We start from the raw sequence: 69,778 nt of genomic DNA, 5'->3' as shown, positions 1-69,778 counted from the left end.
AACTTCTTGAGTTGCAGCAAGGGTGTGAAGGACCCTTTGGAAGTTCCAGTGGTTAGATGTGATTGACCTCGAGAAGGCTCAGCGGAAATGGGCCTCATCTCGCCTGGAGGGCAAAACCTCCTGGATTTTCTCGAGTTGCGGCAGGTGCTCTTGACTTACGACGGGGACCTCAGGGACCCGCTCTGGTGGCCTCAGGAAAGGCCAGTCCCCATGCGAGTTCCTCGGGGGCCTCTCGGGATTCCTCTCCCGTCGATGCCGGGGCCTAAGACCTTGTGTGGAGTCGGGGCCGGAACCTGAGGATTCCTCTCCAGTGCTGACATGGATCTTGGGGTACTTCTGGAGTCTCCCCAGGGGAGTCAGTCCTCGTCTCGGATGCGGGCATGCACTTGCGCTTTTCTCCAGAGCGGTAGAAGCAGTGTCACGCACTCCGCTGCGTAGAGCAAAGGATCTATGATTTTCCCTCGAGTCTTTCCCACGAGGCTTTCCCACGAGGCTTTCCCACAGGGCTGTTCCACGTGCACAGGTGGTGGGATTCGATCCTCGGCTTGATCGCCAAGGCAGTGCAGGGAAAACAGGTTCCTCTGGAATGGACTGAGACATCTGGGGGACTCTTGCAATGGTGGCACTACCCTGGAGTTCCTCTCTCCTTTCCTGTGGAGAGCGCCTCCTCTTGAGATGCGACGGGAACGCCGGGAATTCTTTCCCTACGAAACAGGGAAATGATCCCTCATCTCGCGCTAGGAGGCGGAAACGGGTCTCCCCTGGATGTGTGCGGGACCCTCGTGCTTCCTCTCGAGTGGAGACGGGTATGTCGAGGAACTTCTTGAGTTGCAGCAAGGGTGTGAAGGACCCTTTGGAAGTTCCAGTGGTTAGATGTGATTAGCCTCGAGAAGCCTCAGCCAAAAAGGGCCTCATCTCGCCTGGAGGGCAAAACCTCCTGGATTTACTCGAGTTGTCGCAGGTGCTCACGACTTACGACGGGGACCTCAGGGACCCGCTCTGGTGGACTCAGGAAAGGCCAGTCCCCATGCGAGTTCCTCGGGGGCCTCTCGGGATTCCTCTCCCGTCGATGCCGGGGCCTAAGACCTTGTGTGGAGTCGGGGCCGGAAACTGAGGATTCCTCTCCAGTGCTGACATGGATCTTGGGGTACTTCTGGAGTCTCCCCAGGGGAGTCAGTCCTCGTCTCGGATGCGGGCATGCACTTGCGCTTTCCTCCAGAGCGGTAGCAGCAGTGTCACGCAGTCCGCCGCGTGGAGCAAAGGATCTTTGGTTTTCCCTCGAGTCTTTCCCACCAGGCTTTCCCACGAGGGTTTCCCACAGGGCTGTCCCACGTGCACAGGTGGTGGGAGTCGATCCTCGGTTTGAACGTCAACGCAGTGCAGGGAAAACAGGTTCCTCTGGAATGGACTGACACATTTGGGGGACTCTTAGAATGGTGACACGACCCTGGAGTTCCTCTCGCCTTTCCTGTGGATAGCGCCTTCTCTTGAGATGGGTCGGGAACGCCGGGAATTCTTGCCCTAAGAAACAGAGAAAGGATCCCTCATCTCGAGCTAGGAGGCGGAAACGGGGCTCCCCTGGATGTGTGCGGGACCCTCGTGCTTTCGCTCGAGTGGAGACGGGTATGTCGGGGAACTTCTTGAGTTGCAGCAAGGGTGTGAAGGACCCTTTGGAAGTTCCAGTGGTTAGATCTGTTTAGCCTAGAGAAGCCTCAGCGGAAATGGGCCTCATCTCGCCTGGAGGGCAAAACCTCCTGGATTTTCTCGAGTTGCGGCAGGTGCTCTCGACTTACGACGGGGACCTCAGGGACCCGCTCTGGTGGCCTCAGGAAAGGCCAGTCCCCATGCGAGTTCCTCGGGGGCCTCTCGGGATTCCTCTCCCGTCGATGCCGGGGCCTAAGACCTTGTGTGGAGTCGGGGCCGGAACCTGAGGATTCCTCTCCAGTGCTGACATGGATCTTGGGGTACTTCTGGAGTCTCCCCAGGGGAGTCAGTCCTCGTCTCGAATGCGGGCATGCACTTGCGCTTTCCTCCAGAGCGGTAGCAGCAGTGTCACGCAGTCCGCCGCGTGGAGCAAAGGATCTATGGTTTTCCCTCTAGTCTTTCCCACGAGGCTTTCCCACGAGGCTTTCCCACAGGGCTGTCCCATGTGCACACGTGGTGGGAGTCGATCCTCGGCTTGAACGTCAAGGCAGTGCAGGGAAAACAGGTTCCTCTGGAATGGACTGACACATCTGGGGGTCTCTTGGAATGGTGGCATGACCCTGGAGTTCCTCTCGCCTTTCCTGTGGAGAGCGCCTCCTCTTGAGATGCGACGGCAACGCCGGGAATTCTTTCCCTACGAAACAGGGAAAGGATCCCTCATCTCGAGCTAGGAGGCGGAAATGGGGCTCAGCTGGATGTGTGCGGGACCCCACGTGCTTCCTCTCGAGTGGAGACGGGTATGTCGCGGAACTGCTTGAGTTGCAGCAAGGGTGTGAAGGACCCTTTGGAAGTTCCAGTGGTTAGATGTGATTAGCCTCGAGAAGCCTCAGCGGAAATGGGCCTCATCTCGCCTGGAGGGCAAAACCTCCTGGATTTTCTAGAGTTGCGGCAGGTGCCATCGACTTACGACGGGGACCTCAGGGACCCGCTCTGGTGGCCTCAGGAAAGGCCAGTCCCCATGCGAGTTCCTCGGGGGCCTCTCGGGATTCCTCTCCCGTCGATGCTGGGGCCTAAGACCTTGTGTGGAGTCGGGGCCGGAACCGGAGGATTCCTCTCCAGTGCTGACATGGATCTTGGGGTACTTCTGGAGTCTCCCCAGGGGAGTCAGTCCTCGACTCAAAAGCGGGCATGCACTTGCGCTTTCCTCCAGAGCGGTAGCAGCCGTGTCACGCAGTCGGCCGGGTGGATCAAAGGATCTATGGTTTTCCCTTCAGACTTTCCCACGAGGCTTTCCCACGAGGCTTTCCCACAGGGCTGTCCCACGAGCACACGTGATGGGAGTCGATCCTCGGCTTGAACGTCAAGGCAGTGCAGGGAAAACAGGTTCCTCTGGAATGGACTGACACATCTGGGGTCTCTTGGAATGGTGGCACGACCCTTGAGTTCCTCTCGCCTTTCCTGTGGGAGCGCCTCCTCTTGAGATGCGACGGGAACGCCGGGAATTCTTTCCCTACGAAACAGGGAATGGATCCCTCATCTCGAGCTAAGAGGCGGAAACGGGTCTCCCCTGGATGTGTGCGGGACCCTCGTGCTTTTCCTCGAGTGGAGACGGGTATGTCGGGGAACTTCTTGAGTTGCAGCAAGGGTGTGAAGGACCCTTTGGAAGTTCCAGTGGTTAGATGTGTTTAGCGTAGAGAAGCCTCAGCGGAAATGGGCCTCATCTCGCCTGGAGGGCAAAACCTCCTGGATTTTCTCGAGTTGCGGCAGGTGCTCTCGACTTACGACGGGGACCTCAGGGACCCGCTCTGGTGGCCTCAGGAAAGGCCAGTCCCCATGCGAGTTCCTCGGGGGCCTCTCGGGATTCCTCTCCCGTCGATGCCGGGGCCTAAGACCTTGTGTGGAGTCGGGGCCGGAAACTGAGGTTTCCTCTCCAGTGCTGACATGGATATTGGGGTACTTCTGGAGTCTCCCCAGGGGAGTCAGTCCTCGTCTCGAATGCGGGAATGCACTTGCGCTTTCCTCCATAGCGGTAGCAGCAGTGTCACGCAGTCCGCCGCGTGGATCAAAGGATCTATGGTTTTCCCTCGAGTCTTTCCCACGAGGCTTTCCCACGAGGCTTTCCCACAGGGCTGTCCCACGTGCACACGTGGTGGGAGTCGATCCTCGGCTTGAACGTCAAGGCAGTGCAGGGAAAACAGGTTCCTCTGGAATGGACTGACACATCTGGGGGACTCTTGGAATGGTGGCACGACCCTGGAGTTCCTCTCGCCTTTCCTGTGGAGAGCGCCTCCTCTTGAGATGCGACGGGAACGCCGGGAATTCTTTCCCTACGAAACAGGGAAAGGATCCCTCATCTCGAGCTAGGAGGCGGAAACGGGGCTCCCCTGGATGTGTGCGGGATCCACGTGCTTCCTCTCGAGTGGAGACGGGTATGTCGATGAACTTCTTGAGTTGCAGCAAGGGTGTGAAGGACCCTTTGGAAGTTCCAGTGGTTAGATGTGATTGGCCTCGAGAAGTCTCAGCGGAAATGGGCCTCATCTCGCCTGGAGGGCAAAACCTCCTGGATTGTCTCGAGTTGCGGCAGGTGCTCTCGACTTACGACGGGGACCTCAGGGACCCGGTCTGGTGGCCTCAGGAAAGGTCAGTCCCCATGCGAGTTCCTCGGGGGCCTCTTGGGATTCCTCTCCCGTCGATGCCGGGGCCTCAGACCTTGTGTGGAGTCGGGGCCGGAAACTGAGGATTCCTCTCCAGTGCTGACATGGATCTTGGGGTACTTCTGGAGTCTCCCCAGGGGAGTCAGTCCTCGTCTCGAATGCGGGCATGCACTTGCGCTTTCCTGCAGAGCGGTAGCAGCAGTGTCACGCAGTCCGCCGCGTGAATCAAAGGATCTATGGTTTTCCCTCGAGTCTTTCCCACGAGGCTTTCCCACGAGGCTTTCCCACAGGGCTGTCCCACGTGCACACGTGGTGGGAGTCGATCCTCGGCTTGAACGTCAAGGCAGTGCAGGGAAAACAGGTTCCTCTGGAATGGACTGACACATCTGGGGGACTCTTGGAATGGTGGCACGACCCTGGAGTTCCTCTCACCTTTCCTGTGGAGAGCGCCTCCTCTTGAGATGCGACGGGAACGCCGGGAATTCTTTCCCTACGAAACAGGGAAAGGATCCCTCATCTCGAGCTAGGAGGCGGAAACGGGGCTCCCCTGGATGTGTGCGGGACCCCACGTGCTTCCTCTCGAGTGGAGACGGGTATGTCGGGGAACTTCTTGAGTTGCAGCAAGGGTGTGAAGGACCCTTTGGAAGTTCCAGTGGTTAGACGTATTGGCCTCGAGAAGCCTCAGCGGAAATGGGCCTCGTCTCGCCTGGAGGGCAAAACCTCCTGGATTTTCTCGAGTTGCGGCAGGTGCTCTCGACTTACGACGGGGACCTCAGGGACCCGCTCTGGTGGCCTCAGGAACGGCCAGTCCCCATGCGAGTTCCTCGGGGGCCTCTCGGGATTCCTCTCCCGTCGATGCCGGGGCCTAAGACCTTGTGTGGAGTCGGGGCCGGAACCTGAGGATTCCTCTCCAGTGCTGACATGGATCTTGGGGTACTTCTGGAGTCTCCCCAGGGGAGTCAGTCCTCGTCTCGAATGCAGGCATGCACTTGCGCTTTCCTCCAGAGCGGTAGCAGCAGTGTCACGCAGTCCGCCGCGTGGATCAAAGGATCTATGGTTTTCCCTCGAGTCTTTCCCACGAGGCTTTCCCACGAGGCTTTCCCACAGGGCTGTCCCACGTGCACACGTGGTGGGAGTCGATCCTCGGCTTGAACGTCAAGGCAGTGCAGGGAAAACAGGTTCCTCTGGAATGGACTGACACAACTGGGGGACTCTGGGAATGGTGGCACGACCCTGGAGTTCCTCTCACCTTTCCTGTGGAGAGCGCCTCCTCTTGAGATGCGACGGGAACGCCGGGAATTCTTTCCCTACGAAAGAGGGAAAGGATCCCTCATCTCGAGCTAGGAGGCGGAAACGGGGCTCCCCTGGATGTGTGCGGGACACCACGTTCTTCCTCTCGAGTGGAGACGGGTATGTCGGGGAACTTCTTGATTTGCAGCAAGGGTGTGAAGGACCCTTTGGAAGTTCCAGTGGTTAGATGTGATTGGCCTCGAAAAGCCTCAGCGGAAATGGGCCTCATCTCGCCTGGAGGGCAAAACCTCCTGGATTTTCTCGAGTTGCGGCAGGTGCTCTCGACTTACGACGGGGACCTCAGGGACCCGCTCTGGTGGCCTCAGGAAAGGCCAGTCCCCATGCGAGTTCCTCGGGGGCCTCTCGGGATTCCTCTCCCGTCGATGCCGGGGCCTAAGACCTTGTGTGGAGTCGGGGCCGGAAACTGAGGTTTCCTCTCCAGTGCTGACATGGATATTGGGGTACTTCTGGAGTCTCCCCAGGGGAGTCAGTCCTCGTCTCGAATGCGGGAATGCACTTGCGCTTTCCTCCATAGCGGTAGCAGCAGTGTCACGCAGTCCGCCGCGTGGATCAAAGGATCTATGGTTTTCCCTCGAGTCTTTCCCACGAGGCTTTCCCACGAGGCTTTCCCACAGGGCTGTCCCACGTGCACACGTGGTGGGAGTTGATCTTCGGCTTGAACGTCAAGGCAGTGCAGGGAAAACAGGTTCCTCTGGAATGGACTGACACATCTGGGGGACTCTTGGAATGGTAGCACTATACTGGAGTTCCTCTCGCCTTTCCTGTGGAGAGCGCCTCCTCTTGAGATGCGACGGGAACGCCGGGAATTCTTTCCCTACGAAACAGGGAAAGGATCCCTCATCTCGAGCTAGGAGGCGGAAACGGGGCTCCCCTGGATGTGTGCGGGACACCACGTGCTTCCTCTCGAGTGGAGACGGGTATGTCGGGGAACTTCTTGAGTTGCAGCAAGGGTGTGAAGGACCCTTTGGAAGTTCCAGTGGTTAGATGTGATTGGCCTCGAGAAGCCTCAGCGGAAATGGGCCTCATCTCGCCTGGAGGGCAAAACCTCCTGGATTTTCTCGAGTTGCGGCAGGTGCTCTCGACTTACGACGGGGAGGTCAGGGACCCGCTCTGGTGGCCTGAGGAAAGGCCAGTCTCCATGCGAGTTCCTCGGGGGCCTCTCGGGATTCCTCTCCCGTCGATGCCGGGGCCTAAGACCTTGTGTGGAGTCGGGGCCGGAACCTGAGGATTCCTCTCCAGTGCTGACATGGATCTTGGGGTACTTCTGGAGTCTCCCCAGGGGAGTCAGTCCTCGTCTCGAATGCGGGCATGCACTTGCGCTTTCCTCCAGAGCGGTAGCAGCAGTGTCACGCAGTCCGCCGCGTGGATCAAAGGATCTAAGGTTTTCCCTCGAGTCTTTCCCACGAGGATTTCCCACGAGGCTTTCCCACAGGGCTGTCCCACGTGCACACGTGGTGGGAGTCGATCCTCGGCTTGAACGTCAAGACAGTGCAGGGAAAACAGGTTCCTCTGGAATGGACTGACACATCTGGGGGACTCTTGGAATGGTGGCACGACCCTGGAGTTCCTCTCGCCTTTCCTGTGGAGAGCGCCTCCTCTTGAGATGCGACGGGAACGCCGGGAATACTTTCCCTAAGAAACAGGGAAAGGATCCCTCATCTCGAGATAGGAGGCGGAAACGGGGCTCCCCTGGATGTGTGCGGGACAGCACGTGCTTCCTCTCGAGTGGAGACGGGCATGTCGGGGAACTTCTTGAGTTGCAGCAAGGGTGTGAAGGGCCCTTTGGAAGTTCCACTGGTTAGATGTGATTGGCCTCGAGAAGCCTCAGCGGAAATGGGCCTCATCTCGCCTGGAGGGCAAAACCTCCTGGATTTTCTCGAGTTGCGGCAGGTGCTCTCGACTTACGATGGGGACCTCAGGGACCCGCTCTGGTGGCCTCAGGAAAGGCCAGTCCCCATGCGAGTTCCTCGGGGTCCTCTCGGGATTCCTCTCCCGTCGATGCCGGGGCCTAAGACCTTGTGTGGAGTCGGGGCCGGAACCTGAGGATTCCTCTCCAGTGCTGACATGGATCTTGGGGTACTTCTGGAGTCTCCCCAGGGGAGTCAGTCCTCGTCTCGAATGCGGGCATGCACTTGCGCTTTCCTCCAGAGCGGTAGCAGCAGTGTCACGCAGTCCGCCGCGTGGATCAAAGGATCTATGGTTTTCCCTCGAGTCTTTCCCACGAGGCTTTCCCACGAGGCTTTCCCACAGGGCTGTCCCACGTGCACACGTGGTGGGAGTCGATCCTCGGCTTGAACGTCAAGGCAGTGCAGGGAAAACAGGTTCCTCTGGAATGGACTGACACATCTGGGGGACTCTTGGAATGGAGGCATGACCCTGGAGTTCCTCTCGCCTTTCCTGTGGAGAGCGCCTCCTCTTGAGATGCGACGGGAATGCCGGGAATACTTTCCCTACGAAACAGGGAAAGGATCCCTCATCTCGAGCTAGGAGGCGGAAACGGGGCTCCCCTGGATGTGTGCGGGACACCACGTGCTTCCTCTCGAGTGGAGACGGGTATGTCGGGGAACTTCTTGAGTTGCAGCAAGGGTGTGAAGGACCCTTTGGAAGTTCCAGTGGTTAGACGTGATTGGCCTCGAGAAGCCTCAGCGGAAATGGGCCTCATCTCGCATGGAGGGCAAAACCTCCTGGATTTTCTCGAGTTGCGGCAGGTGCTCTCGACTTACGACGGGGACCTCAGGGACCCGCTCTGGTGGCCTGAGGAAAGGCCAGTCCCCATGCGAGTTCCTCGGGGGCCTCTCGGGATTCCTCTCCCGTCGATGCCGGGGCCTAAGACCTTGTGTGGAGTCGGGGCCGGAACCTGAGGTTTCCTCTCCAGTGCTGACATGGATCTTGGGGTATTCTGGAGTCTCCCCAGGGGAGTCAGTCCTCGTCTCGAATGCGGGCATGCACTTGCGCTTTCCTCCAGAGCGGTAGCAGCAGTGTCACGCAGTCCGCCGCGTGGATCAAAGGATCTATGGTTTTCCCTCGAGTCTTTCCCACGAGGCTTTCCCACGAGGCTTTCCCACAGGGCTGTCCCACGTGCACACGTGGTGGGAGTCGATCCTCGGCTTGAACGTCAAGGCAGTGCAGGGAAAACAGGTTCCTCTGGAATGGACTGACACATCTGGGGGACTCTTGGAACGGTGGCACGACCCTGGAGTTCCTCTCGCCTTTCCTGTGGAGAGCGCCTCCTCTTGAGATGCAACGGGAACGCCGGGAATTCTTTCCCTACGAAACAGGGAAAGGATCCCTCATCTCGAGCTAGGAGGCGGAAACGGGGCTCCCCTGGATGTGTGCGGGACCCCACGTGCTTCCTCTCGAGTGGAGACGGGTATGTCGATGAACTTCTTGAGTTGCAGCAAGGGTGTGAAGGACCCTTTGGAAGTTCCAGTGGTTAGATGTGATTGGCCTCGAGAAGCCTCAGCGGAAATGGGCCTCATCTCGCCTGGAGGGCAAAACCTCCTGGATTTTCTCGAGTTGCGGCAGGTGCTCTCGACTTACGACGGGGACCTCAGGGACCCGCTCTGGTGGCCTGAGGAAAGGCCAGTCCCCATGCGAGTTCCTCGGGGGCCTCTCGGGATTCCTCTCCCGTCGATGCCGGGGCCTAAGACCTTGTGTGGAGTCGGGGCCGGAACCTGAGGATTCCTCTCCAGTGCTGACATGGATCTTGGGGTACTTCTGGAGTCTCCCCAGGGGAGTCAGTCCTCGTCTCGAATGCGGGCATGCACTTGCGCTTTCCTCCAGAGCGGTAGCAGCAGTGTCACGCAGTCCGCCGCGTGGATCAAAGGATCTATGGTTTTCCCTCGAGTCTTTCCCACGAGGCTTTCCCACGAGGCTTTCCCACAGGGCTGTCCCACGTGCACACGTGGTGGGAGTCGATCCTCGGCTTGAACGTCAAGGCAGTGCATTGAAAACAGGTTCCTCTGGAATGGACTGACACATCTGGGGGACTCTTGGGATGGTGTCATGACCCTGGAGTTCCTCTCGCCTTTCCTGAGGAGAGCGCCTCCTCTTGAGATGCGACGGGAACGCCGGGAATTCTTTCCCTACGAAACAGGGAAAGGATCCCTCATCTCGAGCTAGGAGGCGGAAACGGGGCTCCCCTGGATGTGTGCGCGACCCCACGTGCTTCCTCTCGAGTGGAGACGGGTATGTCGTGGAACTTCTTGAGTTGCAGCAATGGTGTGAAGGACCCTTTGGAAGTTTCAGTGGTTAGATGTGATTGGCCTCGAGAAGCCTCAGCGGAAATGGGCCTCATCTCGCCTGGAGGGCAAAACCTCCTGTATTTTCTCGAGTTGCGGCAGGTGCTCTCGACTTACGACGGGGACCTCAGGGACCCGCTCTGGTGGCCTCAGGAAAGGCCAGTCCCCATGCGAGTTCCTCGGGGGCCTCTCGGGATTCCTCTCCCGTCGATGGCGGGGCCTAAGACCTTGTGTGGAGTCGGGGCAGGAACCTGAGGATTCCTCTCCAGTGCTGACATGGATCTTGGGGTACTTCTGGAGTCTCCCCAGGGGAGTCAGTCCTCGTCTCGAATGCGGGCATGCACTTGCGCTTTCCTCCAGAGCGGTAGCAGCAGTGTCACGCAGTCCGCCGCGTGGATCAAAGGATCTATGGTTTTCCCTCGAGTCTTTCCCACGAGGCTTTCCCACGAGGCTTTCCCACAGGGCTGTCAAACGTGCACACGTGGTGGGAGTCGATCCTCGGCTTGAACGTCAAGGCAGTGCAGGGAAAACAGGTTCCTCTGGAATGGACTGACACATCTGGGGGACTCTTGGAATGGTGGCACGACCCTGGAGTTCCTCTCGCCTTTCCTGTGGAGAGCGCCTCCTCTTGAGATGCGACGGGAACGCCGGGAATTCTTTCCCTACGAAACAGGGAAAGGATCCCTCATCTCGAGCTAGGATGCGGAAACGGGGCTCCCCTGGATGTGTGCGGGACACCACGTGCTTCCTCTCGAGTGGAGACGGGTATGTCGGGGAACTTCTTGAGTTGCAGCAAGGGTGTGAAGGACCCTTTGGAAGTTCCAGTGGTTAGATGTGATTGGCCTCGAGAAGCCTCAGCGGAAATGGGCCTCATCTCGCCTGGAGGGCAAAACCTCCTGGATTTTCTCGAGTTGCGGCAGGTGCTCTCGACTTACGACGGGGAGGTCAGGGACCCGCTCTGGTGGCCTGAAGAAAGGCCAGTCTCCATGCGAGTTCCTCGGGGGCCTCTCGGGATTCCTCTCCCGTCGATGCCGGGGCCTAAGACCTTGTGTGGAGTCGGGGCCGGAACCTGAGGATTCCTCTCCAGTGCTGACATGGATCTTGGGGTACTTCTGTAGTCTCCCCAGGGGAGTCAGTCCTCGTCTCGAATGCGGGCATGCACTTGCGCTTTCCTCCAGAGCGGTAGCAGCAGTGTCACGCAGTCCGCCGCGTGGATCAAAGAATCTAAGGTTTTCCCTCGAGTCTTTCCCACGAGGATTTCCCACGAGGCTTTCCCACAGGGCTGTCCCACGTGCACACGTGGTGGGAGTCGATCCTCGGCTTGAACGTCAAGACAGTGCAGGGAAAACAGGTTCCTCTGGAATGGACTGACACATCTGGGGGACTCTTGGAATGGTGGCACGACCCTGGAGTTCCTCTCGCCTTTCCTGTGGAGAGCGCCTCCTCTTGAGATGCGACGGGAACGCCGGGAATACTTTCCCTAAGAAACAGGGAAAGGATCCCTCATCTCGAGATAGGAGGCGGAAACGGGGCTCCCCTGGATGTGTGCGGGACAGCACGTGCTTCCTCTCGAGTGGAGACGGGCATGTCGGGGAACTTCTTGAGTTGCAGCAAGGGTGTGAAGGGCCCTTTGGAAGTTCCACTGGTTAGATGTGATTGGCCTCGAGAAGCCTCAGCGGAAATGGGCCTCATCTCGCCTGGAGGGCAAAACCTCCTGGATTTTCTCGAGTTGCGGCAGGTGCTCTCGACTTACGACGGGGACCTCAGGGACCCGCTCTGGTGGCCTCAGGAAAGGCCAGTCCCCATGCGAGTTCCTCGGGGGCCTCTCGGGATTCCTCTCCCGTCGATGCCGGGGCCTAAGACCTTGTGTGGAGTCGGGGCCGGAACCTGAGGATTCCTCTCCAGTGCTGACATGGATCTTGGGGTACTTCTGGAGTCTCCCCAGGGGAGTCAGTCCTCGTCTCGAATGCAGGCATGCACTTGCGCTTTCCTCCAGAGCGGTAGCAGCAGTGTCACGCAGTCCGCCGCGTGGATCAAAGGATCTATGGTTTTCCCTCGAGTCTTTCCCACGAGGCTTTCCCACGAGGCTTTCCCACAGGGCTGTCCCACGTGCACACGTGGTGGGAGTCGATCCTCGGCTTGAACGTCAAGGCAGTGCAGGGAAAACAGGTTCCTCTGGAATGGACTGACACAACTGGGGGACTCTGGGAATGGTGGCACGACCCTGGAGTTCCTCTCACCTTTCCTGTGGAGAGCGCCTCCTCTTGAGATGCGACGGGAACGCCGGGAATTCTTTCCCTACGAAAGAGGGAAAGGATCCCTCATCTCGAGCTAGGAGGCGGAAACGGGGCTCCCCTGGATGTGTGCGGGACACCACGTTCTTCCTCTCGAGTGGAGACGGGTATGTCGGGGAACTTCTTGATTTGCAGCAAGGGTGTGAAGGACCCTTTGGAAGTTCCAGTGGTTAGATGTGATTGGCCTCGAAAAGCCTCAGCGGAAATGGGCCTCATCTCGCCTGGAGGGCAAAACCTCCTGGATTTTCTCGAGTTGCGGCAGGTGCTCTCGACTTACGACGGGGACCTCAGGGACCCGCTCTGGTGGCCTCAGGAAAGGCCAGTCCCCATGCGAGTTCCTCGGGGGCCTCTCGGGATTCCTCTCCCGTCGATGCCGGGGCCTAAGACCTTGTGTGGAGTCGGGGCCGGAAACTGAGGTTTCCTCTCCAGTGCTGACATGGATATTGGGGTACTTCTGGAGTCTCCCCAGGGGAGTCAGTCCTCGTCTCGAATGCGGGAATGCACTTGCGCTTTCCTCCATAGCGGTAGCAGCAGTGTCACGCAGTCCGCCGCGTGGATCAAAGGATCTATGGTTTTCCCTCGAGTCTTTCCCACGAGGCTTTCCCACGAGGCTTTCCCACAGGGCTGTCCCACGTGCACACGTGGTGGGAGTTGATCTTCGGCTTGAACGTCAAGGCAGTGCAGGGAAAACAGGTTCCTCTGGAATGGACTGACACATCTGGTGGACTCTTGGAATGGTAGCACTATACTGGAGTTCCTCTCGCCTTTCCTGTGGAGAGCGCCTCCTCTTGAGATGCGACGGGAACGCCGGGAATTCTTTCCCTACGAAACAGGGAAAGGATCCCTCATCTCGAGCTAGGAGGCGGAAACGGGGCTCCCCTGGATGTGTGCGGGACACCACGTGCTTCCTCTCGAGTGGAGACGGGTATGTCGGGGAACTTCTTGAGTTGCAGCAAGGGTGTGAAGGACCCTTTGGAAGTTCCAGTGGTTAGATGTGATTGGCCTCGAGAAGCCTCAGCGGAAATGGGCCTCATCTCGCCTGGAGGGCAAAACCTCCTGGATTTTCTCGAGTTGCGGCAGGTGCTCTCGACTTACGACGGGGAGGTCAGGGACCCGCTCTGGTGGCCTGAGGAAAGGCCAGTCTCCATGCGAGTTCCTCGGGGGCCTCTCGGGATTCCTCTCCCGTCGATGCCGGGGCCTAAGACCTTGTGTGGAGTCGGGGCCGGAACCTGAGGATTCCTCTCCAGTGCTGACATGGATCTTGGGGTACTTCTGGAGTCTCCCCAGGGGAGTCAGTCCTCGTCTCGAATGCGGGCATGCACTTGCGCTTTCCTCCAGAGCGGTAGCAGCAGTGTCACGCAGTCCGCCGCGTGGATCAAAGGATCTAAGGTTTTCCCTCGAGTCTTTCCCACGAGGATTTCCCACGAGGCTTTCCCACAGGGCTGTCCCACGTGCACACGTGGTGGGAGTCGATCCTCGGCTTGAACGTCAAGACAGTGCAGGGAAAACAGGTTCCTCTGGAATGGACTGACACATCTGGGGGACTCTTGGAATGGTGGCACGACCCTGGAGTTCCTCTCGCCTTTCCTGTGGAGAGCGCCTCCTCTTGAGATGCGACGGGAACGCCGGGAATACTTTCCCTAAGAAACAGGGAAAGGATCCCTCATCTCGAGATAGGAGGCGGAAACGGGGCTCCCCTGGATGTGTGCGGGACAGCACGTGCTTCCTCTCGAGTGGAGACGGGCATGTCGGGGAACTTCTTGAGTTGCAGCAAGGGTGTGAAGGGCCCTTTGGAAGTTCCACTGGTTAGATGTGATTGGCCTCGAGAAGCCTCAGCGGAAATGGGCCTCATCTCGCCTGGAGGGCAAAACCTCCTGGATTTTCTCGAGTTGCGGCAGGTGCTCTCGACTTACGATGGGGACCTCAGGGACCCGCTCTGGTGGCCTCAGGAAAGGCCAGTCCCCATGCGAGTTCCTCGGGGTCCTCTCGGGATTCCTCTCCCGTCGATGCCGGGGCCTAAGACCTTGTGTGGAGTCGGGGCCGGAACCTGAGGATTCCTCTCCAGTGCTGACATGGATCTTGGGGTACTTCTGGAGTCTCCCCAGGGGAGTCAGTCCTCGTCTCGAATGCGGGCATGCACTTGCGCTTTCCTCCAGAGCGGTAGCAGCAGTGTCACGCAGTCCGCCGCGTGGATCAAAGGATCTATGGTTTTCCCTCGAGTCTTTCCCACGAGGCTTTCCCACGAGGCTTTCCCACAGGGCTGTCCCACGTGCACACGTGGTGGGAGTCGATCCTCGGCTTGAACGTCAAGGCAGTGCAGGGAAAACAGGTTCCTCTGGAATGGACTGACACATCTGGGGGACTCTTGGAATGGAGGCATGACCCTGGAGTTCCTCTCGCCTTTCCTGTGGAGAGCGCCTCCTCTTGAGATGCGACGGGAATGCCGGGAATACTTTCCCTACGAAACAGGGAAAGGATCCCTCATCTCGAGCTAGGAGGCGGAAACGGGGCTCCCCTGGATGTGTGCGGGACACCACGTGCTTCCTCTCGAGTGGAGACGGGTATGTCGGGGAACTTCTTGAGTTGCAGCAAGGGTGTGAAGGACCCTTTGGAAGTTCCAGCGGTTAGACGTGATTGGCCTCGAGAAGCCTCAGCGGAAATGGGCCTCATCTCGCATGGAGGGCAAAACCTCCTGGATTTTCTCGAGTTGCGGCAGGTGCTCTCGACTTACGACGGGGACCTCAGGGACCCGCTCTGGTGGCCTGAGGAAAGGCCAGTCCCCATGCGAGTTCCTCGGGGGCCTCTCGGGATTCCTCTCCCGTCGATGGCGGGGCCTAAGACCTTGTGTGGAGTCGGGGCCGGAACCTGAGGTTTCCTCTCCAGTGCTGACATGGATCTTGGGGTATTCTGGAGTCTCCCCAGGGGAGTCAGTCCTCGTCTCGAATGCGGGCATGCACTTGCGCTTTCCTCCAGAGCGGTAGCAGCAGTGTCACGCAGTCCGCCGCGTGGATCAAAGGATCTATGGTTTTCCCTCGAGTCTTTCCCACGAGGCTTTCCCACGAGGCTTTCCCACAGGGCTGTCCCACGTGCACACGTGGTGGGAGTCGATCCTCGGCTTGAACGTCAAGGCAGTGCAGGGAAAACAGGTTCCTCTGGAATGGACTGACACATCTGGGGGACTCTTGGAACGGTGGCACGACCCTGGAGTTCCTCTCGCCTTTCCTGTGGAGAGCGCCTCCTCTTGAGATGCAACGGGAACGCCGGGAATTCTTTCCCTACGAAACAGGGAAAGGATCCCTCATCTCGAGCTAGGAGGCGGAAACGGGGCTCCCCTGGATGTGTGCGGGACCCCACGTGCTTCCTCTCGAGTGGAGACGGGTATGTCGATGAACTTCTTGAGTTGCAGCAAGGGTGTGAAGGACCCTTTGGAAGTTCCAGTGGTTAGATGTGATTGGCCTCGAGAAGCCTCAGCGGAAATGGGCCTCATCTCGCCTGGAGGGCAAAACCTCCTGGATTTTCTCGAGTTGCGGCAGGTGCTCTCGACTTACGACGGGGACCTCAGGGACCCGCTCTGGTGGCCTGAGGAAAGGCCAGTCCCCATGCGAGTTCCTCGGGGGCCTCTCGGGATTCCTCTCCCGTCGATGCCGGGGCCTAAGACCTTGTGTGGAGTCGGGGCCGGAACCTGAGGATTCCTCTCCAGTGCTGACATGGATCTTGGGGTACTTCTGGAGTCTCCCCAGGGGAGTCAGTCCTCGTCTCGAATGCGGGCATGCACTTGCGCTTTCCTCCAGAGCGGTAGCAGCAGTGTCACGCAGTCCGCCGCGTGGATCAAAGGATCTATGGTTTTCCCTCGAGTCTTTCCCACGAGGCTTTCCCACGAGGCTTTCCCACAGGGCTGTCCCACGTGCACACGTGGTGGGAGTCGATCCTCGGCTTGAACGTCAAGGCAGTGCATTGAAAACAGGTTCCTCTGGAATGGACTGACACATCTGGGGGACTCTTGGGATGGTGTCATGACCCTGGAGTTCCTCTCGCCTTTCCTGAGGAGAGCGCCTCCTCTTGAGATGCGACGGGAACGCCGGGAATTCTTTCCCTACGAAACAGGGAAAGGATCCCTCATCTCGAGCTAGGAGGCGGAAACGGGGCTCCCCTGGATGTGTGCGCGACCCCACGTGCTTCCTCTCGAGTGGAGACGGGTATGTCGTGGAACTTCTTGAGTTGCAGCAATGGTGTGAAGGACCCTTTGGAAGTTTCAGTGGTTAGATGTGATTGGCCTCGAGAAGCCTCAGCGGAAATGGGCCTCATCTCGCCTGGAGGGCAAAACCTCCTGTATTTTCTCGAGTTGCGGCAGGTGCTCTCGACTTACGACGGGGACCTCAGGGACCCGCTCTGGTGGCCTCAGGAAAGGCCAGTCCCCATGCGAGTTCCTCGGGGGCCTCTCGGGATTCCTCTCCCGTCGATGGCGGGGCCTAAGACCTTGTGTGGAGTCGGGGCAGGAACCTGAGGATTCCTCTCCAGTGCTGACATGGATCTTGGGGTACTTCTGGAGTCTCCCCAGGGGAGTCAGTCCTCGTCTCGAATGCGGGCATGCACTTGCGCTTTCCTCCAGAGCGGTAGCAGCAGTGTCACGCAGTCCGCCGCGTGGATCAAAGGATCTATGGTTTTCCCTCGAGTCTTTCCCACGAGGCTTTCCCACGAGGCTTTCCCACAGGGCTGTCAAACGTGCACACGTGGTGGGAGTCGATCCTCGGCTTGAACGTCAAGGCAGTGCAGGGAAAACAGGTTCCTCTGGAATGGACTGACACATCTGGGGGACTCTTGGAATGGTGGCACGACCCTGGAGTTCCTCTCGCCTTTCCTGTGGAGAGCGCCTCCTCTTGAGATGCGACGGGAACGCCGGGAATTCTTTCCCTACGAAACAGGGAAAGGATCCCTCATCTCGAGCTAGGAGGCGGAAACGGGGCTCCCCTGGATGTGTGCGGGACACCACGTGCTTCCTCTCGAGTGGAGACGGGTATGTCGGGGAACTTCTTGAGTTGCAGCAAGGGTGTGAAGGACCCTTTGGAAGTTCCAGTGGTTAGATGTGATTGGCCTCGAGAAGCCTCAGCGGAAATGGGCCTCATCTCGCCTGGAGGGCAAAACCTCCTGGATTTTCTCGAGTTGCGGCAGGTGCTCTCGACTTACGACGGGGAGGTCAGGGACCCGCTCTGGTGGCCTGAAGAAAGGCCAGTCTCCATGCGAGTTCCTCGGGGGCCTCTCGGGATTCCTCTCCCGTCGATGCCGGGGCCTAAGACCTTGTGTGGAGTCGGGGCCGGAACCTGAGGATTCCTCTCCAGTGCTGACATGGATCTTGGGGTACTTCTGTAGTCTCCCCAGGGGAGTCAGTCCTCGTCTCGAATGCGGGCATGCACTTGCGCTTTCCTCCAGAGCGGTAGCAGCAGTGTCACGCAGTCCGCCGCGTGGATCAAAGAATCTAAGGTTTTCCCTCGAGTCTTTCCCACGAGGATTTCCCACGAGGCTTTCCCACAGGGCTGTCCCACGTGCACACGTGGTGGGAGTCGATCCTCGGCTTGAACGTCAAGACAGTGCAGGGAAAACAGGTTCCTCTGGAATGGACTGACACATCTGGGGGACTCTTGGAATGGTGGCACGACCCTGGAGTTCCTCTCGCCTTTCCTGTGGAGAGCGCCTCCTCTTGAGATGCGACGGGAACGCCGGGAATACTTTCCCTAAGAAACAGGGAAAGGATCCCTCATCTCGAGATAGGAGGCGGAAACGGGGCTCCCCTGGATGTGTGCGGGACAGCACGTGCTTCCTCTCGAGTGGAGACGGGCATGTCGGGGAACTTCTTGAGTTGCAGCAAGGGTGTGAAGGGCCCTTTGGAAGTTCCACTGGTTAGATGTGATTGGCCTCGAGAAGCCTCAGCGGAAATGGGCCTCATCTCGCCTGGAGGGCAAAACCTCCTGGATTTTCTCGAGTTGCGGCAGGTGCTCTCGACTTACGACGGGGACCTCAGGGACCCGCTCTGGTGGCCTCAGGAAAGGCCAGTCCCCATGCGAGTTCCTCGGGGGCCTCTCGGGATTCCTCTCCCGTCGATGCCGGGGCCTAAGACCTTGTGTGGAGTCGGGGCCGGAAACTGAGGTTTCCTCTCCAGTGCTGACATGGATCTTGGGGTACTTCTGGAGTCTCCCCAGGGGAGTCAGTGCTCGTCTCGAATGCGGGCATGCACTTGCATTTTCCTCCAGAGCGGTAGCAGCAGTGTCACGCAGTCCGCCGCGTGGATCAAAGGATCTATGGTTTTCCCTCGAGTCTTTCCCACGAGGCTTTCCCACGAGGCTTTCCCACAGGGCTGTCCCACGTGCACACGTGGTGGGAGTCGATCCTCGGCTTGAACGTCAAGGCAGTGCAGGGAAAACAGGTTCCTCTGGAATGGACTGACACATCTGGGGGACTCTTGGAACGGTGGCACGACCCTGGAGTTCCTCTCGCCTTTCCTGTGGAGAGCGCCTCCTCTTGAGATGCAACGGGAACGCCGGGAATTCTTTCCCTACGAAACAGGGAAAGGATCCCTCATCTCGAGCTAGGAGGCGGAAACGGGGCTCCCCTGGATGTGTGCGGGACCCCACGTGCTTCCTCTCGAGTGGAGACGGGTATGTCGATGAACTTCTTGAGTTGCAGCAAGGGTGTGAAGGACCCTTTGGAAGTTCCAGTGGTTAGATGTGATTGGCCTCGAGAAGCCTCAGCGGAAATGGGCCTCATCTCGCCTGGAGGGCAAAACCTCCTGGATTTTCTCGAGTTGCGGCAGGTGCTCTCGACTTACGACGGGGACCTCAGGGACCCGCTCTGGTGGCCTGAGGAAAGGCCAGTCCCCATGCGAGTTCCTCGGGGGCCTCTCGGGATTCCTCTCCCGTCGATGCCGGGGCCTAAGACCTAGTGTGGAGTCGGGGCCGGAACCTGAGGATTCCTCTCCAGTGCTGACATGGATCTTGGGGTACTTCTGGAGTCTCCCCAGGGGAGTCAGTCCTCGTCTCGAATGCGGGCATGCACTTGCGCTTTCCTCCAGAGCGGTAGCAGCAGTGTCACGCAGTCCGCCGCGTGGATCAAAGGATCTATGGTTTTCCCTCGAGTCTTTCCCACGAGGCTTTCCCACGAGGCTTTCCCACAGGGCTGTCCCACGTGCACACGTGGTGGGAGTCGATCCTCGGCTTGAACGTCAAGGCAGTGCATTGAAAACAGGTTCCTCTGGAATGGACTGACACATCTGGGGGACTCTTGGGATGGTGTCATGACCCTGGAGTTCCTCTCGCCTTTCCTGAGGAGAGCGCCTCCTCTTGAGATGCGACGGGAACGCCGGGAATTCTTTCCCTACGAAACAGGGAAAGGATCCCTCATCTCGAGCTAGGAGGCGGAAACGGGGCTCCCCTGGATGTGTGCGCGACCCCACGTGCTTCCTCTCGAGTGGAGACGGGTATGTCGTGGAACTTCTTGAGTTGCAGCAATGGTGTGAAGGACCCTTTGGAAGTTTCAGTGGTTAGATGTGATTGGCCTCGAGAAGCCTCAGCGGAAATGGGCCTCATCTCGCCTGGAGGGCAAAACCTCCTGTATTTTCTCGAGTTGCGGCAGGTGCTCTCGACTTACGACGGGGACCTCAGGGACCCGCTCTGGTGGCCTCAGGAAAGGCCAGTCCCCATGCGAGTTCCTCGGGGGCCTCTCGGGATTCCTCTCCCGTCGATGGCGGGGCCTAAGACCTTGTGTGGAGTCGGGGCAGGAACCTGAGGATTCCTCTCCAGTGCTGACATGGATCTTGTGGTACTTCTGGAGTCTCCCCAGGGGAGTCAGTCCTCGTCTCGAATGCGGGCATGCACTTGCGCTTTCCTCCAGAGCGGTAGCAGCAGTGTCACGCAGTCCGCCGCGTGGATCAAAGGATCTATGGTTTTCCCTCGAGTCTTTCCCACGAGGCTTTCCCACGAGGCTTTCCCACAGGGCTGTCAAACGTGCACACGTGGTGGGAGTCGATCCTCGGCTTGAACGTCAAGGCAGTGCAGGGAAAACAGGTTCCTCTGGAATGGACTGACACATCTGGGGGACTCTTGGAATGGTGGCACGACCCTGGAGTTCCTCTCGCCTTTCCTGTGGAGAGCGCCTCCTCTTGAGATGCGACGGGAACGCCGGGAATTCTTTCCCTACGAAACAGGGAAAGGATCCCTCATCTCGAGCTAGGAGGCGGAAACGGGGCTCCCCTGGATGTGTGCGGGACACCACGTGCTTCCTCTCGAGTGGAGACGGGTATGTCGGGGAACTTCTTGAGTTGCAGCAAGGGTGTGAAGGACCCTTTGGAAGTTCCAGTGGTTAGATGTGATTGGCCTCGAGAAGCCTCAGCGGAAATGGGCCTCATCTCGCCTGGAGGGCAAAACCTCCTGGATTTTCTCGAGTTGCGGCAGGTGCTCTCGACTTACGACGGGGAGGTCAGGGACCCGCTCTGGTGGCCTGAGGAAAGGCCAGTCTCCATGCGAGTTCCTCGGGGGCCTCTCGGGATTCCTCTCCCGTCGATGCCGGGGCCTAAGACCTTGTGTGGAGTCGGGGCCGGAACCTGAGGATTCCTCTCCAGTGCTGACATGGATCTTGGGGTACTTCTGGAGTCTCCCCAGGGGAGTCAGTCCTCGTCTCGAATGCGGGCATGCACTTGCGCTTTCCTCCAGAGCGGTAGCAGCAGTGTCACGCAGTCCGCCGCGTGGATCAAAGAATCTAAGGTTTTCCCTCGAGTCTTTCCCACGAGGATTTCCCACGAGGCTTTCCCACAGGGCTGTCCCACGTGCACACGTGGTGGGAGTCGATCCTCGGCTTGAACGTCAAGACAGTGCAGGGAAAACAGGTTCCTCTGGAATGGACTGACACATCTGGGGGACTCTTGGAATGGTGGCACGACCCTGGAGTTCCTCTCGCCTTTCCTGTGGAGAGCGCCTCCTCTTGAGATGCGACGGGAACGCCGGGAATACTTTCCCTAAGAAACAGGGAAAGGATCCCTCATCTCGAGATAGGAGGCGGAAACGGGGCTCCCCTGGATGTGTGCGGGACAGCACGTGCTTCCTCTCGAGTGGAGACGGGCATGTCGGGGAACTTCTTGAGTTGCAGCAAGGGTGTGAAGGGCCCTTTGGAAGTTCCACTGGTTAGATGTGATTGGCCTCGAGAAGCCTCAGCGGAAATGGGCCTCATCTCGCCTGGAGGGCAAAACCTCCTGGATTTTCTCGAGTTGCGGCAGGTGCTCTCGACTTACGACGGGGACCTCAGGGACCCGCTCTGGTGGCCTCAGGAAAGGCCAGTCCCCATGCGAGTTCCTCGGGGGCCTCTCGGGATTCCTCTCCCGTCGATGCCGGGGCCTAAGACCTTGTGTGGAGTCGGGGCCGGAAACTGAGGTTTCCTCTCCAGTGCTGACATGGATCTTGGGGTACTTCTGGAGTCTCCCCAGGGGAGTCAGTGCTCGTCTCGAATGCGGGCATGCACTTGCATTTTCCTCCAGAGCGGTAGCAGCAGTGTCACGCAGTCCGCCGCGTGGATCAAAGGATCTATGGTTTTCCCTCGAGTCTTTCCCACGAGGCTTTCCCACGAGGCTTTCCCACAGGGCTGTCCCACGTGCACACGTGGTGGGAGTCGATCCTCAGCTTGAACGTCAAGGCAGTGCAGGGAAAACAGGTTCCTCTGGAATGGACTGACACATCTGGGGGACTCTTTGAAGGGTGGCACGACCCTGGAGTTCCTCTCGTCTTTCCTGTGGAGAGCGCCTCCTCTTGAGATGCGACGGGAACGCCGGGAATTCTTTCCCTACGAAACAGGGAAAGGATCCCTGATCTCGAGCTAGGAGGCGGAAACGGGGCTCCCCTGGATGTGTGCGGGACCCTCGTGCTTCCTCTCGAGTGGAGACGGGTATATCGGGGAACTTCTTGAGTTGCAGCAAGGGTGTGAAGGACCCTTTGGAAGTTCCATGGGTTAGATGTGATTAGCCTCGAGAAGCCTCAGCGGAAATGGGCCTCATCTCGCCTGGAGGGCAAAACCTCCTGGATTTTCTCGAGTTGCGGCAGGTGCTCTCGACTTACGACGAGGACCTCAGGGACCCGCTCTGGTGGCCTCAGGAAAGGCCAGTCCCCATGCGAGTTCCTCGGGGGCCTCTCGGGATTCCTCTCCCGTCGATGCCGGGGCCTAAGACCTTGTGTGGAGTCGGGGCCGGAAACTGAGGTTTCCTCTCCAGTGCTGACATGGATATTGGGGTACTTCTGGAGTCTCCCCAGGGGAGTCAGTCCTCGTCTCGAATGCGGGAATGCACTTGCGCTTTCCTCCATAGCGGTAGCAGCAGTGTCACGCAGTCCGCCGCGTGGATCAAAGGATCTATGGTTTTCCCTCGAGTCTTTCCCACGAGGCTTTCCCACGAGGCTTTCCCACAGGGCTGTCCCACGTGCACACGTGGTGGGAGTTGATCTTCGGCTTGAACGTCAAGGCAGTGCAGGGAAAACAGGTTCCTCTGGAATGGACTGACACATCTGGGGGACTCTTGGAATGGTAGCACTATACTGGAGTTCCTCTCGCCTTTCCTGTGGAGAGCGCCTCCTCTTGAGATGCGACGGGAACGCCGGGAATTCTTTCCCTACGAAACAGGGAAAGGATCCCTCATCTCGAGCTAGGAGGCGGAAACGGGGCTCCCCTGGATGTGTGCGGGACACCACGTGCTTCCTCTCGAGTGGAGACGGGTATGTCGGGGAACTTCTTGAGTTGCAGCAAGGGTGTGAAGGACCCTTTGGAAGTTCCAGTGGTTAGATGTGATTAGCCTCGAGAAGCCTCAGCGGAAATGGGCCTCATCTCGCCTGGAGGGCAAAACCTCCTGGATTTTCTCGAGTTGCGGCAGGTGCTCTCGACTTACGACGGGGAGGTCAGGGACCCGCTCTGGTGGCCTGAGGAAAGGCCAGTCTCCATGCGAGTTCCTCGGGGGCCTCTCGGGATTCCTCTCCCGTCGATGCCGGGGCCTAAGACCTTGTGTGGAGTCGGGGCCGGAACCTGAGGATTCCTCTCCAGTGCTGACATGGATCTTGGGGTACTTCTGGAGTCTCCCCAGGGGAGTCAGTCCTCGTCTCGAATGCGGGCATGCACTTGCGCTTTCCTCCAGAGCGGTAGCAGCAGTGTCACGCAGTCCGCCGCGTGGATCAAAGGATCTAAGGTTTTCCCTCGAGTCTTTCCCACGAGGATTTCCCACGAGGCTTTCCCACAGGGCTGTCCCACGTGCACACGTGGGGGGAGTCGATCCTCGGCTTGAACGTCAAGACAGTGCAGGGAAAACAGGTTCCTCTGGAATGGACTGACACATCTGGGGGACTCTTGGAATGGTGGCACGACCCTGGAGTTCCTCTCGCCTTTCCTGTGGAGAGCGCCTCCTCTTGAGATGCGACGGGAACGCCGGGAATACTTTCCCTAAGAAACAGGGAAAGGATCCCTCATCTCGAGATAGGAGGCGGAAACGGGGCTCCCCTGGATGTGTGCGGGACAGCACGTGCTTCCTCTCGAGTGGAGACGGGCATGTCGGGGAACTTCTTGAGTTGCAGCAAGGGTGTGAAGGGCCCTTTGGAAGTTCCACTGGTTAGATGTGATTGGCCTCGAGAAGCCTCAGCGGAAATGGGCCTCATCTCGCCTGGAGGGCAAAACCTCCTGGATTTTCTCGAGTTGCGGCAGGTGCTCTCGACTTACGATGGGGACCTCAGGGACCCGCTCTGGTGGCCTCAGGAAAGGCCAGTCCCCATGCGAGTTCCTCGGGGTCCTCTCGGGATTCCTCTCCCGTCGATGCCGGGGCCTAAGACCTTGTGTGGAGTCGGGGCCGGAACCTGAGGATTCCTCTCCAGTGCTGACATGGATCTTGGGGTACTTCTGGAGTCTCCCCAGGGGAGTCAGTCCTCGTCTCGAATGCGGGCATGCACTTGCGCTTTCCTCTAGAGCGGTAGCAGCAGTGTCACGCAGTCCGCCGCGTGGATCAAAGGATCTATGGTTTTCCCTCGAGTCTTTCCCACGAGGCTTTCCCACGAGGCTTTCCCACAGGGCTGTCCCACGTGCACACGTGGTGGGAGTCGATCCTCGGCTTGAACGTCAAGGCAGTGCAGGGAAAACAGGTTCCTCTGGAATGGACTGACACATCTGGGGGACTCTTGGAATGGAGGCATGACCCTGGAGTTCCTCTCGCCTTTCCTGTGGAGAGCGCCTCCTCTTGAGATGCGACGGGAATGCCGGGAATACTTTCCCTACGAAACAGGGAAAGGATCCCTCATCTCGAGCTAGGAGGCGGAAACGGGGCTCCCCTGGATGTGTGCGGGACACCACGTGCTTCCTCTCGAGTGGAGACGGGTATGTCGGGGAACTTCTTGAGTTGCAGCAAGGGTGTGAAGGACCCTTTGGAAGTTCCAGTGGTTAGACGTGATTGGCCTCGAGAAGCCTCAGCGGAAATGGGCCTCATCTCGCCTGGAGGGCAAAACCTCCTGGATTTTCTCGAGTTGCGGCAGGTGCTCTCGACTTACGACGGGGACCTCAGGGACCCGCTCTGGTGGCCTGAGGAAAGGCCAGTCCCCATGCGAGTTCCTCGGGGGCCTCTCGGGATTCCTCTCCCGTCGATGCCGGGGCCTAAGACCTTGTGTGGAGTCGGGGCCGGAACCTGAGGTTTCCTCTCCAGTGCTGACATGGATCTTGGGGTATTCTGGAGTCTCCCCAGGGGAGTCAGTCCTCGTCTCGAATGCGGGCATGCACTTGCGCTTTCCTCCAGAGCGGTAGCAGCAGTGTCACGCAGTCCGCCGCGTGGATCAAAGGATCTATGGTTTTCCCTCGAGTCTTTCCCACGAGGCTTTCCCACGAGGCTTTCCCACAGGGCTGTCCCACGTGCACACGTGGTGGGAGTCGATCCTCGGCTTGAACGTCAAGGCAGTGCAGGGAAAACAGGTTCCTCTGGAATGGACTGACACATCTGGGGGACTCTTGGAACGGTGGCACGACCCTGGAGTTCCTCTCGCCTTTCCTGTGGAGAGCGCCTCCTCTTGAGATGCAACGGGAACGCCGGGAATTCTTTCCCTACGAAACAGGGAAAGGATCCCTCATCTCGAGCTAGGAGGCGGAAACGGGGCTCCCCTGGATGTGTGCGGGACCCCACGTGCTTCCTCTCGAGTGGAGACGGGTATGTCGATGAACTTCTTGAGTTGCAGCAAGGGTGTGAAGGACCCTTTGGAAGTTCCAGTGGTTAGATGTGATTGGCCTCGAGAAGCCTCAGCGGAAATGGGCCTCATCTCGCCTGGAGGGCAAAACCTCCTGGATTTTCTCGAGTTGCGGCAGGTGCTCTCGACTTACGACGGGGACCTGAGGGACCCGCTCTGGTGGCCTGAGGAAAGGCCAGTCCCCATGCGAGTTCCTCGGGGGCCTCTCGGGATTCCTCTCCCGTCGATGCCGGGGCCTAAGACCTTGTGTGGAGTCGGGGCCGGAACCTGAGGATTCCTCTCCAGTGCTGACATGGATCTTGGGGTACTTCTGGAGTCTCCCCAGGGGAGTCAGTCCTCGTCTCGAATGCGGGCATGCACTTGCGCTTTCCTCCAGAGCGGTAGCAGCAGTGTCACGCAGTCCGCCGCGTGGATCAAAGGATCTATGGTTTTCCCTCGAGTCTTTCCCACGAGGCTTTCCCACGAGGCTTTCCCACAGGGCTGTCCCACGTGCACACGTGGTGGGAGTCGATCCTCGGCTTGAACGTCAAGGCAGTGCATTGAAAACAGGTTCCTCTGGAATGGACTGACACATCTGGGGGACTCTTGGGATGGTGTCATGACCCTGGAGTTCCTCTCGCCTTTCCTGAGGAGAGCGCCTCCTCTTGAGATGCGACGGGAACGCCGGGAATTCTTTCCCTACGAAACAGGGAAAGGATCCCTCATCTCGAGCTAGGAGGCGGAAACGGGGCTCCCCTGGATGTGTGCGCGACCCCACGTGCTTCCTCTCGAGTGGAGACGGGTATGTCGTGGAACTTCTTGAGTTGCAGCAATGGTGTGAAGGACCCTTTGGAAGTTTCAGTGGTTAGATGTGATTGGCCTCGAGAAGCCTCAGCGGAAATGGGCCTCATCTCGCCTGGAGGGCAAAACCTCCTGTATTTTCTCGAGTTGCGGCAGGTGCTCTCGACTTACGACGGGGACCTCAGGGACCCGCTCTGGTGGCCTCAGGAAAGGCCAGTCCCCATGCGAGTTCCTCGGGGGCCTCTCGGGATTCCTCTCCCGTCGATGGCGGGGCCTAAGACCTTGTGTGGAGTCGGGGCAGGAACCTGAGGATTCCTCTCCAGTGCTGACATGGATCTTGGGGTACTTCTGGAGTCTCCCCAGGGGAGTCAGTCCTCGTCTCGAATGCGGGCATGCACTTGCGCTTTCCTCCAGAGCGGTAGCAGCAGTGTCACGCAGTCCGCCGCGTGGATCAAAGGATCTATGGTTTTCCCTCGAGTCTTTCCCACGAGGCTTTCCCACGAGGCTTTCCCACAGTGCTGTCAAACGTGCACACGTGGTGGGAGTCGATCCTCGGCTTGAACGTCAAGGCAGTGCAGGGAAAACAGGTTCCTCTGGAATGGACTGACACATCTGGGGGACTCTTGGAATGGTGGCACGACCCTGGAGTTCCTCTCGCCTTTCCTGTGGAGAGCGCCTCCTCTTGAGATGCGACGGGAACGCCGGGAATTCTTTCCCTACGAAACAGGGAAAGGATCCCTCATCTCGAGCTAGGAGGCGGAAACGGGGCTCCCCTGGATGTGTGCGGGACACCACGTGCTTCCTCTCGAGTGGAGACGGGTATGTCGGGGAACTTCTTGAGTTGCAGCAAGGGTGTGAAGGACCCTTTGGAAGTTCCAGTGGTTAGATGTGATTGGCCTCGAGAAGCCTCAGCGGAAATGGGCCTCATCTCGCCTGGAGGGCAAAACCTCCTGGATTTTCTCGAGTTGCGGCAGGTGCTCTCGACTTACGACGGGGAGGTCAGGGACCCGCTCTGGTGGCCTGAGGAAAGGCCAGTCTCCATGCGAGTTCCTCGGGGGCCTCTCGGGATTCCTCTCCCGTCGATGCCGGGGCCTAAGACCTTGTGTGGAGTCGGGGCCGGAACCTGAGGATTCCTCTCCAGTGCTGACATGGATCTTGGGGTACTTCTGGAGTCTCCCCAGGGGAGTCAGTCCTCGTCTCGAATGCGGGCATGCACTTGCGCTTTCCTCCAGAGCGGTAGCAGCAGTGTCACGCAGTCCGCCGCGTGGATCAAAGAATCTAAGGTTTTCCCTCGAGTCTTTCCCACGAGGATTTCCCACGAGGCTTTCCCACAGGGCTGTCCCACGTGCACACGTGGTGGGAGTCGATCCTCGGCTTGAACGTCAAGACAGTGCAGGGAAAACAGGTTCCTCTGGAATGGACTGACACATCTGGGGGACTCTTGGAATGGTGGCACGACCCTGGAGTTCCTCTCGCCTTTCCTGTGGAGAGCGCCTCCTCTTGAGATGCGACGGGAACGCCGGGAATACTTTCCCTAAGAAACAGGGAAAGGATCCCTCATCTCGAGATAGGAGGCGGAAACGGGGCTCCCCTGGATGTGTGCGGGACAGCACGTGCTTCCTCTCGAGTGGAGACGGGCATGTCGGGGAACTTCTTGAGTTGCAGCAAGGGTGTGAAGGGCCCTTTGGAAGTTCCACTGGTTAGATGTGATTGGCCTCGAGAAGCCTCAGCGGAAATGGGCCTCATCTCGCCTGGAGGGCAAAACCTCCTGGATTTTCTCGAGTTGCGGCAGGTGCTCTCGACTTACGACGGGGACCTCAGGGACCCGCTCTGGTGGCCTCAGGAAAGGCCAGTCCCCATGCGAGTTCCTCGGGGGCCTCTCGGGATTCCTCTCCCGTCGATGCCGGGGCCTAAGACCTTGTGTGGAGTCGGGGCCGGAAACTGAGGTTTCCTCTCCAGTGCTGACATGGATCTTGGGGTACTTCTGGAGTCTCCCCAGGGGAGTCAGTGCTCGTCTCGAATGCGGGCATGCACTTGCATTTTCCTCCAGAGCGGTATCAGCAGTGTCACGCAGTCCGCCGCGTGGATCAAAGGATCTATGGTTTTCCCTCGAGTCTTTCCCACGAGGCTTTCCCACGAGGCTTTCCCACAGGGCTGTCCCACGTGCACACGTGGTGGGAGTCGATCCTCGGCTTGAACGTCAAGGCAGTGCAGGGAAAACAGGTTCCTCTGGAATGGACTGACACATCTGGGGGACTCTTGGAACGGTGGCACGACCCTGGAGTTCCTCTCGCCTTTCCTGTGGAGAGCGCCTCCTCTTGAGATGCAACGGGAACGCCGGGAATTCTTTCCCTACGAAACAGGGAAAGGATCCCTCATCTCGAGCTAGGAGGCGGAAACGGGGCTCCGCTGGATGTGTGCGGGACCCCACGTGCTTCCTCTCGAGTGGAGACGGGTATGTCGATGAACTTCTTGAGTTGCAGCAAGGGTGTGAAGGACCCTTTGGAAGTTCCAGTGGTTAGATGTGATTGGCCTCGAGAAGCCTCAGCGGAAATGGGCCTCATCTCGCCTGGAGGGCAAAACCTCCTGGATTTTCTCGAGTTGCGGCAGGTGCTCTCGACTTACGACGGGGACCTCAGGGACCCGCTCTGGTGGCCTGAGGAAAGGCCAGTCCCCATGCGAGTTCCTCGGGGGCCTCTCGGGATTCCTCTCCCGTCGATGCCGGGGCCTAAGACCTTGTGTGGAGTCGGGGCCGGAACCTGAGGATTCCTCTCCAGTGCTGACATGGATCTTGGGGTACTTCTGGAGTCTCCCCAGGGGAGTCAGTCCTCGTCTCGAATGCGGGCATGCACTTGCGCTTTCCTCCAGAGCGGTAGCAGCAGTGTCACGCAGTCCGCCGCGTGGATCAAAGGATCTATGGTTTTCCCTCGAGTCTTTCCCACGAGGCTTTCCCACGAGGCTTTCCCACAGGGCTGTCCCACGTGCACACGTGGTGGGAGTCGATCCTCGGCTTGAACGTCAAGGCAGTGCATTGAAAACAGGTTCCTCTGGAATGGACTGACACATCTGGGGGACTCTTGGGATGGTGTCATGACCCTGGAGTTCCTCTCGCCTTTCCTGAGGAGAGCGCCTCCTCTTGAGATGCGACGGGAACGCCGGGAATTCTTTCCCTACGAAACAGGGAAAGGATCCCTCATCTCGAGCTAGGAGGCGGAAACGGGGCTCCCCTGGATGTGTGCGCGACCCCACGTGCTTCCTCTCGAGTGGAGACGGGTATGTCGTGGAACTTCTTGAGTTGCAGCAATGGTGTGAAGGACCCTTTGGAAGTTTCAGTGGTTAGATGTGATTGGCCTCGAGAAGCCTCAGCGGAAATGGGCCTCATCTCGCCTGGAGGGCAAAACCTCCTGTATTTTCTCGAGTTGCGGCAGGTGCTCTCGACTTACGACGGGGACCTCAGGGACCCGCTCTGGTGGCCTCAGGAAAGGCCAGTCCCCATGCGAGTTCCTCGGGGGCCTCTCGGGATTCCTCTCCCGTCGATGGCGGGGCCTAAGACCTTGTGTGGAGTCGGGGCAGGAACCTGAGGATTCCTCTCCAGTGCTGACATGGATCTTGGGGTACTTCTGGAGTCTCCCCAGGGGAGTCAGTCCTCGTCTCGAATGCGGGCATGCACTTGCGCTTTCCTCCAGAGCGGTAGCAGCAGTGTCACGCAGTCCGCCGCGTGGATCAAAGGATCTATGGTTTTCCCTCGAGTCTTTCCCACGAGGCTTTCCCACGAGGCTTTCCCACAGGGCTGTCAAACGTGCACACGTGGTGGGAGTCGATCCTCGGCTTGAACGTCAAGGCAGTGCAGGGAAAACAGGTTCCTCTGGAATGGACTGACACATCTGGGGGACTCTTGGAATGGTGGCACGACCCTGGAGTTCCTCTCGCCTTTCCTGTGGAGAGCGCCTCCTCTTGAGATGCGACGGGAACGCCGGGAATTCTTTCCCTACGAAACAGGGAAAGGATCCCTCATCTCGAGCTAGGAGGCGGAAACGGGGCTCCCCTGGATGTGTGCGGGACACCACGTGCTTCCTCTCGAGTGGAGACGGGTATGTCGGGGAACTTCTTGAGTTGCAGCAAGGGTGTGAAGGACCCTTTGGAAGTTCCAGTGGTTAGATGTGATTGGCCTCGAGAAGCCTCAGCGGAAATGGGCCTCATCTCGCCTGGAGGGCAAAACCTCCTGGATTTTCTCGAGTTGCGGCAGGTGCTCTCGACTTACGACGGGGAGGTCAGGGACCCGCTCTGGTGGCCTGAGGAAAGGCCAGTCTCCATGCGAGTTCCTCGGGGGCCTCTCGGGATTCCTCTCCCGTCGATGCCGGGGCCTAAGACCTTGTGTGGAGTCGGGGCCGGAACCTGAGGATTCCTCTCCAGTGCTGACATGGATCTTGGGGTACTTCTGGAGTCTCCCCAGGGGAGTCAGTCCTCGTCTCGAATGCGGGCATGCACTTGCGCTTTCCTCCAGAGCGGTAGCAGCAGTGTCACGCAGTCCGCCGCGTGGATCAAAGAATCTAAGGTTTTCCCTCGAGTCTTTCCCACGAGGATTTCCCACGAGGCTTTCCCACAGGGCTGTCCCACGTGCACACGTGGTGGGAGTCGATCCTCGGCTTGAACGTCAAGACAGTGCAGGGAAAACAGGTTCCTCTGGAATGGACTGACACATCTGGGGGACTCTTGGAATGGTGGCACGACCCTGGAGTTCCTCTCGCCTTTCCTGTGGAGAGCGCCTCCTCTTGAGATGCGACGGGAACGCCGGGAATACTGTCCGTAAGAAACAGGGAAAGGATCCCTCATCTCGAGATAGGAGGCGGAAACGGGGCTCCCCTGGATGTGTGCGGGACAGCACGTGCTTCCTCTCGAGTGGAGACGGGCATGTCGGGGAACTTCTTGAGTTGCAGCAAGGGTGTGAAGGGCCCTTTGGAAGTTCCACTGGTTAGATGTGATTGGCCTCGAGAAGCCTCAGCGGAAATGGGCCTCATCTCGCCTGGAGGGCAAAACCTCCTGGATTTTCTCGAGTTGCGGCAGGTGCTCTCGACTTACGACGGGGACCTCAGGGACCCGCTCTGGTGGCCTCAGGAAAGGCCAGTCCCCATGCGAGTTCCTCGGGGGCCTCTCGGGATTCCTCTCCCGTCGATGCCGGGGCCTAAGACCTTGTGTGGAGTCGGGGCCGGAAACTGAGGTTTCCTCTCCAGTGCTGACATGGATCTTGGGGTACTTCTGGAGTCTCCCCAGGGGAGTCAGTGCTCGTCTCGAATGCGGGCATGCACTTGCATTTTCCTCCAGAGCGGTAGCAGCAGTGTCACGCAGTCCGCCGCGTGGATCAAAGGATCTATGGTTTTCCCTCGAGTCTTTCCCACGAGGCTTTCCCACGAGGCTTTCCCACAGGGCTGTCCCACGTGCACACGTGGTGGGAGTCGATCCTCAGCTTGAACGTCAAGGCAGTGCAGGGAAAACAGGTTCCTCTGGAATGGACTGACACATCTGGGGGACTCTTTGAAGGGTGGCACGACCCTGGAGTTCCTCTCGTCTTTCCTGTGGAGAGCGCCTCCTCTTGAGATGCGACGGGAACGCCGGGAATTCTTTCCCTACGAAACAGGGAAAGGATCCCTGATCTCGAGCTAGGAGGCGGAAACGGGGCTCCCCTGGATGTGTGCGGGACCCTCGTGCTTCCTCTCGAGTGGAGACGGGTATATCGGGGAACTTCTTGAGTTGCAGCAAGGGTGTGAAGGACCCTTTGGAAGTTCCATGGGTTAGATGTGATTAGCCTCGAGAAGCCTCAGCGGAAATGGGCCTCATCTCGCCTGGAGGGCAAAACCTCCTGGATTTTCTCGAGTTGCGGCAGGTGCTCTCGACTTACGACGAGGACCTCAGGGACCCGCTCTGGTGGCCTCAGGAAAGGCCAGTCCCCATGCGAGTTCCTCGGGGGCGTTTCGGGATTCCTCTCCCGTTGATGCCGGGGCCTAAGACCTTGTGTGGAGTTGGGGTCGGAACCTGAGGATTCCTCTCCAGTGCTGACATGGATCTTGGGGTACTTCTGGAGTCTCCCCAGGGGAGTCAGTGCTCGTCTCGAATGCGGGCATGCACTTGCGCTTTCCTCCAGAGCGGTAGCAGCAGTGTCACGCAGTCCGCCTCGTGGATCAAAGGATCTATGGTTTTCCCTCGAGTCTTTCCCACGAGGCTTTCCCACGAGGCTTTCCCACAGGGCTGTCCCACGTGCACACGTGGTGGGAGTCGATCCTCGGCTTGAACGTCAAGGCAGTGCAGGGAAAACAGGTTCCTCTGGAATGGACTGACACATCTGGGGGGCTCTTGGAATGGTGGAACGACCCTGGAGTTCCTCTCGCCTTTCCTGTGGAGAGCGCCTCCTCTTGAGATGCGACGGGATCGCCGGGAATTCTTTCCCTACGAAACAGGGAAAGGATCCCTCATCTCGAGCTAGGAGGCGGAAACGGGCATCCCCTGGGTGTGTGCGGGACCCTCGTGCTTCCTCTCGAGTGGAGACGGGTATGTCGGGGAACTTCTTGAGTTGCAGCAAGGGTGTGAAGGACCCTTTGGAAGTTCCAGTGGTTAGATGTGATTAGCCTCGAGAAGCCTCAGCGGAAATGGGCCTCATCTCGCCTGGAGGGCAAAACCTCCTGGATTTTCTCGAGTTGCGGCAGGTGCTCTCGACTTACGACGGGGACCTCAGGGACCCGCTCTGGTGGCCTCAGGAAAGGCCAGTCCCCATGCGAGTTCCTCGGTGGCCTCTCGGGATTCGTCTCCCGTTGATGCCGGGGCCTAAGACCTTGTGTGGAGTTGGGGTCGGAACCTGAGGATTCCTCTCCAGTGCTGACATGGATCTTGGGGTACTTCTGGAGTCTCCCCAGGGGAGTCAGTGCTCGTCTCGAATGCGGGCATGCACTTGCATTTTCCTCCAGAGCGGTAGCAGCAGTGTCACGCAGTCCGCCGCGTGGATCAAAGGATCTATGGTTTTCCCTCGAGTCTTTCCCACGAGGCTTTCCCACGAGGCCTTCCCACAGGGCTGTCCCACGTGCACACGTGGTGGGAGTCGATCCTCGGCTTGAACGTCAAGGCAGTGCAGGGAAAACAGGTTCCTCTGGAATGGACTGACACATCTGGGGGACTCTTGGAATGGTGGCACGACCCTGGAGTTCTTCTCGCCTTTCCTGTGGAGAGCGCCTCCTCTTGAGGTGCGACGGGAACGCCGGGAATTCTTTCCCTATGAAACAGGGAAAGGATCCCTCATCTCGAGCAAGGAGGCGGAACCGGGGCTCCCCTGGATGTGTGCGGGACCCTAGTGATTCCTCTCGAGTGGAGACGGGTATGTCGGGGAACTTCTGGAGTTGCAGCAAGGGTGTGAAGGACCCTTTGGAAGTTCCAGTGGTTAGATGTGATTAGCCTCGAGAAGCCTCAGCGGAAATGGGCCTCATCTCGCCTGGAGGGCAAAACCTCCTGGATTTTCTCGAGTTGCGGCAGGTGCTCTCGACTTACGACGGGAACCTCAGGGACCCGCTCTGGTGGCCTCAGGAAAGGCCAGTCCCCATGCGAGTTCCTCGGCGGCCTCTCGGGATTCCTCTCCCGTCGATGCCGGGGCCTAAGACCTTGTGTGGAGTCGGGGCCGGAACCTGAGGATTTCTCTCCAGTGCTGACATGGATCTTGTGGTACTTCTGGAGTCTCCCCAGGGGAGTCAGTGCTCGTCTCGAATGCGGGCATGCACTTGCGCTTTCCTCCAGAGCGGTAGCAGCAGTGTCACGCAGTCCACCGCGTGGATCAAAGGATTTATGGTTTTCCCTCGAGTGTTTCCCACGAGGCTTTCCCACGAGGTTTTCCCACAGGGCTGTCCTACGTGCACACGTGGTGGGAGTCGATCCTCTGCTTGAACGTCAAGGCAGTGCAGGGATAACAGGTTCCTCTGGATTGGACTGAAACATCTGGGGGACTCTTGGAATGATGCCACAACCCTGGAGTTCCTCTCGCCTATCCTGTGGAGAGCGCCTCCTCTTGAGATGCGACGGGAACGCCGGGAATTCTTTCCCTACGAAACAGGGAAAGGATCCCTCATCTCGAACTAGGAGGCGGAAACGGGGATCCCCTGGATGTGTGCGGGACCCTCGTGCTTCCTCTCGAGTGGAGACGGGTATGTCGGGGAACTTCTTGAGTTGCAGCAAGGGTGTGAAGGACCCTTTGGAAGTTCCAGTGTTTAGACTTGATTAGCCTCGAGAAGCCTCAGCGGAAATGGGCCTCATCTCGCCTGGAGGGCAAAACCTCCTGGATTTTCTCGAGTTGCGGCAGGTGCTCTCGACTCACGACGGGGACCTCAGGGACCCGCTCTGGTGGCCTCAGGAAAGGCCAGTCCGCATTCGAGTTCCTCGGGGGCCTCTCAGGATTCCTCTCCCGTTGATGCCGGGGTTAAGACCTTGTGTGGAGTTGGGGTTGGAACCTGAGGATTCCTCTCCAGTGCTGACATGGATCTTGGGGTACTTCTGGAGTCTCCCCAGGGGAGTCAGTGCTCGTCTCGAATGCGGGCATGCACTTGCGCTTTCCTCCAGAGCGGTAGCAGCAGTGTCACGCAGTCCACCGCGTGGATCAAAGGATTTATGGTTTTCCCTCGAGTGTTTCCCACGAGGCTTTCCCACGAGGTTTTCCCACAGGGCTGTCCTACGTGCACACGTGGTGGGAGTCGATCCTCTGCTTGAACGTCAAGGCAGTGCAGGGATAACAGGTTCCTCTGGATTGGACTGAAACATCTGGGGGACTCTTGGAATGATGCCACAACCCTGGAGTTCCTCTCGCCTATCCTGTGGAGAGCGCCTCCTCTTGAGATGCGACGGGAACGCCGGGAATTCTTTCCCTACGAAACAGGGAAAGGATCCCTCATCTCGAACTAGGAGGCGGAAACGGGGATCCCCTGGATGTGTGCGGGACCCTCGTGCTTCCTCTCGAGTGGAGACGGGTATGTCGCGGAACTTCTTGAGTTGCAGCAAGGGTGTGAAGGACCCTTTGGAAGTTCCAGTGTTTAGACTTGATTAGCCTCGAGAAGCCTCAGCGGAAATGGGCCTCATCTCGCCTGGAGGGCAAAACCTCCTGGATTTTCTCGAGTTGCGGCAGGTGCTCTCGACTTACGACGGGGACCTCAGGGACCCGCTCTGGTGGCCTCAGGAAAGGCCAGTCCCCATTCGAGTTCCTCGGGGGCCTCTCAGGATTCCTCTCCCGTTGATGCCGGGGTTAAGACCTTGTGTGGAGTTGGGGTTGGAACCTGAGGATTCCTCTCCAGTGCTGACATGGATCTTGGGGTACTTCTGGAGTCTCCCCAGGGGAGTCAGTGCTCGTCTCGAATGCGGGCATGCACTTGCGCTTTCCTCCAGAGCGGTAGCAGCAGTGTCACCCAGTCCGCTGCGTGGATCAAAGGATCTATGGTTTTCCCTCGAGTCTTTCCCACGAGGCTTTCCCACGAGGCTTTCCCACAGGGCTGTCCCACGTGCACACGTGGTGGGAGTCGATCCTCGGCTTGAACGTCAAGGCAGTGCAGGGAAAACAGGTTCCTCTGGAATGGACTGACACATCTGGGGGACTCTTGGAATGGTGGCACGACCCTGGAGTTCCTCTCGCCTTTCCTGTGGAGAGCGCCTCCTCTTGAGATGCGACGGGATCGCCGGGAATTCTTTCGCGACGAAACAGGGAAAGGATCCCTCATCTCGAGCTAGGAGGCGGAAACGGGGCTCCCCTGGGTGTGTGCGGGACCCTCGTGCTTCCTCTCGAGTGGAGAAGGGTATGTCGGGGAACTTCTTGAGTTGCAGCAAGGGTGTGAAGGACCCTTTGGAAGTTCCAGTGGTTAGATGTGATTAGCCTCGAGAAGCCTCAGCGGAAATGGGCCTCATCTCGCCTGGAGGGCAAAACCTCCTGGATTTTCTCGAGTTGCGGCAGGTGCTCTCGACTTACGACGGGGACCTCAGGGACCAGCTCTGGTGGCCTCAGGAAAGGCCAGTCCCCATGCGAGTTCCTCGGGGGCCTCTAGGGATTCCTCTGCCGTCGATGCCGGGGCCTAAGACCTTGTGTGGAGTCGGGGCCGGAACCTGAGGATTCCTCTCAAGTGCTGACATGGATCTTGGGGTAATTCTGGAGTCTCCCCAGGGGAGTCATTGCTCGTCTCGAATGCGGGCATGCACTTGCGCTTTCCTGCAGAGCGGTAGCAGCAGTGTCACCCAGTCCGCCACGTGGATCAAAGGATCTATGGTTTTCGCTCGAGTCTTTCCCACGAGGCTTTCCCACGAGGCTTTGCCACAGGCCTGTCCCACGTGCACACGTGGTGGGAGTCGATCCTCGGCTTGAACGTCAAGGCAGTGCAGGGAAAACAGGTTCCTCAGCAATGGACTGACACATCTGGGGGACTCTTGGAATGGTGGCACGACCCTGGAGTTCCTCTCGCCTTTCCTGTGGAGAGCGCCTCCTCTTGAGATGCGACGGGAACGCCGGGAATTCTTTCCCTACGAAACAGGGAAAGGATCCCTCATCTCGAGCTAGGAGGCGGAAACGGGGCTCCCCTGGATGTGTGCGGGACCCTCGTGCTTCCTCTCGAGTGGAGTCGGGTATGTCGGGGAACTTCTTGAGTTGCAGCAAGGTTGTGAAGGACCATTTGGAAGTTCCAGTGGTTAGATGTGATTAGCCTCGAGAAGCCTAGGCGGAAATGGGCCTCATCTCGCCTGCTGGGCAAAACCTCCTGGATTTTCTCGAGTTGCGGGAGGTGCTCTCGACTTACGACGGGGACCTCAGGGACCAGCTCTGGTGGCCTCAGGAAAGGCCAGTCCCCATGCGAGTTCCTCGGGGGCCTCTCGGGATTCCTCTCCCGTTGATGCCGGGGCCTAAGACCTTGTGTGGAGTCGGGGCCGGAACCTGAGGATTCCTCTCCAGTGCTGACATGGATCTTGGGGTACTTCTGGAGTCTCCCCAGGGGAGTCAGTGCTCGTCTCGAATGCGGGCATGCACTTGCGCTTTCCTCCAGAGCGGTAGCAGCAGTGTCACGCAGTCCACCGCGTGGATCAAAGGATCTATGGTTTTCCCTCGAGTCTTTCCCACGAGGCTTTCCCACGAGGCTTTCCCACAGGGCTGTCCCACGTGCACACGTGGTGGGAGTCGATCCTCGGCTTGAACGTCAAGGCAGTGCAGGGAAAACAGGTTCCTCTGGAATGGACTGACACATCTGGGGGACTCTTGGAATGGTGGCACGACCCTGGAGTTCCTCTCGCCTTTCCTGTGGCGAGCGCCTCCTCTTGAGATGCGACGGGAATGCCGATAATTCTTTCCCTACGAAACAGGGAAAGGATCCCTCATCTCGAGCTAGGAGGCGGAAACGGGGCTCCCCTGGATGTGTGCGGGACCCTCGTGCTTCCTCTCGAGTGGAGACGGGTATGTCGGGGAACATCTGGACTTGCAGCAAGCGTGTGAAGGACCCTTTGGAAGTTCCAGTGGTTAGATGTGATTAGCCTAGAGAAGCCTCAGCGGAAATGGGCCTCATCTCGCCTGGAGGGCAAAACCTCCTGGATATTCTCGAGTTGAGGCAGGTGCTCTCGACTTACGACGGGGACCTCATGGACCCGCTCTGGTGGCCTCAGGAAAGGCCAGTCCCTATGCGAGTTCCTCTGGGGCCTCTCGGGATTCCTCTCCCGTCGATGCCGGGGCCTAAGACTTGTGTGGAGTCGGGGCCGGAACCTGTGGATTCCTCTCCAGTGCTGACATGGATCTTGGGGTACTTCTGGAGTCTCCCCAGGCGAGTCAGTGCTCGTCTCGAATGCGGGCATGCACTTGCGCTTTCCTCCAGAGCGGTAGCAGCAGTGTCACGCAGTCTGCCGCGTGGATCAAAGGATCTATGGTTTTCCCTCGAGTCTTTCCCAGGAGGCTTTCCCACGAGGCTTTCCCACAGGGCTGTCCCACGTGCACACGTGGTGGGAGTCGATCCTCGGCTTGAACGTCAAGGCAGTGCAGGGAAAACAGGTTCCTCTGGAATGGACTGACACATCTGGGGGACTCTTTGAAGGGTGGCACGACCCTGGAGTTCCTCTCGTCTTTCCTGTGGAGAGTGCCTCCTCTTGAGATGCGACGGGAACGCCGGGAATTCTTTCCCTACGAAACAGGGAAAGGATCCCTGATCTCGAGCTAGGAGGCGGGAACGGGGCTCCCCTGGATGTGTGCGGGACCCTCGTGCTTCCTCTCGAGTGGAGACGGGTATATCGGGGAACTTCTGGAGTTGCAGCAAGGGTGTGAAGGACCCTTTGGAAGTTCCATGGGTTACATGTGATTAGCCTCGAGAAGCCTCAGCGGAAATGGGCCTCATCTCGCCTGGAGGGCAAAACCTCCTGGATTTTCTCGAGTTGCGGCAGGTGCTCTCGACTTACGACGGGGACCTCAGGGACCCGCTCTGGTGGCCTCAGGAAAGGCCAGTCCCCATGTGAGTTCCTCGGGGGCCTCTCGGGATTCGTCTCCCGTTGATGCCGGGGCCTAAGACCTTGTGTGGAGTTGGGGTCGGAACCTGAGGATTCCTCTCCAGTGCTGACATGGATCTTGGGGTACTTCTGGAGTCTCCCCAGGGGAGTCAGTGCTCGTCTCGAATGCGGGCATGCACTTGCATTTTCCTCCAGAGCGGTAGCAGCAGTGTCACCCAGTCTGCCGCGTGGATCAAAGGATCTATGGTTTTCCCTCGAGTCTTTCCCACGAGGCTTTCCCACGAGGCTTTCCCACAGGGCTGTCCCACGTGCACACGTGGTGGGAGTCGATCCTCGGCTAAAACGTCAAGGCAGTGCAGGGAAAACAGGTTCCTCTTGAATGGACTGACACATCTGGGGGACTCTTGGAATGGTGGCACGACCCTGGAGTTCCTTTCGCCTTTCCTGTGGAGAGCGCCTCCTCTTGAGATGCGACGGGATCGCCGGGAATTCTTTCGCGACGAAACAGGGAAAGGATCCCTCATCTCGAGCTAGGAGGCGGAAACGGGGCTCCCCTGGGTGTGTGCGGGACCCTCGTGCTTCCTCTCGAGTGGAGACGGGTATGTCGGGGAACTTCTTGAGTTGCAGCAAGGGTGTGAAGGACCCTTTGGAAGTTCCAGTGGTTAGATGTGATTAGCCTCGAGAAGCCTCAGCGGAAATGGGCCTCATCTCGCCTGGAGGGCAAAACCTCCTGGATTTTCTCGAGTTGCGGCAGGTGCTCTCGACTTACGACGGGGACCTCAGGGACCAGCTCTGGTGGCCTCAGGAAAGGCCAGTCCCCATGCGAGTTCCTCGGGGGCCTCTCGGGATTCCTCTGCCGTCGATGCCGGGGCCTAAGACCTTGTGTGGAGTCGGGGCCGGAACCTGAGGATTCCTCTCAAGTGCTGACATGGATCTTGGGGTAATTCTGGAGTCTCCCCAGGGGAGTCATTGCTCGTCTCGAATGCGGGCATGCACTTGCGCTTTCCTGCAGAGCGGTAGCAGCAGTGTCACCCAGTCCGCCACGTGGATCAAAGGATCTATTGTTTTCGCTCGAGTCTTTCCCACGAGGCTTTCCCACGAGGCTTTCCCACAGGGCTGTCCCACGTGCACACGTGGTGGGAGTCGATCCTCGGCTTGAACGTCAAGGCAGTGCAGGGAAAACAGGTTCCTCTTGAATGGACTGACACATCTGGGGGACTCTTGGAATGGTGGCCCGACCCTGGAGTTCCTCTCGCCTTTCCTGTGGAAAGCGCCTCCTCTTGAGATGCGACGGGAACGCCGGGAATTCTTTCCCTACGAAACAGGGAAAGGATCCCTCATCTCGAGCTAGGAGGCGGAAACGGGGCTCCCCTGGATGTGTGCGGGACCCTCGTGCTTCCTCTCGAGTGGAGACGGGTATGTCGGGGAACTTCTTGAGTTGCAGCAAGGGTGTGAAGGACCATTAGGAAGTTCCATGGGTTAGATGTGATTAGCCTAGAGAAGCCTCAGCGGAAATGGGCCTCATCTCGCCTGGAGGGCAAAACCTCCTGGATTTTCTCGAGTTGCGGCAGGTGCTCTCGACTTACGACGGGGACCTCAGGGACCCGCTCTGGTGGCCTCAGGAAAAGCCAGTCCCCATTCGAGTTCCTCGGGGGCCTCTCAGGATTCCTCTCCCGTTGATGCCGGGGTTGAGACCTTGTGTGGAGTTGGGGTTGGAACCTGAGGATTCCTCTCCAGTGCTGACATGGATCTTGGGGTACTTCTGGAGTCTCCCCAGGGGAGTCAGTGCTCGTCTCGAATGCGGGCATGCACTTGCGCTTTCCTCCAGAGCGGTAGCAGCAGTGTCACCCAGTCCGCCGCGTGGATCAAAGGATCTATGGTTTTCCCTCGAGTCTTTCCCACGAGGCTTTCCCACGAGGCTTTCCCACAGGGCTGTCCCACGTGCACACGTGGTGGGAGTCGATCCTCGGCTTGAACGTCAAGGCAGTGCAGGGAAAACAGGTTCCTCTGGAATGGAATGACACATCTGGGGGACTCTTAGAATGGTGGCACGACCCTGGAGTTCCTCTCGCCTTTCCTGTGGAGAGCGCCTCCTCTTGAGATGCGACGGGATCGCCGGGAATTCTTTCGCTATGAAACAGGGAAAGGATCCCTCATCTCGAGCTAGGAGGCGGAAACGGGGCTCCCCTGGATGTGTGCGGGACCCTCGTGCTTCCTCTCGAGTGGAGACGTGTATGTCGGGGAACATCTGGACTTGCAGCAAGGGTGTGAAGGACCCTTTGGAAGTTCCAGTGGTTAGATGTGATTAGCCTAGAGAAGCCTCAGCGGAAATGGGCCTCATCTCGCCTGGAGGGCAAAACCTCCTGGATATTCTCGAGTTGAGGCAGGTGCTCTCGACTTACGACGGGGACCTCATGGACCCGCTCTGGTGGCCTCAGGAAAGGCCAGTCCCTATGCGAGTTCCTCTGGGGCCTCTCAGGATTCCTCTCCCGTCGATGCCGGGTGCCTAAGACTTGTGTGGAGTCGGGGCCGGAACCTGTGGATTCCTCTCCAGTGCTGACATGGATCTTGGGGTACTTCTGGAGTCTCCCCAGGCGAGTCAGTGCTCGTCTCGAATGCGGGCATGCACTTGCGCTTTCCTCCAGAGCGGTAGCAGCAGTGTCACGCAGTCCGCCGCGTGGATCAAAGGATCTATGGTTTTCCCTCGAGTCTTTCCCACGAGGCTTTCCCACAAGGCTTTCCCACAGGGCTGTCCCACGTGCACACGTGGTGGGAGTCGATCCTCGGCTTGAACGTCAAGGCAGTGCAGGGAAAACAGGTTCCTCTGGAATGGACTGACACATCTGGGGGACTCTTTGAAGGGTGGCACGACCCTGGAGTTCCTCTCGTCTTTCCTGTGGAGAGCGCCTCCTCTTGAGATGCGACGGGAACGCCGGGAATTCTTTCCCTACGAAACAGGGAAAGGATCCCTGATCTCGAGCTAGGAGGCGGGAACGGGGCTCCCCTGGATGTGTGCGGGATCCTCGTGCTTCCTCTCGAGTGGAGACGGGTATATCGGGGAACTTCTTGAGTTGCAGCAAGGGTGTGAAGGACCCTTTGGAAGTTCCATGGGTTACATGTGATTAGCCTCGAGAAGCCTCAGCGGAAATGGGCCTCATCTCGCCTGGAGGGCAAAACCTCCTGGATTTTCTCGAGTTGCGGCAGGTGCTCTCGACTTACGACGGGGACCTCAGGGACCCGCTCTGGTGGCCTCAGGAAAGGCCAGTCCCCATGTGAGTTCCTCGGGGGCCTCTCGGGATTCGTCTCCCGTTGATGCCGGGGCCTAAGACCTTGTGTGGAGTTGGGGTCGTAACCTGAGGATTCCTCTCCAGTGCTGACATGGATCTTGGGGTACTTCTGGAGTCTCCCCAGGGGAGTCAGTGCTCGTCTCGAATGCGGGCATGCACTTGCATTTTCCTCCAGAGCGGTAGCAGCAGTGTCACCCAGTCTGCCGCGTGGATCAAAGTATCTATGGTTTTCCCTCGAGTCTTTCCCACGAGTCTTTCCCACGAGGCTTTCCCACAGGGCTGTCCCACGTGCACACGTGGTGGGAGTCGATCCTCGGCTAAAACGTCAAGGCAGTGCAGGGAAAACAGGTTCCTCTGGAATGGACTGACACATCTGGGGGACTCTTGGAATGGTGGCACGACCCTGGAGTTCCTCTCGCCTTTCCTGTGGAGAGCGCCTCCTCTTGAGATGCGACGGGATCGCCGGGAATTCTTTCGCGACGAAACAGGGAAAGGATCCCTCATCTCGAGCTAGGAGGCGGAAACGGGGCTCCCCTGGGTGTGTGCGGGACCCTCGTGCTTCCTCTCGAGTGGAGACGGGTATGTCGGGGAACTTCTTGAGTTGCAGCAAGGGTGTGAAGGACCCTTTGGAAGTTCCAGTGGTTAGATGTGATTAGCCTCGAGAAGCCTCAGCGGAAATGGGCCTCATCTCGCCTGGAGGGCAAAACCTCCTGGATTTTCTCGAGTTGCGGCAGGTGCTCTCGACGTACGACGGGGACCTCAGGGACCCGCTCTGGTGGCCTCAGGAAAGGCCAGTCCCCATGCGAGTTCCTCGGGGGCCTCTCGGGATTCCTCTGCCGTCGATGCCGGGGCCTAAGACCTTGTGTGGAGTCTGGGCCGGAACCTGATGATTCCTCTCCAGTGCTGACATGGATCTTGGGGTACTTCTGGAGTCTCCCCAGGGGAGTCAGTCCTCGTCTCGAATGCGGGCATGCACTTGCGCTTTCCTCCAGAGCGGTAGCAGCAGTGTCACCCAGTCCGCCGCGTGGATCAAAGGATCTATGGTTTTCCCTCGAGTCTTTCCCACGAGGCTTTCCCACGAGGCTTTCCCACAGGGCGGTCCCACGTGCACACGTGCTGGGAGTCCATCCTCGGCTTGAACGTCAAGGCAGTGCAGGGAAAACAGGTTCCTCTGGAATGGACTGACACATCTGGGGGACTCTTGGAATGGTGGCACGACCCTGGAGTTCCTCTCGCCTTTCCTGTGGAGAGCGCCTCTTGAGATGCGACGGGAACGCCGGGAATTCTTTCCCTACGAAACAGGGAAAGGATCCCTCATCTCGAGCTAGGAGGCGGAAACAGGGCTCCCCTGGATGTGTGCGGGACCCCACGTGCTTCCTCTCGAGTGGAGACGGGTATGTCGGGGAACTTCTTGAGTTGCAGCAAGGGTGTGAAGGACCCTTTGGAAGTTCCAGGGGTTAGATGTGATTAGCCTCGAGAAGCCTCAGCGGAAATGGCCCTCATCTCGCCTGGAGGGCAAAACCTCCTGGATTTTCTCGAGTTGAGGCAGGTGCTCTAGACTTACGACGGGGACCTCAGGGACCCGCTGTGGTGGCCTCAGGAAAGGCCAGTCCCCATGCGAGTTCCTCGGGGGCCTCTCGGGATTCCTCTCCGGTCGATGCCGGGGCCTAAGACCTTGTGTGGAGTCGGGGCCGGAACCTGAGGATTCCTCTCCAGTGCTGACATGTATCTTGGGGTACTTCTGGAGTCTCCCAAGGGGTGTCAGTCCTCGTCTCGAATGCGGGCATGCACTTGGGCTTTCCTCCAGAGCTGTAGCAGCAGTGTCACCCAGTCCGCCGCGTGGATCAAAGGATCTATGGTTTTCCCTCGAGTCTTTCCCACGAGGCTTTCCCACGAGGCTTTCCCACAGGGCTGTCCCACGTGCACACGTGGTGGGAGTCGATCCTCGGCTTGAACGTCAAGGCAGTGCAGGGAAAACAGGTTCCTCTGGAATGGACTGACACATCTGGGGGACTCTTGGAATCGTGGTACGATCCTGGAGTTCCTCTCGCCTTTCCTGTGGAGAGCGCCTCCTCTTGAGATGCGACGGGAACGCCGGGAATTCTTTCCCTACGAAACAGGGAAAGGATCCCTCATCTCGAGCAAGGAGGCGGAAACGGGGCTCCCCTGGGTGTGTGCCGGACCCTCGTGCTTCCTCTCGAGTTGAGACGGGTATGTCGGGGAACTTCTTGAGTTGCAGCAAGGGTGTGAAGGACCCTTTGGAAGTTCCAGTGGTTAGACGTGATTAGCCTCGAGAAGCCTCAGCGGAAATGGGCCTCATCTCGCCTGGAGGGCAAAACCTCCTGGATTTTCTCTAGTTGCGGCAGGTGCTCTCGACTTACGACGGGAACCTCAGGGACCCGCTCTGGTGGCCTCAGGAAAGGCCAGGCCCCATGCGAGTTCCTCGGGGGCCTCTTGGGATTCCTCTGCCGTCGATGCCGGGGCCTAAGACCTTGTGTGGAGTCGGGGCCGGAACCTGAGGATTCCTCTGCAGTGCTGACATGGATCTTGGGGTACTTCTGGAGTCTCCCCAGGGGAGTCAGTGCTCGTCTAGAATGCGGGCATGCACTTGCGCTTTCCTCCAGAGCGGTAGCAGCAGTGTCACACAGTCCGCCGCGTGGAGCAAAGGATCTATGGTTTTCCCTCGAGTCTTTCCCACGAGGCTTTCCCACGAGGCTTTCCCACAGGGCTGTCCCACGTGCACACGTGGTGGGAGTCGATCCTCGGCTTGAACGTCAAGGCAGTGCAGGGAAAACAGGTTCCTCTGGAATGGACTGACACATCTGGGGGACTTTTGAAATGGTGGCACTACCCTGGAGTTCCTCTCGACTTTCCTGTGGAGAGAGCCTCCTCTTGAGATGCGACGGGAACGCCGGGAATTCTTTCCTTACAAAACAGGGAAAGGATCCCTCATCTCGAGCTAGGAGGCGGGAACGGGGCTCCCCTGGATGTGTGCGGGACCCTCGTGCTTCCTCTCGAGTGGAGACGGGTATGTCGAGGAACTTCCTGAGTTGCAGCAAGGGTGTGAAGGACCCTTTGGAAGTTCCAGTGGTTAGATGTGATTAGCCTCGAGAAGCCTCAGCGGAAATGGCCCTCATCTCGCCTGGAGGGCGAAACCTCCTGGATTTTCTCGAGTTGAGGCAGGTGCTCTAGACTTACGACGGGGACCTCAGGGACCCGCTCTGGTGGCCTCAGGAAAGGCCAGTCCCCATGCGAGTTCCTCGGGGGCCTCTCGGGATTCCTCTGCCATCGATGCCGGGGCCTAAGACCTTGTGTGGAGTCGGGGCCGGAACCTGAGGATTCCTCTCCAGTGCTGACATGGATCTTGGGGTACTTCTGGAGTCTCCCCAGGGGAGTCAGTCCTCGTCTCGAATGCGGGCATGCACTTGCGCTTTCCTCCAGAGCGGTAGCAGCAGTGTCACCCAGTCCGCCGCGTGGATCAAAGGATCTGTGGTTTTCCCTCGAGTCTTTCCCACGAGGCTTTCCCACGAGGCTTTCCCACAGGGCTGTCCCACGTGCACACGTGGTGGGAGTCGATCCTCGGCTTGAACGTCAAGGCAGTGCAGGGAAAACAGTTTCCTCTGGAATGGACTGACACATCTGGGGGACTCTCGGAATCGTGGCACGATCCTGGAGTTCCTCTCGCCTTTCCTGTGGAGAGCGCCTCCTCTTGAGATGCGACGGGAACGCCGGGAATTCTTTCCCTACGAAACAGGGAAAGGATCCCTCATCTCGAGCAAGGAGGCGGAAACGGGGCTCCCCTGGGTGTGTGCGGGACCCTCGTGCTTCCTCTCGAGTGGAGACGGGTATGTCGGGGAACTTCTTGAGTTGCAGCAACGGTGTGAAGGACCCTTTGGAAGTTCCAGTGGTTAGATGTGATTAGCCTCGAGAAGCCTCAGCGGAAATGGTCCTCATCTCGCCTGGAGGGCAAAACCTCCTGGATTTTCTCGAGTTGCGGCAGGTGCTCTCGACTTACGACGGGGACCTCAGGGACCCGCTCTGGTGGCCTCAGGAAAGGCCAGTCCCCATGCGAGTTCCTCGGGGGCCTCTCGGGATTCCTCTCCCGTCGATGCCGGGGCCTAAGACCTTGTGTGGAGTCGGGGCCGGAACCTGAGGATTCCTCTCTAGTGCTGACATGGATCTTGGGGTAATTCTGGAGTCTCCCCAGGGGAGTCATTGCTCGTCTCGAATGCGGGCATGCACTTGCGCTTTCCTGCAGAGCGGTAGCAGCAGTGTCACCCAGTCCGCCACGTGGATCAAAGGATCTATGGTTTTCGCTCGAGTCTTTCCCACGAGGCTTTCCCACGAGGCTTTGCCACAGGCCTGTCCCACGTGCACACGTGGTGGGAGTCGATCCTCGGCTTGAACGTCGAGGCAGTGGAGGGAAAACAGGTTCCTCTGGAATGGACTGACACATCTGGGGGACTCTTGGAATGGTGGCATGACCCTGGAGTTCCTCTCGCCTTTCCTGTGGAGAGCGCCTCCTCTTGAGATGCGACGGGAACGCCGGGAATTCTTTCCCTACGAAACAGGGAAAGGATCCCTCATCTCCAGCTAGGAAGCGGAAACGGGGCTCTCCTGGATGTGTGGGGGACCCTCGTGCTTCCTCTCGAGTGGACACGGGTATGTCGGGGAACTTCTTGAGTTGCAGCAAGGGTGTGAAGGACCCTTTGGAAGTTCCAGTGGTTAGACGTGATTAGCCTCGAGAAGCCTCAGCGGAAATGGGCCTCATCTCGCCTGGAGGGCAAAACCTCCTGGATTTTCTCGAGTTGAGGCAGGTGCTCTCGACTTATGACGGGGACCTCAGGGACCCGCTCTGGTGGCCTCAGGAAAGGCCAGGCCCCATGCGAGTTCCTCGGGGGCCTCTCGGGATTCCTCTCCCGTCGATGCCGGGGCCTAAGACCTTGTGTGGAGTCGGGGCCGGAACCTGAGGATTCCTCTCCAGTGCTGACATCGATCTTGGGGTACTTCTGGAGTCTCCCCAGGGGAGTCAGTCCTCGTCTCGAATTCGGGCATGCACTTGCGCTTTCCTCCAGAGCGGAAGCAGCAGTGTCACCCAGTCCGCCGCGTGGATCAAAGGATCTATGGTTTTCCCTCGAGTCTTTCCCACGAGGCTTTCCCACGAGGCTTTCCCACAGGGCTGTCCCACGTGCACACGTGGTGGGAGTCGATCCTCGGCTTGAACGTCAAGGCAGTGCAGGGAAAACAGTTTCCTCTGGAATGGACTGACACATCTGGGGGACTCTCGGAATCGTGGCACGATCCTGGAGTTCCTCTCGCCTTTCCTGTGGAGAGCGCCTCCTCTTGAGATGCGACGGGAACGCCGGGAATTCTTTCCCTACGAAACAGGGAAAGGATCCCTCATCTCGAGCAAGGAGGCGGAAACGGGGCTCCCCTGGGTGTGTGCGGGACCCTCGTGCTTCCTCTCGAGTGGAGACGGGTATGTCGGGGAACTTCTTGAGTTGCAGCAAGGGTGTGAAGGACCCTTTGGAAGTTCCAGTGGTTAGATGTGATTAGCCTCGAGAAGCCTCAGCGGAAATGGTCCTCATCTCGCCTGGAGGGCAAAACCTCCTGGATTTTCTCGAGTTGCGGCAGGTGCTCTCGACTTACGACGGGGACCTCAGGGACCCGCTCTGGTGGCCTCAGGAAAGGCCAGTCCCCATGCGAGTTCCTCGGGGGCCTCTCGGGATTCCTCTCCCGTCGATGCCGGGGCCTAAGACCTTGTGTGGAGTCGGGGCCGGAACCTGAGGATTCCTCTCTAGTGCTGACATGGATCTTGGGGTAATTCTGGAGTCTCCCCAGGGGAGTCATTGCTCGTCTCGAATGCGGGCATGCACTTGCGCTTTCCTGCAGAGCGGTAGCAGCAGTGTCACCCAGTCCGCCACGTGGATCAAAGGATCTATGGTTTTCGCTCGAGTCTTTCCCACGAGGCTTTCCCACGAGGCTTTGCCACAGGCCTGTCCCACGTGCACACGTGGTGGGAGTCGATCCTCGGCTTGAACGTCGAGGCAGTGGAGGGAAAACAGGTTCCTCTGGAATGGACTGACACATCTGGGGGACTCTTGGAATGGTGGCATGACCCTGGAGTTCCTCTCGCCTTTCCTGTGGAGAGCGCCTCCTCTTGAGATGCGACGGGAACGCCGGGAATTCTTTCCCTACGAAACAGGGAAAGGATCCCTCATCTCCAGCTAGGAAGCGGAAACGGGGCTCTCCTGGATGTGTGGGGGACCCTCGTGCTTCCTCTCGAGTGGACACGGGTATGTCGGGGAACTTCTTGAGTTGCAGCAAGGGTGTGAAGGACCCTTTGGAAGTTCCAGTGGTTAGACGTGATTAGCCTCGAGAAGCCTCAGCGGAAATGGGCCTCATCTCGCCTGGAGGGCAAAACCTCCTGGATTTTCTCGAGTTGAGGCAGGTGCTCTCGACTTATGACGGGGACCTCAGGGACCCGCTCTGGTGGCCTCAGGAAAGGCCAGGCCCCATGCGAGTTCCTCGGGGGCCTCTCGGGATTCCTCTCCCGTCGATGCCGGGGCCTAAGACCTTGTGTGGAGTCGGGGCCGGAACCTGAGGATTCCTCTCCAGTGCTGACATCGATCTTGGGGTACTTCTGGAGTCTCCCCAGGGGAGTCAGTCCTCGTCTCGAATTCGGGCATGCACTTGCGCTTTCCTCCAGAGCGGAAGCAGCAGTGTCACCCAGTCCGCCGCGTGGATCAAAGGATCTATGGTTTTCCCTCGAGTCTTTCCCACGAGGGTTTCCCACGAGGCTTTCCCACAGGGCTGTCCCACGTGCACACGTGGTGGGAGTCGATCCTCGGCTTGAACGTCAAGGCAGTGCAGGGAAAACAGGTTCCTCTGGAATGGACTGACACATCTGGGGGACTCTTGAAATGGTGGCATGACCCTGGAGTTTCGATCGCCTTTCCTGTGGAGAGCGCCTCCTCTTGAGATGCGACGGGAACGCCGGGAATTCTTCCCCTACGAAACAGGGAAAGGATCCCTCATCTCGAGCTAGGAGGCGGGAACGGGGCTCCACTGGATGTGTGCGGGACCCTCGTGCTACCTCTCGAGTGAAGACGGGTATGTCGGGGAACTTCTTGAGTTGCAGCAAGGGTGTGAATTACCCTTTGGAAGTTCGAGTGATTAGACGTGATTAGCCTCGAGAAGCCTCAGCGGAAATGGGCCTCATCTCGCCTGGAGGGCAAAACCTCCTGGATTTTCTCGAGTTGCGGCAGGTGCTCTCGAGTTACAACGGGGACCTCAGGGACCCGCTCTGGTGGCCTCAGGAAAGGCCAGTCCCCATGCGAGTTCCTCGGGGCCTGTCGGGATTCCTCTCCCGTCGATGCCGGGGCCTAAGACCTTGTGTGGAGTCGGGGCCGGAACCTGTGGATTCCTCTCCAGTGCTGACATGGATCTTGGGGTACTTCTGGAGACTCCCCAGGGGAGTCAGTGCTCTTCTCGAATGCGGGCATGCACTTGCGCTTTCCTCCAGAGCGGTAGCAGCAGTGTCACCCAGTCCGCAGCGTGGATCAAAGGATCTATGTTTTTCCCTCGAGTCTTTCCCACGAGGCTTTCCCACGAGGCTTTCCCACAGGGCTGTCCCACGTGCACACGTGGTGGGAGTCGATCCTCGGCTTGAACGTCAAGGCAGTGCAGGGAAAACAGGTTCCTCTGCAATGGACTGACACATCTGGGGGACTCTTGGAATGGTGGCACGACCCTGGAGTTCCTCTCGCCTTTCCTGTGGAGAGCGCCTCCTCTTGAGATGCGACGGGAACCCCGGGAATTCTTTCCCTACGAAACAGGGAAAGGATCCCTCATCTCGAGCTAGGAGGCGGAAACGGGGCTCCCCTGGATGTGTGCGGGACCCTCGTGCTTCCTCTCGAGTGGAGACGGGTATGTCGGGGAACTTCTTGAGTTGCAGCAAGGTTGTGAAGGACCCTTTGGAAGTTCCAGTGGTTAGATGTGATTAGCCTCGAGAAGCCTCAGCGGAAATGGGCCTCATCTCGCCTGGTGGGCAAAACCTCCTGGATTTTCTCGAGTTGCGGGAGGTGCTCTCGACTTACGACGGGGACCTCAGGGACCAGCTCTGGTGGCCTCAGGAAAGGCCAGTCCCCATGCGAGTTCCTCGGGGGCCTCTCGGGATTCCTCTCCCGTCGATGCCGGGGCCTAAGACCTTGTGTGGAGTCGGGGCCGGAACCTGAGGATTCCTATCCAGTGCTGACATGGATCTTGGGGTACTTCTGGAGTCTCCCCAGGGGAGTCAGTCCTCGTCTCGAATGCGGGCATGCACATGCGCTTTCCTCCAGAGCGGTAGCAGCAGTGTCACCCAGTCCGCCGCGTGGATCAAAGGATCTATGGTTTTCCCTCGAGTCTTTCCCACGAGGCTTTCCGACGAGGCTTTCCCACAGGGCGGTCCCACGTGCACACGTGCTGGGAGTCCATCCTCGGCTTGAACGTCAAGGCAGTGCAGGGAAAACAGGTTCCTCTGGAATGGACTGACACATCTGGGGGACTCTTTGAAGGGTGGCACGACCCTGGAGTTCCTCTCGCCTTTCCTGTGGAGATCGCCTCTTGAGATGCGACGGGAACGCCGGGAATTCTTTCCCTACGAAACAGGGAAAGGATCCCTCATCTCGAGCTAGGAGGCGGAAACAGGTCTCCCCTGGATGTGTGCGGGACCCCACGTGCTTCATCTCGAGTGGAGACGGGTATGTCGGGGAACTTCTTGAGTTGCAGCAAGGGTGTGAAGGACCCTTTGGAAGTTCCAGTGGTTAGATGTGATTAGCCTCGAGAAGCCTCAGCGGAAATGGCCCTCATCTCGCCTGGAGGGCAAAATCTCCTGGATTTTCTCGAGTTGAGGCAGGTGCTCTAGACTTACGACGGGGACCTCAGGGACCCGCTCTGGTGGCCTCAGGAAAGGCCAGTCCCCATGCGAGTTCCTCGGGGGCCTCTCGGGATTCCTCTCCGTCGATGCCGGGGCCTAAGACCTTGTGTGGAGTCGGGGCCGGAACCTGAGGATTCCTCTCCAGTGCTGACATGGATCTTGGGGTATTTCTGGAGTCTCCCCAGGGGAGTCAGTCCTCGTCTCGAATGCGGGCATGCACTTGGGCTTTCCTCCAGAGCTGTAGCAGCAGTGTCACCCAGTCCGCCGCGAGGATCAAAGGATCTATGTTTTTCCCTCGAGTCTTCCCACGAGGCTTTCCCACGAGGCTTTCCCACAGGGCTGTCCCACGTGCACACGTGGTGGGAGTCGATCCTCGGCTTGAACGTCACGGCAGTGCAGGGAAAACAGGTTCCTCTGGAATGGATTGACACATCTGGGGGACTCTTGGAATCGTGGCACGATCCTGGAGTTCCTCTCGCCATTCCTGTGGAGAGCGCCTCCTCTTGAGATGCGACGGGAACGCCGGGAATTCTTTCCCTACGAAACAGGGAAAGGATCCCTCATCTCGAGATAGGAGGCGGAAACGGGGCTCCCCTGGGTGTGTGCGGGACACCACGTGCTTCCTCTCGAGTGCAGACGGGTATGTCGGGGAACTTCTTGAGTTGCAGCAAGGGTGTGAAGGACCCTTTGGAAGTTCCAGTGGTTAGATGTGATTGGCCTCGAGAAGCCTCAGCGGAAATGGGCCTCATCTCGCCTGGAGGGCAAAACCTTCTGGATTTTCTCGAGTTGCGGCAGGTGCTCTCGACTTACGACGGGGACCTCAGGGACCCGCTCTGGTGGCCTCAGGAAAGGCCAGTCCCCATACGAGTTCCTCGGGGGCCTCTCGGGATTCCTCTCCGGTCGATGCCGGGGCCTAAGACTTGTGTGGAGTCGGGGCCGGAACCTGAGGATTCCTCTCCAGTGCTTACATGGATCTTGGGGTACTTCTGGAGTCTCCCCAGGCGAGTCAGTGCTCGTCTCGAATGCGGGCATGCACTTGCGCTTTCCTCCAGAGCGGTAGCAGCAGTGTCACGCAGTCCGCCACGTGGATCAAAGGATCTATGGTTTTCCCTCGAGTCTTTCCCACGAGGCTTTCCCACGAGGCTTTCCCACAGGGCTGTCCCACGTGCACACGTGGTGGGAGTCGATCCTCAGCTTGAACGTCAAGGCAGTGCAGGGAAAACAGGTTCCTCTGGAATGGACTGACACATCTGGGGGACTCTTTGAAGGGTGGCACGACCCTGGAGTTCCTCTCGTCTTTCCTGTGGAGAGCGCCTCCTCTTGAGATGCGACGGGAACGCCGGGAATTCTTTCCCTACGAAACAGGGAAAGGATCCCTGATCTCGAGCTAGGAGGCGGAAACGGGGCTCCCCTGGATGTGTGCGGGACCCTCGTGCTTCCTCTCGAGTGGAGACGGGTATATCGGGGAACTTCTTGAGTTGCAGCAAGGGTGTGAAGGACCCTTTGGAAGTTCCATGGGTTAGATGTGATTAGCCTCGAGAAGCCTCAGCGGAAATGGGCCTCATCTCGCCTGGAGGGCAAAACCTCCTGGATTTTCTCGAGTTGCGGCAGGTGCTCTCGACTTACGACGAGGACCTCAGGGACCCGCTCTGGTGGCCTCAGGAAAGGCCAGTCCCCATGCGAGTTCCTCGGGGGCGTTTCGGGATTCCTCTCCCGTTGATGCCGGGGCCTAAGACCTTGTGTGGAGTTGGGGTCGGAACCTGAGGATTCCTCTCCAGTGCTGACATGGATCTTGGGGTACTTCTGGAGTCTCCCCAGGGGAGTCAGTGCTCGTCTCGAATGCGGGCATGCACTTGCGCTTTCCTCCAGAGCGGTAGCAGCAGTGTCACGCAGTCCGCCTCGTGGATCAAAGGATCTATGGTTTTCCCTCGAGTCTTTCCCACGAGGCTTTCCCACGAGGCTTTCCCACAGGGCTGTCCCACGTGCACACGTGGTGGGAGTCGATCCTCGGCTTGAACGTCAAGGCAGTGCAGGGAAAACAGGTTCCTCTGGAATGGACTGACACATCTGGGGGGCTCTTGGAATGGTGGAACGACCCTGGAGTTCCTCTCGCCTTTCCTGTGGAGAGCGCCTCCTCTTGAGATGCGACGGGATCGCCGGGAATTCTTTCCCTACGAAACAGGGAAAGGATCCCTCATCTCGAGCTAGGAGGCGGAAACGGGCATCCCCTGGGTGTGTGCGGGACCCTCGTGCTTCCTCTCGAGTGGAGACGGGTATGTCGGGGAACTTCTTGAGTTGCAGCAAGGGTGTGAAGGACCCTTTGGAAGTTCCAGTGGTTAGATGTGATTAGCCTCGAGAAGCCTCAGCGGAAATGGGCCTCATCTCGCCTGGAGGGCAAAACCTCCTGGATTTTCTCGAGTTGCGGCAGGTGCTCTCGACTTACGACGGGGACCTCAGGGACCCGCTCTGGTGGCCTCAGGAAAGGCCAGTCCCCATGCGAGTTCCTCGGTGGCCTCTCGGGATTCGTCTCCCGTTGATGCCGGGGCCTAAGACCTTGTGTGGAGTTGGGGTCGGAACCTGAGGATTCCTCTCCAGTGCTGACATGGATCTTGGGGTACTTCTGGAGTCTCCCCAGGGGAGTCAGTCCTCGTCTCGAATGCGGGCATGCACTTGCGCTTTCCTCCAGAGCGGTAGCAGCAGTGTCACCCAGTCCTCCGCGTGGATCAAAGGATCTATGGTTTTCCCTCGAGTCTTTCCCACGAGGCTTTCCCACGAGGCTTTCCCAAAGGGCTGTCCCACGTGCACACGTGGTGGGAGTCGATCCTCGGCTAAAACGTCAAGGCAGTGCAGGGAAAACAGGTTCCTCTGGAATGGACTGACACATCTGGGGGACTCTTGGAATGGTGGCACGACCCTGGAGTTCCTCTCGCCTTTCCTGTGGAGAGCGCCTCCTCTTGAGATGCGACGGGATCGCCGGGAATTCTTTCGCTATGAAACAGGGAAAGGATCCCTCATCTCGAGCTAGGAGGCGGAAACGGGTCTCCCCTGGATGTGTGCGGGACCCTCGTGCTTCCTCTCGAGTGGAGACGGGTATGTCGGGGAACTTTTTGAGTTGCAGCAAGGGTGTGAAGGACCCTTTGGAAGTTCCATGGGTTAGATGTGATGAGCCTCGAGAAGCCTCAGTGGAAATGGGCCTCATCTCGCCTGGAGGGCAAAACCTCCTGGATTTTCTCGAGTTGCGGCAGGTGCTCTAGACCTACGACGGGGACCTCAGGGACCAGCTCTGGTGGCCTTAGGAAAGGCCATTCCCCATGCGACTTCCTCGGGGGCCTCTCGGGATTCCTCTCCCATTGATGCCGGGTCCTAAGACCTTGTGTGGAGTTGGGGTCGGAACCTGAGGATTCCTCTCCAGTGCTGACATGGATCTTGGGGTACTTCTGGAGTCTCCCCAGGGGAGTCAGTGCTCGTCTCGAATGCGGGCATGCACTTGCATTTTCCTCCAGAGCGGTAGCAGCAGTGTCACGCAGTCCGCCGCGTGGATCAAAGGATCTATGGTTTTCCCTCGAGTCTTTCCCACGAGGCTTTCCCACGAGGCCTTCCCACAGGGCTGTCCCACGTGCACACGTGGTGGGAGTCGATCCTCGGCTTGAACGTCAAGGCAGTGCAGGGAAAACAGGTTCCTCTGGAATGGACTGACACATCTGGGGGACTCTTGGAATGGTGGCACGACCCTGGAGTTCTTCTCGCCTTTCCTGTGGAGAGCGCCTCCTCTTGAGGTGCGACGGGAACGCCGGGAATTCTTTCCCTACGAAACAGGGAAAGGATCCCTCATCTCGAACTAGGAGGCGGAAACGGGGATCCCCTGGATGTGTGCGGGACCCTCGTGCTTCCTCTCGAGTGGAGACGGGTATGTCGCGGAACTTCTTGAGTTGCAGCAAGGGTGTGAAGGACCCTTTGGAAGTTCCAGTGTTTAGACTTGATTAGCCTCGAGAAGCCTCAGCGGAAATGGGCCTCATCTCGCCTGGAGGGCAAAACCTCCTGGATTTTCTCGAGTTGCGGCAGGTGCTCTCGACTTACGACGGGGACCTCAGGGACCCGCTCTGGTGGCCTCAGGAAAGGCCAGTCCCCATTCGAGTTCCTCGGGGGCCTCTCAGGATTCCTCTCCCGTTGATGCCGGGGTTAAGACCTTGTGTGGAGTTGGGGTTGGAACCTGAGGATTCCTCTCCAGTGCTGACATGGATCTTGGGGTACTTCTGGAGTCTCCCCAGGGGAGTCAGTGCTCGTCTCGAATGCGGGCATGCACTTGCGCTTTCCTCCAGAGCGGTAGCAGCAGTGTCACCCAGTCCGCTGCGTGGATCAAAGGATCTATGGTTTTCCCTCGAGTCTTTCCCACGAGGCTTTCCCACGAGGCTTTCCCACAGGGCTGTCCCACGTGCACACGTGGTGGGAGTCGATCCTCGGCTTGAACGTCAAGGCAGTGCAGGGAAAACAGGTTCCTCTGGAATGGACTGACACATCTGGGGGACTCTTGGAATGGTGGCACGACCCTGGAGTTCCTCTCGCCTTTCCTGTGGAGAGCGCCTCCTCTTGAGATGCGACGGGATCGCCGGGAATTCTTTCGCGACGAAACAGGGAAAGGATCCCTCATCTCGAGCTAGGAGGCGGAAACGGGGCTCCCCTGGGTGTGTGCGGGACCCTCGTGCTTCCTCTCGAGTGGAGAAGGGTATGTCGGGGAACTTCTTGAGTTGCAGCAAGGGTGTGAAGGACCCTTTGGAAGTTCCAGTGGTTAGATGTGATTAGCCTCGAGAAGCCTCAGCGGAAATGGGCCTCATCTCGCCTGGAGGGCAAAACCTCCTGGATTTTCTCGAGTTGCGGCAGGTGCTCTCGACTTACGACGGGGACCTCAGGGACCAGCTCTGGTGGCCTCAGGAAAGGCCAGTCCCCATGCGAGTTCCTCGGGGGCCTCTAGGGATTCCTCTGCCGTCGATGCCGGGGCCTAAGACCTTGTGTGGAGTCGGGGCCGGAACCTGAGGATTCCTCTCAAGTGCTGACATGGATCTTGGGGTAATTCTGGAGTCTCCCCAGGGGAGTCATTGCTCGTCTCGAATGCGGGCATGCACTTGCGCTTTCCTGCAGAGCGGTAGCAGCAGTGTCACCCAGTCCGCCACGTGGATCAAAGGATCTATGGTTTTCGCTCGAGTCTTTCCCACGAGGCTTTCCCACGAGGCTTTGCCACAGGCCTGTCCCACGTGCACACGTGGTGGGAGTCGATCCTCGGCTTGAACGTCAAGGCAGTGCAGGGAAAACAGGTTCCTCAGCAATGGACTGACACATCTGGGGGACTCTTGGAATGGTGGCACGACCCTGGAGTTCCTCTCGCCTTTCCTGTGGAGAGCGCCTCCTCTTGAGATGCGACGGGAACGCCGGGAATTCTTTCCCTACGAAACAGGGAAAGGATCCCTCATCTCGAGCTAGGAGGCGGAAACGGGGCTCCCCTGGATGTGTGCGGGACCCTCGTGCTTCCTCTCGAGTGGAGTCGGGTATGTCGGGGAACTTCTTGAGTTTCAGCAAGGTTGTGAAGGACCATTTGGAAGTTCCAGTGGTTAGATGTGATTAGCCTCGAGAAGCCTAGGCGGAAATGGGCCTCATCTCGCCTGCTGGGCAAAACCTCCTGGATTTTCTCGAGTTGCGGGAGGTGCTCTCGACTTACGACGGGGACCTCAGGGACCAGCTCTGGTGGCCTCAGGAAAGGCCAGTCCCCATGCGAGTTCCTCGGGGGCCTCTCGGGATTCCTCTCCCGTTGATGCCGGGGCCTAAGACCTTGTGTGGAGTCGGGGCCGGAACCTGAGGATTCCTCTCCAGTGCTGACATGGATCTTGGGGTACTTCTGGAGTCTCCCCAGGGGAGTCAGTGCTCGTCTCGAATGCGGGCATGCACTTGCGCTTTCCTCCAGAGCGGTAGCAGCAGTGTCACGCAGTCCACCGCGTGGATCAAAGGATCTATGGTTTTCCCTCGAGTCTTTCCCACGAGGCTTTCCCACGAGGCTTTCCCACAGGGCTGTCCCACGTGCACACGTGGTGGGAGTCGATCCTCGGCTTGAACGTCAAGGCAGTGCAGGGAAAACAGGTTCCTCTGGAATGGACTGACACATCTGGGGGACTCTTGGAATGGTGGCACGACCCTGGAGTTCCTCTCGCCTTTCCTGTGGCGAGCGCCTCCTCTTGAGATGCGACGGGAATGCCGATAATTCTTTCCCTACGAAACAGGGAAAGGATCCCTCATCTCGAGCTAGGAGGCGGAAACGGGGCTCCCCTGGATGTGTGCGGGACCCTCGTGCTTCCTCTCGAGTGGAGACGGGTATGTCGGGGAACATCTGGACTTGCAGCAAGCGTGTGAAGGACCCTTTGGAAGTTCCAGTGGTTAGATGTGATTAGCCTAGAGAAGCCTCAGCGGAAATGGGCCTCATCTCGCCTGGAGGGCAAAACCTCCTGGATATTCTCGAGTTGAGGCAGGTGCTCTCGACTTACGACGGGGACCTCATGGACCCGCTCTGGTGGCCTCAGGAAAGGCCAGTCCCTATGCGAGTTCCTCTGGGGCCTCTCGGGATTCCTCTCCCGTCGATGCCGGGGCCTAAGACTTGTGTGGAGTCGGGGCCGGAACCTGTGGATTCCTCTCCAGTGCTGACATGGATCTTGGGGTACTTCTGGAGTCTCCCCAGGCGAGTCAGTGCTCGTCTCGAATGCGGGCATGCACTTGCGCTTTCCTCCAGAGCGGTAGCAGCAGTGTCACGCAGTCTGCCGCGTGGATCAAAGGATCTATGGTTTTCCCTCGAGTCTTTCCCAGGAGGCTTTCCCACGAGGCTTTCCCACAGGGCTGTCCCACGTGCACACGTGGTGGGAGTCGATCCTCGGCTTGAACGTCAAGGCAGTGCAGGGAAAACAGGTTCCTCTGGAATGGACTGACACATCTGGGGGACTCTTTGAAGGGTGGCACGACCCTGGAGTTCCTCTCGTCTTTCCTGTGGAGAGTGCCTCCTCTTGAGATGCGACGGGAACGCCGGGAATTCTTTCCCTACGAAACAGGGAAAGGATCCCTGATCTCGAGCTAGGAGGCGGGAACGGGGCTCCCCTGGATGTGTGCGGGACCCTCGTGCTTCCTCTCGAGTGGAGACGGGTATATCGGGGAACTTCTTGAGTTGCAGCAAGGGTGTGAAGGACCCTTTGGAAGTTCCATGGGTTACATGTGATTAGCCTCGAGAAGCCTCAGCGGAAATGGGCCTCATCTCGCCTGGAGGGCAAAACCTCCTGGATTTTCTCGAGTTGCGGCAGGTGCTCTCGACTTACGACGGGGACCTCAGGGACCCGCTCTGGTGGCCTCAGGAAAGGCCAGTCCCCATGTGAGTTCCTCGGGGGCCTCTCGGGATTCGTCTCCCGTTGATGCCGGGGCCTAAGACCTTGTGTGGAGTTGGGGTCGGAACCTGAGGATTCCTCTCCAGTGCTGACATGGATCTTGGGGTACTTCTGGAGTCTCCCCAGGGGAGTCAGTGCTCGTCTCGAATGCGGGCATGCACTTGCATTTTCCTCCAGAGCGGTAGCAGCAGTGTCACCCAGTCTGCCGCGTGGATCAAAGGATCTATGGTTTTCCCTCGAGTCTTTCCCACGAGGCTTTCCCACGAGGCTTTCCCACAGGGCTGTCCCACGTGCACACGTGGTGGGAGTCGATCCTCGGCTAAAACGTCAAGGCAGTGCAGGGAAAACAGGTTCCTCTTGAATGGACTGACACATCTGGGGGACTCTTGGAATGGTGGCACGACCCTGGAGTTCCTTTCGCCTTTCCTGTGGAGAGCGCCTCCTCTTGAGATGCGACGGGATCGCCGGGAATTCTTTCGCGACGAAACAGGGAAAGGATCCCTCATCTCGAGCTAGGAGGCGGAAACGGGGCTCCCCTGGGTGTGTGCGGGACCCTCGTGCTTCCTCTCGAGTGGAGACGGGTATGTCGGGGAACTTCTTGAGTTGCAGCAAGGGTGTGAAGGACCCTTTGGAAGTTCCAGTGGTTAGATGTGATTAGCCTCGAGAAGCCTCAGCGGAAATGGGCCTCATCTCGCCTGGAGGGCAAAACCTCCTGGATTTTCTCGAGTTGCGGCAGGTGCTCTCGACTTACGACGGGGACCTCAGGGACCAGCTCTGGTGGCCTCAGGAAAGGCCAGTCCCCATGCGAGTTCCTCGGGGGCCTCTCGGGATTCCTCTGCCGTCGATGCCGGGGCCTAAGACCTTGTGTGGAGTCGGGGCCGGAACCTGAGGATTCCTCTCAAGTGCTGACATGGATCTTGGGGTAATTCTGGAGTCTCCCCAGGGGAGTCATTGCTCGTCTCGAATGCGGGCATGCACTTGCGCTTTCCTGCAGAGCGGTAGCAGCAGTGTCACCCAGTCCGCCACGTGGATCAAAGGATCTATTGTTTTCGCTCGAGTCTTTCCCACGAGGCTTTCCCACGAGGCTTTCCCACAGGGCTGTCCCACGTGCACACGTGGTGGGAGTCGATCCTCGGCTTGAACGTCAAGGCAGTGCAGGGAAAACAGGTTCCTCTTGAATGGACTGACACATCTGGGGGACTCTTGGAATGGTGGCCCGACCCTGGAGTTCCTCTCGCCTTTCCTGTGGAAAGCGCCTCCTCTTGAGATGCGACGGGAACGCCGGGAATTCTTTCCCTACGAAACAGGGAAAGGATCCCTCATCTCGAGCTAGGAGGCGGAAACGGGGCTCCCCTGGATGTGTGCGGGACCCTCGTGCTTCCTCTCGAGTGGAGACGGGTATGTCGGGGAACTTCTTGAGTTGCAGCAAGGGTGTGAAGGACCATTAGGAAGTTCCATGGGTTAGATGTGATTAGCCTAGAGAAGCCTCAGCGGAAATGGGCCTCATCTCGCCTGGAGGGCAAAACCTCCTGGATTTTCTCGAGTTGCGGCAGGTGCTCTCAACTTACGACGGGGACCTCAGGGACCCGCTCTGGTGGCCTCAGGAAAAGCCAGTCCCCATTCGAGTTCCTCGGGGGCCTCTCAGGATTCCTCTCCCGTTGATGCCGGGGTTGAGACCTTGTGTGGAGTTGGGGTTGGAACCTGAGGATTCCTCTCCAGTGCTGACATGGATCTTGGGGTACTTCTGGAGTCTCCCCAGGGGAGTCAGTGCTCGTCTCGAATGCGGGCATGCACTTGCGCTTTCCTCCAGAGCGGTAGCAGCAGTGTCACCCAGTCCGCCGCGTGGATCAAAGGATCTATGGTTTTCCCTCGAGTCTTTCCCACGAGGCTTTCCCACGAGGCTTTCCCACAGGGCTGTCCCACGTGCACACGTGGTGGGAGTCGATCCTCGGCTTGAACGTCAAGGCAGTGCAGGGAAAACAGGTTCCTCTGGAATGGAATGACACATCTGGGGGACTCTTAGAATGGTGGCACGACCCTGGAGTTCCTCTCGCCTTTCCTGTGGAGAGCGCCTCCTCTTGAGATGCGACGGGATCGCCGGGAATTCTTTCGCTATGAAACAGGGAAAGGATCCCTCATCTCGAGCTAGGAGGCGGAAACGGGGCTCCCCTGGATGTGTGCGGGACCCTCGTGCTTCCTCTCGAGTGGAGACGGGTATGTCGGGGAACATCTGGACTTGCAGCAAGGGTGTGAAGGACCCTTTGGAAGTTCCAGTGGTTAGATGTGATTAGCCTAGAGAAGCCTCAGCGGAAATGGGCCTCATCTCGCCTGGAGGGCAAAACCTCCTGGATATTCTCGAGTTGAGGCAGGTGCTCTCGACTTACGACGGGGACCTCATGGACCCGCTCTGGTGGCCTCAGGAAAGGCCAGTCCCTATGCGAGTTCCTCTGGGGCCTCTCAGGATTCCTCTCCCGTCGATGCCGGGTGCCTAAGACTTGTGTGGAGTCGGGGCCGGAACCTGTGGATTCCTCTCCAGTGCTGACATGGATCTTGGGGTACTTCTGGAGTCTCCCCAGGCGAGTCAGTGCTCGTCTCGAATGCGGGCATGCACTTGCGCTTTCCTCCAGAGCGGTAGCAGCAGTGTCACGCAGTCTGCCGCGTGGATCAAAGGATCTATGGTTTTCCCTCGAGTCTTTCCCACGAGGCTTTCCCACAAGGCTTTCCCACAGGGCTGTCCCACGTGCACACGTGGTGGGAGTCGATCCTCGGCTTGAACGTCAAGGCAGTGCAGGGAAAACAGGTTCCTCTGGAATGGACTGGCACATCTGGGGGACTCTTTGAAGGGTGGCACGACCCTGGAGTTCCTCTCGTCTTTCCTGTGGAGAGCGCCTCCTCTTGAGATGCGACGGGAACGCCGGGAATTCTTTCCCTACGAAACAGGGAAAGGATCCCTGATCTCGAGCTAGGAGGCGGGAACGGGGCTCCCCTGGATGTGTGCGGGATCCTCGTGCTTCCTCTCGAGTGGAGACGGGTATATCGGGGAACTTCTTGAGTTGCAGCAAGGGTGTGAAGGACCCTTTGGAAGTTCCATGGGTTACATGTGATTAGCCTCGAGAAGCCTCAGCGGAAATGGGCCTCATCTCGCCTGGAGGGCAAAACCTCCTGGATTTTCTCGAGTTGCGGCAGGTGCTCTCGACTTACGACGGGGACCTCAGGGACCCGCTCTGGTGGCCTCAGGAAAGGCCAGTCCCCATGTGAGTTCCTCGGGGGCCTCTCGGGATTCGTCTCCCGTTGATGCCGGGGCCTAAGACCTTGTGTGGAGTTGGGGTCGTAACCTGAGGATTCCTCTCCAGTGCTGACATGGATCTTGGGGTACTTCTGGAGTCTCCCCAGGGGAGTCAGTGCTCGTCTCGAATGCGGGCATGCACTTGCATTTTCCTCCAGAGCGGTAGCAGCAGTGTCACCCAGTCTGCCGCGTGGATCAAAGTATCTATGGTTTTCCCTCGAGTCTTTCCCACGAGTCTTTCCCACGAGGCTTTCCCACAGGGCTGTCCCACGTGCACACGTGGTGGGAGTCGATCCTCGGCTAAAACGTCAAGGCAGTGCAGGGAAAACAGGTTCCTCTGGAATGGACTGACACATCTGGGGGACTCTTGGAATGGTGGCACGACCCTGGAGTTCCTCTCGCCTTTCCTGTGGAGAGCGCCTCCTCTTGAGATGCGACGGGATCGCCGGGAATTCTTTCGCGACGAAACAGGGAAAGGATCCCTCATCTCGAGCTAGGAGGCGGAAACGGGGCTCCCCTGGGTGTGTGCGGGACCCTCGTGCTTCCTCTCGAGTGGAGACGGGTATGTCGGGGAACTTCTTGAGTTGCAGCAAGGGTGTGAAGGACCCTTTGGAAGTTCCAGTGGTTAGATGTGATTAGCCTCGAGAAGCCTCAGCGGAAATGGGCCTCATCTCGCCTGGAGGGCAAAACCTCCTGGATTTTCTCGAGTTGCGGCAGGTGCTCTCGACGTACGACGGGGACCTCAGGGACCCGCTCTGGTGGCCTCAGGAAAGGCCAGTCCCCATGCGAGTTCCTCGGGGGCCTCTCGGGATTCCTCTGCCGTCGATGCCGGGGCCTAAGACCTTGTGTGGAGTCTGGGCCGGAACCTGATGATTCCTCTCCAGTGCTGACATGGATCTTGGGGTACTTCTGGAGTCTCCCCAGGGGAGTCAGTCCTCGTCTCGAATGCGGGCATGCACTTGCGCTTTCCTCCAGAGCGGTAGCAGCAGTGTCACCCAGTCCGCCGCGTGGATCAAAGGATCTATGGTTTTCCCTCGAGTCTTTCCCACGAGGCTTTCCCACGAGGCTTTCCCACAGGGCGGTCCCACGTGCACACGTGCTGGGAGTCCATCCTCGGCTTGAACGTCAAGGCAGTGCAGGGAAAACAGGTTCCTCTGGAATGGACTGACACATCTGGGGGACTCTTGGAATGGTGGCACGACCCTGGAGTTCCTCTCGCCTTTCCTGTGGAGAGCGCCTCTTGAGATGCGACGGGAACGCCGGGAATTCTTTCCCTACGAAACAGGGAAAGGATCCCTCATCTCGAGCTAGGAGGCGGAAACAGGGCTCCCCTGGATGTGTGCGGGACCCCACGTGCTTCCTCTCGAGTGGAGACGGGTATGTCGGGGAACTTCTTGAGTTGCAGCAAGGGTGTGAAGGACCCTTTGGAAGTTCCAGTGGTTAGATGTGATTAGCCTCGAGAAGCCTCAGCGGAAATGGCCCTCATCTCGCCTGGAGGGCAAAACCTCCTGGATTTTCTCGAGTTGAGGCAGGTGCTCTAGACTTACGACGGGGACCTCAGGGACCCGCTGTGGTGGCCTCAGGAAAGGCCAGTCCCCATGCGAGTTCCTCGGGGGCCTCTCGGGATTCCTCTCCGGTCGATGCCGGGGCCTAAGACCTTGTGTGGAGTCGGGGCCGGAACCTGAGGATTCCTCTCCAGTGCTGACATGTATCTTGGGGTACTTCTGGAGTCTCCCAAGGGGTGTCAGTCCTCGTCTCGAATGCGGGCATGCACTTGGGCTTTCCTCCAGAGCTGTAGCAGCAGTGTCACCCAGTCCGCCGCGTGGATCAAAGGATCTATGGTTTTCCCTCGAGTCTTTCCCACGAGGCTTTCCCACGAGGCTTTCCCACAGGGCTGTCCCACGTGCACACGTGGTGGGAGTCGATCCTCGGCTTGAACGTCAAGGCAGTGCAGGGAAAACAGGTTCCTCTGGAATGGACTGACACATCTGGGGGACTCTTGGAATCGTGGTACGATCCTGGAGTTCCTCTCGCCTTTCCTGTGGAGAGCGCCTCCTCTTGAGATGCGACGGGAACGCCGGGAATTCTTTCCCTACGAAACAGGGAAAGGATCCCTCATCTCGAGCAAGGAGGCGGAAACGGGGCTCCCCTGGGTGTGTGCCGGACCCTCGTGCTTCCTCTCGAGTTGAGACGGGTATGTCGGGGAACTTCTTGAGTTGCAGCAAGGGTGTGAAGGACCCTTTGGAAGTTCCAGTGGTTAGACGTGATTAGCCTCGAGAAGCCTCAGCGGAAATGGGCCTCATCTCGCCTGGAGGGCAAAACCTCCTGGATTTTCTCTAGTTGCGGCAGGTGCTCTCGACTTACGACGGGAACCTCAGGGACCCGCTCTGGTGGCCTCAGGAAAGGCCAGGCCCCATGCGAGTTCCTCGGGGGCCTCTTGGGATTCCTCTGCCGTCGATGCCGGGGCCTAAGACCTTGTGTGGAGTCGGGGCCGGAACCTGAGGATTCCTCTGCAGTGCTGACATGGATCTTGGGGTACTTCTGGAGTCTCCCCAGGGGAGTCAGTGCTCGTCTAGAATGCGGGCATGCACTTGCGCTTTCCTCCAGAGCGGTAGCAGCAGTGTCACACAGTCCGCCGCGTGGAGCAAAGGATCTATGGTTTTCCCTCGAGTCTTTCCCACGAGGCTTTCCCACGAGGCTTTCCCACAGGGCTGTCCCACGTGCACACGTGGTGGGAGTCGATCCTCGGCTTGAACGTCAAGGCAGTGCAGGGAAAACAGGTTCCTCTGGAATGGACTGACACATCTGGGGGACTTTTGAAATGGTGGCACTACCCTGGAGTTCCTCTCGACTTTCCTGTGGAGAGAGCCTCCTCTTGAGATGCGACGGGAACGCCGGGAATTCTTTCCTTACAAAACAGGGAAAGGATCCCTCATCTCGAGCAAGGAGGCGGGAACGGGGCTCCCCTGGATGTGTGCGGGACCCTCGTGCTTCCTCTCGAGTGGAGACGGGTATGTCGAGGAACTTCCTGAGTTGCAGCAAGGGTGTGAAGGACCCTTTGGAAGTTCCAGTGGTTAGATGTGATTAGCCTCGAGAAGCCTCAGCGGAAATGGCCCTCATCTCGCCTGGAGGGCGAAACCTCCTGGATTTTCTCGAGTTGAGGCAGGTGCTCTAGACTTACGACGGGGACCTCAGGGACCCGCTCTGGTGGCCTCAGGAAAGGCCAGTCCCCATGCGAGTTCCTCGGGGGCCTCTCGGGATTCCTCTGCCATCGATGCCGGGGCCTAAGACCTTGTGTGGAGTCGGGGCCGGAACCTGAGGATTCCTCTCCAGTGCTGACATGGATCTTGGGGTACTTCTGGAGTCTCCCCAGGGGAGTCAGTCCTCGTCTCGAATGCGGGCATGCACTTGCGCTTTCCTCCAGAGCGGTAGCAGCAGTGTCACCCAGTCCGCCGCGTGGATCAAAGGATCTGTGGTTTTCCCTCGAGTCTTTCCCACGAGGCTTTCCCACGAGGCTTTCCCACAGGGCTGTCCCACGTGCACACGTGGTGGGAGTCGATCCTCGGCTTGAACGTCAAGGCAGTGCAGGGAAAACAGTTTCCTCTGGAATGGACTGACACATCTGGGGGACTCTCGGAATCGTGGCACGATCCTGGAGTTCCTCTCGCCTTTCCTGTGGAGAGCGCCTCCTCTTGAGATGCGACGGGAACGCCGGGAATTCTTTCCCTACGAAACAGGGAAAGGATCCCTCATCTCGAGCAAGGAGGCGGAAACGGGGCTCCCCTGGGTGTGTGCGGGACCCTCGTGCTTCCTCTCGAGTGGAGACGGGTATGTCGGGGAACTTCTTGAGTTGCAGCAAGGGTGTGAAGGACCCTTTGGAAGTTCCAGTGGTTAGATGTGATTAGCCTCGAGAAGCCTCAGCGGAAATGGTCCTCATCTCGCCTGGAGGGCAAAACCTCCTGGATTTTCTCGAGTTGCGGCAGGTGCTCTCGACTTACGACGGGGACCTCAGGGACCCGCTCTGGTGGCCTCAGGAAAGGCCAGTCCCCATGCGAGTTCCTCGGGGGCCTCTCGGGATTCCTCTCCCGTCGATGCCGGGGCCTAAGACCTTGTGTGGAGTCGGGGCCGGAACCTGAGGATTCCTCTCTAGTGCTGACATGGATCTTGGGGTAATTCTGGAGTCTCCCCAGGGGAGTCATTGCTCGTCTCGAATGCGGGCATGCACTTGCGCTTTCCTGCAGAGCGGTAGCAGCAGTGTCACCCAGTCCGCCACGTGGATCAAAGGATCTATGGTTTTCGCTCGAGTCTTTCCCACGAGGCTTTCCCACGAGGCTTTGCCACAGGCCTGTCCCACGTGCACACGTGGTGGGAGTCGATCCTCGGCTTGAACGTCGAGGCAGTGGAGGGAAAACAGGTTCCTCTGGAATGGACTGACACATCTGGGGGACTCTTGGAATGGTGGCATGACCCTGGAGTTCCTCTCGCCTTTCCTGTGGAGAGCGCCTCCTCTTGAGATGCGACGGGAACGCCGGGAATTCTTTCCCTACGAAACAGGGAAAGGATCCCTCATCTCCAGCTAGGAAGCGGAAACGGGGCTCTCCTGGATGTGTGGGGGACCCTCGTGCTTCCTCTCGAGTGGACACGGGTATGTCGGGGAACTTCTTGAGTTGCAGCAAGGGTGTGAAGGACCCTTTGGAAGTTCCAGTGGTTAGACGTGATTAGCCTCGAGAAGCCTCAGCGGAAATGGGCCTCATCTCGCCTGGAGGGCAAAACCTCCTGGATTTTCTCGAGTTGAGGCAGGTGCTCTCGACTTATGACGGGGACCTCAGGGACCCGCTCTGGTGGCCTCAGGAAAGGCCAGGCCCCATGCGAGTTCCTCGGGGGCCTCTCGGGATTCCTCTCCCGTCGATGCCGGGGCCTAAGACCTTGTGTGGAGTCGGGGCCGGAACCTGAGGATTCCTCTCCAGTGCTGACATCGATCTTGGGGTACTTCTGGAGTCTCCCCAGGGGAGTCAGTCCTCGTCTCGAATTCGGGCATGCACTTGCGCTTTCCTCCAGAGCGGAAGCAGCAGTGTCACCCAGTCCGCCGCGTGGATCAAAGGATCTATGGTTTTCCCTCGAGTCTTTCCCACGAGGCTTTCCCACGAGGCTTTCCCACAGGGCTGTCCCACGTGCACACGTGGTGGGAGTCGATCCTCGGCTTGAACGTCAAGGCAGTGCAGGGAAAACAGTTTCCTCTGGAATGGACTGACACATCTGGGGGACTCTCGGAATCGTGGCACGATCCTGGAGTTCCTCTCGCCTTTCCTGTGGAGAGCGCCTCCTCTTGAGATGCGACGGGAACGCCGGGAATTCTTTCCCTACGAAACAGGGAAAGGATCCCTCATCTCGAGCAAGGAGGCGGAAACGGGGCTCCCCTGGGTGTGTGCGGGACCCTCGTGCTTCCTCTCGAGTGGAGACGGGTATGTCGGGGAACTTCTTGAGTTGCAGCAAGGGTGTGAAGGACCCTTTGGAAGTTCCAGTGGTTAGATGTGATTAGCCTCGAGAAGCCTCAGCGGAAATGGTCCTCATCTCGCCTGGAGGGCAAAACCTCCTGGATTTTCTCGAGTTGCGGCAGGTGCTCTCGACTTACGACGGGGACCTCAGGGACCCGCTCTGGTGGCCTCAGGAAAGGCCAGTCCCCATGCGAGTTCCTCGGGGGCCTCTCGGGATTCCTCTCCCGTCGATGCCGGGGCCTAAGACCTTGTGTGGAGTCGGGGCCGAAACCTGAGGATTCCTCTCTAGTGCTGACATGGATCTTGGGGTAATTCTGGAGTCTCCCCAGGGGAGTCATTGCTCGTCTGGAATGCGGGCATGCACTTGCGCTTTCCTGCAGAGCGGTAGCAGCAGTGTCACCCAGTCCGCCACGTGGATCAAAGGATCTATGGTTTTCGCTCGAGTCTTTCCCACGAGGCTTTCCCACGAGGCTTTGCCACAGGCCTGTCCCACGTGCACACGTGGTGGGAGTCGATCCTCGGCTTGAACGTCGAGGCAGTGGAGGGAAAACAGGTTCCTCTGGAATGGACTGACACATCTGGGGGACTCTTGGAATGGTGGCATGACCCTGGAGTTCCTCTCGCCTTTCCTGTGGAGAGCGCCTCCTCTTGAGATGCGACGGGAACGCCGGGAATTCTTTCCCTACGAAACAGGGAAAGGATCCCTCATCTCCAGCTAGGAAGCGGAAACGGGGCTCTCCTGGATGTGTGGGGGACCCTCGTGCTTCCTCTCGAGTGGACACGGGTATGTCGGGGAACTTCTTGAGTTGCAGCAAGGGTGTGAAGGACCCTTTGGAAGTTCCAGTGGTTAGACGTGATTAGCCTCGAGAAGCCTCAGCGGAAATGGGCCTCATCTCGCCTGGAGGGCAAAACCTCCTGGATTTTCTCGAGTTGAGGCAGGTGCTCTCGACTTATGACGGGGACCTCAGGGACCCGCTCTGGTGGCCTCAGGAAAGGCCAGGCCCCATGCGAGTTCCTCGGGGGCCTCTCGGGATTCCTCTCCCGTCGATGCCGGGGCCTAAGACCTTGTGTGGAGTCGGGGCCGGAACCTGAGGATTCCTCTCCAGTGCTGACATCGATCTTGGGGTACTTCTGGAGTCTCCCCAGGGGAGTCAGTCCTCGTCTCGAATTCGGGCATGCACTTGCGCTTTCCTCCAGAGCGGAAGCAGCAGTGTCACCCAGTCCGCCGCGTGGATCAAAGGATCTATGGTTTTCCCTCGAGTCTTTCCCACGAGGGTTTCCCACGAGGCTTTCCCACAGGGCTGTCCCACGTGCACACGTGGTGGGAGTCGATCCTCGGCTTGAACGTCAAGGCAGTGCAGGGAAAACAGGTTCCTCTGGAATGGACTGACACATCTGGGGGACTCTTGAAATGGTGGCATGACCCTGGAGTTTCGATCGCCTTTCCTGTGGAGAGCGCCTCCTCTTGAGATGCGACGGGAACGCCGGGAATTCTTCCCCTACGAAACAGGGAAAGGATCCCTCATCTCGAGCTAGGAGGCGGGAACGGGGCTCCACTGGATGTGTGCGGGACCCTCGTGCTACCTCTCGAGTGAAGACGGGTATGTCGGGGAACTTCTTGAGTTGCAGCAAGGGTGTGAATTACCCTTTGGAAGTTCGAGTGATTAGACGTGATTAGCCTCGAGAAGCCTCAGCGGAAATGGGCCTCATCTCGCCTGGAGGGCAAAACCTCCTGGATTTTCTCGAGTTGCGGCAGGTGCTCTCGAGTTACAACGGGGACCTCAGGGACCCGCTCTGGTGGCCTCAGGAAAGGCCAGTCCCCATGCGAGTTCCTCGGGGCCTGTCGGGATTCCTCTCCCGTCGATGCCGGGGCCTAAGACCTTGTGTGGAGTCGGGGCCGGAACCTGTGGATTCCTCTCCAGTGCTGACATGGATCTTGGGGTACTTCTGGAGACTCCCCAGGGGAGTCAGTGCTCTTCTCGAATGCGGGCATGCACTTGCGCTTTCCTCCAGAGCGGTAGCAGCAGTGTCACCCAGTCCGCAGCGTGGATCAAAGGATCTATGTTTTTCCCTCGCGTCTTTCCCACGAGGCTTTCCCACGAGGCTTTCCCACAGGGCTGTCCCACGTGCACACGTGGTGGGAGTCGATCCTCGGCTTGAACGTCAAGGCAGTGCAGGGAAAACAGGTTCCTCTGCAATGGACTGACACATCTGGGGGACTCTTGGAATGGTGGCACGACCCTGGAGTTCCTCTCGCCTTTCCTGTGGAGAGCGCCTCCTCTTGAGATGCGACGGGAACCCCGGGAATTCTTTCCCTACGAAACAGGGAAAGGATCCCTCATCTCGAGCTAGGAGGCGGAAACGGGGCTCCCCTGGATGTGTGCGGGACCCTCGTGCTTCCTCTCGAGTGGAGACGGGTATGTCGGGGAACTTCTTGAGTTGCAGCAAGGTTGTGAAGGACCCTTTGGAAGTTCCAGTGGTTAGATGTGATTAGCCTCGAGAAGCCTCAGCGGAAATGGGCCTCATCTCGCCTGGTGGGCAAAACCTCCTGGATTTTCTCGAGTTGCGGGAGGTGCTCTCGACTTACGACGGGGACCTCAGGGACCAGCTCTGGTGGCCTCAGGAAAGGCCAGTCCCCATGCGAGTTCCTCGGGGGCCTCTCGGGATTCCTCTCCCGTCGATGCCGGGGCCTAAGACCTTGTGTGGAGTCGGGGCCGGAACCTGAGGATTCCTATCCAGTGCTGACATGGA

The sequence above is a fragment of the Ovis canadensis genome, chromosome 8 (genome assembly GCF_042477335.2).
Source record: "Ovis canadensis isolate MfBH-ARS-UI-01 breed Bighorn chromosome 8, ARS-UI_OviCan_v2, whole genome shotgun sequence".
Lineage (NCBI taxonomy): Eukaryota > Metazoa > Chordata > Mammalia > Artiodactyla > Bovidae > Ovis > Ovis canadensis.
Note: the sequence above shows the minus strand (reverse complement) of the source record.